This window comes from Lolium perenne, chromosome 2 (assembly GCF_019359855.2).
Source record: "Lolium perenne isolate Kyuss_39 chromosome 2, Kyuss_2.0, whole genome shotgun sequence".
Taxonomy (NCBI): Eukaryota; Viridiplantae; Streptophyta; class Magnoliopsida; order Poales; family Poaceae; genus Lolium; species Lolium perenne.
The window spans coordinates 180,417,648-180,489,736 of NC_067245.2; the positions used below are offsets into that span (position 1 = coordinate 180,417,648).

The 72,089-nt window shown below is 40.6% G+C and overlaps 1 protein-coding gene across 1 annotated transcript; it reads right to left on the reverse strand.

Moving 5' to 3' along the window:
* Positions 1 to 20,206: 20,206 nt before the first annotated feature.
* Positions 20,207 to 24,968, reverse strand: LOC127329193 (uncharacterized). Its single transcript, XM_071825535.1, has 2 exons — positions 24,609 to 24,968; positions 20,207 to 20,281 (listed from the first exon to the last, which is right to left on the reverse strand). Exons 1-2 carry the CDS (start codon positions 24,966 to 24,968, stop codon positions 20,207 to 20,209), a joined length of 435 nt encoding a protein of 144 aa, XP_071681636.1.
* Between the last annotated feature and the right edge of the window lie 47,121 nt (positions 24,969 to 72,089).

A 72,089-nucleotide genomic window follows, 5' to 3' on the forward strand; every position in this document is an offset into this window, starting at 1 on the left:
GGTCACTTGCCTTTTTCTTTCGATCCCCTGCCGCCTCTCAAACGGTGATACCGCTGCTGCTAAATGGGACCTGCATGTCATCCTCTATGTACTATAAAACTTTCTTTTCTTGGATTTTTTTTTTGGCACCTCATATTTGGTCACTTGCCTTTTTCTTTCGATCCCCTACCGCCTCTCAAACGGTGATACCGCTGCTGCTAAATGGGACCCGCATGTCATCCTCTATGGACTATAAAACTTTCCTTTCTTGAATTATTTTTGGCTCCTGATATTTGGTCACTTGCCTTTTTCTTTCGATCCCCTGCCGCCTCTCAAACAGTGAGACCGCTGCAGCTAAATGGGACCCGCATGTCATCCTCTATGAGAAATCAACTTTCTTTTCTTGGAGTTTTTTTATGCACCTCATATTTTGGCACTTTCCTTTTTGTTTCTATCTCATGCCTCGTCTGAAACGTTGATGAAGCTGCTGGATAATGGGACCCGCATGTCATCCTCTATGTACTATAAAAGTTCATTTTCTTGGTTTTTTTCACCCTCTGATTTTTGGCAATTTCTTTTTTCTTTTGAACCCCTGCCGCCTCTCAAACGGTGATACCGCTGCTGCTAAATGGGACCCGCATGTCATCCTCTATGTACTATAAAACTTTCTTTTCTTGAATTATTTTTGGCTCCTCATATTTGGTCACTTGCCTTTTTCTTTCGATCTCATGCCACGTTTGAAACATTGAGGAACCTGCTGGCTCATGGGACCCGCATGTCATCCTCTATGTGCTATAAAAGTTTATTTTCTTTATTTTTTTTTCACCCTCTGATTTTTGGCTATTTCCTTTTTCTTTTGATCCCCTGCCGCCTTGGAAACGTTGGGTAAGCTGCTGACTCATGGGACCCGCATGTCATCCTCTATGTACAATCAACTTTCTTTTTCTTTTGATCTCAAGCCGCATTTGAAATGTTGAGACCACTGCTGCTAAATGGGACCCGCATGTCATCCTCTACGTACAATAAAGTTTCTTTTCTTGGATTATCTTTGGCTCCTGATATTTTGTCACTTGCCTTTTTCTTTCGATCTCATGCCGCCTTTGAAACGTTGAGTAAGCTGCTGGCTCATGGGTCCCGCATGTCATCCTCTACGAACAATAAAAGTTTCCTTTCTTGGAGTTATTTTTTACCCCTAATTTCTGGCTATTTTCCTTTTTCTTTTGATCTCCTGCCCCCTCTGAAACGATGAGGACGCTGTTGGCAGGTCGGTCCCACATGTCATCCTTATGAACAATAAAAGTTTCCTTTGATGGATTTATTTTGAACCCCTAATTAATTTCTGGATATTTCCCCTGCCGCCTTGGAATCGTTGAGGATGCTGCTGCCTCATGGGTCCCGCATGTCATCCTCTCAGAACGGTAAATGTTTATTTTCTTGGATTTTGTTGACCAAACGATTTTTGGCTTATTTTTCTTTCGATCACGTGCAGCCTTTAAAACGTTGAGGACACTGCTGGCTCACGGGTCCCACATGTCAACCTCTATGAACAATAAACGCTGAGGATGCTGCTGCCTCATGGGTCCCGCATGTCATCCTCTCAGAACGAAAATGTTTCTTTTCTTGGATTTTTTACCAACAGATTTATGGTTTATTTTTTCTTTCCATCCCCTGCCGCCTTTAAAACGTTGACGACACTGTTGGCTCATGGGTCCCCGATGTCAGCCTCCCCGTACAAGAAACATATGATATCTTGATTATTTTGCAGACAATAAACAATGTATTGCGCTCTAAGCTATTTCAAACGGATAATTAAATCTTTATTTTAACATAAACAAACTTATATGTTGAATCTCCTTGTTTTTTTGTCTTTGCGAAGCATAGGACTTTCCTTTTTTTTAGAAAATTCGGAACTTTCCTGTTTTGGAGTGGGCTGAAATTGTACGAGTCAAAAGGCCAAGCAGGATAGTTCGAAGGCCCAGATGTCCAGATGCAGCCCAATTGAAATCTTTCTTCTTGGATTTTTTTCTACCCCTGATTTCTGGCTACTTCATTTTTCTTTTGGTTCTGTGCCGCCTTGGAAACGTTGAGACCGCTGCTGCAAAATGGGACCCGCATGTCATCCTCTACGTACAATAAAATTTCTTTTCTTGGATTATTTTTGGCTCCTGATATTTGGTCACTTGCCTTTTTCTTTCGATCCCGTGCAGCCTCTCAAACGGTGATACCGCTGCTGCTAATTGGGACCCGCATGTCATCCTCTATGTACAATCAAGTTTCTTTTCTTGAATTATTTTTGGCTCCTGATATTTGGTCACTTGCCTTTTTCTTTCGATCTCATGCCACGTTTGAAACGTTGAGGAACCTGCTGGCTCATGGGACCCGCATGTCATCCTCTATGTACTATAAAAGTTCATTTTCTTTGTTTTTTTTCACCCTCTGATTTTTGGCTATTTCCTTTTTCTTTTGATCCCCTACCGCCTTGGAAACGTTGAGTAAGCTGCTAGCTCATGGGACCCGCATGTCATCCTCTATGTCCATCAACTTTATTTTCTTGGATTTTTTTTGACCCCCTAATTTCTGGCTACTTTCTTTTTCTTTTGATCTCAAGCCGCATTTGAAACGTTGGGACCGCTGCTACAAAATGGGACCCGCATGTCATCCTCTATGTAAATAAAGTTTCTTTTCTTGGATTATCTTGGGCTCCTGATATTTTGTCACTTGCCTTTTTCTTTCGATCTCATGCCGCCTATGAAACGTTAAGTAAGCTGCTGGCTCATGGGTCCCGCATGTCATCCTCTACGAACAATAAAAGTTTCCTTTCTTGGAGTTATTTTTTACCCCTAATTTCTGGCTATTTGCCTTTTTCTTTTGATCTCCTGCCCCCTTTGAAACGATGAGGACGTTGTTGGCAGGTCGGTCCCACATGTCATCCTCTATGAACAATAAAACTTTCCTTTGATGGATTTATTTTGAACCCCTAATTAATTTCTGGCTATTTCCTTTTTTTTCTTTGATCCCCTGCCGCCTTGGAAACTTTGAGGATGCTGCTGCCTCATCGGTCCTGCATGTCATCCTCTCAGAACGATAAATGTTTTATTTTCTTGGATTTTTTTACCAACTGATATTTGGTTTATTTTTATTTTCGATCCCCTGCCGCCTTTGAAACGTTGACGACGCTGCTGGCTCATGGGTCCCTGATGTCAGCCTCCCCGTACAAGAAACATGTGATATCTTGATTATTTTGCAGACAATAAACAGTGTATTTCGCTCTGAGCTATTGCAAACGGATAAATTAAATCTTTATTTTTACAACTTATATCTTGAATCTCCTTGTTTTTTGTTTTGGCGAAGCATAGGACTTTCCTGTTTTTTTTTTTGAGAAAAATCCGAACTTTCATGTTCTGGAGTGGGCTGAAATTGTACGAGTCAAAAGGCCCAGAATGATAGTTCGAAGGCCCAGATGTCCAGATGCAGCCCAATTGAAATCTTTCTTTTCTTGGATTGTTTTCACCCCCTGATTTCTGGCTACTTCATTTTTCTTTTGGTCCTGTGCCGCCTTGGAAACATTGAGACCGCTGCTGCAAAATGGGACCCGCATGTCATCCTCTATGTACAATAAAGTTTCTTTTCTTGGATTATTTTTGGCTCCTGATATTTGGTCACTTGCCTTTTTCTTTCGATCTCATGCCACGTTTGAAACGTTGAGGAATCTGCTGACTCATGGGACCCGCATGTCATCCTCTATGTACAATAAAAGTTTGATTTCTTGGATTTTTTTCACCCTCTGATTTTTGGCTATTTCCTTTTTCTTTTGATCCCCTGCCGCCTTTGAAACGTTTAGTAAGCTGCTGGCTCATAGGTCCCACATGTCAGCCTGTATGAACGATAAAGCTTTCCTTTCTTGGAGTTTTTTTTTGACCCCCTAATTTCTGGCTACTTTCATTTTCTTTTGATCTCAAGCCGCATTTGAAACGTTGGGACCACTGCCGCACAATGGGACCCGCATGTCATCCTCTATGTACAATCAAGTTTCTTTTCTTGGATTATTTTTGGCTCCTGATATTTGGTCACTTGCCTTTTTCTTTCGATCTCATGCCACGTTTGAAACGTTGAGGAAGCTGCTGGCTCATGGGACCCGCATGTCATCCTCTATGTACTACAAAAGTTTATTTTCTAGGGGTTTTTTTTTCACTCTCTGATTTTTGGCTATTTCCTTTTTCTTTTGATCCCCTGCCGCCTTGGAAACGTTGAGTAAGCTGCTAACTCGTGGGACCCGCATGTCATCCTCTATGTACAATCAATTTTCTTTTCTTGGAGTTTTTTTTTACCCCCTAATTTCTGGCTACTTTCTTTTTCTTTTGATCTCAAGCCGCATTTGAAACGTTGGGACAGCATGTCATCCTCTATGTACAATAAAAGTTTCTTTTCTTGGATTATTTTTCACCCTCTGATTTTTGGTCACTTGCCTTTTTCTTTCGATCTCATGCCGCCCTTGAAAACGTTGAGGAAGCTGCTGGCCCATGGGACCCGCATGTCATCCTCTATGTACTACGAAAGTTTTTTTTCTTGGATTTTTTTCACCCTCTGATCTTTGGCTATTTCCATTTTCTTTTGATCCACTGCCGCCTTGGAAACGTGGAGTAAGTCAATCGATGGGACCCGCATGTCATCCTCTATGTACAATCAAGTCTCTTTTCTTGGATTTTTTTACCCTCTTATTTTTGGTCACTTGCCTTTTTCTTTCGATCTCATGCAGCCTCGAAACGTTGAGGAAGTTGTCGCTCATGGGACCCACATGTCATCCTCTATACTATAAAAGTTTCTTTTCTTGGATTTTTTTCACCCTCTTATTTTTGGCTATTTCCTTTTTCTTTTGATCCCCTGCCGCCTTGGAAACGTTGATTAAGCTGCTGACACAAGGGCCCCGCATGTCATCCTCTATGTACAATCAACTTGCAAGATCTTGGAGCGAAAGAGCTTGTATAAGTGGGACCCATATGTCATCCTCTATGTACAATAAAAGTTTCTTTTCTTGGATTATTTTTTGCTCCTGATATTTGGTCAGTTTCCTTTTTCTTTTGATCTCATGCCGCCTCTGAAACGTTGAGTAAGGTGCTGGCTCATGGGACCCGCATGTCATCCTCTATGTACAATAAAGTTTCTTTTTTTAGATTTTTTTTACCCCCTGATTTTTGCTAACTTGCCTTTTTCTTTTCGATCATATGCCGCCTTTGAAATTGAGGTCGCCGCTGGCTCATGGGTCCCACATGTCAGCCTCTATGAACAACAAACCTTTCCTTTGTTGGATTTATTTTTTACCCCTAATTTCTGGCTATTTGCCTTTTTTTTCTTTTGATCCCCTGCGGCCTTTGACCCACATGTCATCCTCTATGTACAATAAAAATTACTTTTCTTGGATTATTATTTTTGGCTCCTGATATTTGGTCACTTTCCTTTTTCTTTCGATCTCATGCCACCTTTGATACGTTGAGCAACCTGCTGGCTCATGGGACCCGCATGTCATCCTCTATGTACTATAAAACTTTCTTTTCTTGGATTTTTTTCACCCTCTGATTTTCTTTTGATCCCCTGCTGCCTTGGAAACGTTGAGTAAGCTGCTGACTCATGGGACCCGCATGTCATCCTCTATGTACAATCAACTTTCTTTTTTTGGAGTTTATTTTTGACCCCCTAATTTCTGCCTACTTCCTTTTTCTTTTGGTCCTATGCCGCCTTGGCAACGTCGAGACCGCTGCTGCATGATGGGACCCGCATGTCATCCTCTATGCACAATAAAAGTTTCTTTCGTGGATTATTTTTGGCTCCTGATATTTGTCACTTGCCTTTTTCTTTCGATCTCATGCCAACTTTGAAACATTGAGAACGCTGCTGCAAAATGGGACCTGCATGTCATCCTCTATGTACAATAAACGTTTTTTCTTCGATTATTTTTGGGACCTGATATTTGTCACTTGCCTTTTTCTTTCGGTATCATGCCGCTTCTGAAACGTTGAGGAAGCTGCTGGCTCGTGGGTCCCGCAAGTCATCCTCTATGTAGAATAAAAGTTTCCTTTCTTGGAATTATTTTTACCCCTGATTTCTGGCTACTTCCTTTTTCTTTTGATCCCGTGCCGCCTTGGAAACGTTGAGACCGCTGCTGCAAAATGGGACCCGCATGTCATCCTCTATGTACAATAAAGTTTCTTTTCTTGGATTATTTTTGGCTCCTGATATTTGGTCACTTCCTTTTTATTTCGATCCCGTGCCCCTTGGAAACGTTAAGACCACTGCTGAAAAATGGGACCCGCATGTCATACTCTATGTACAATAAAGTTTCTTTTCTTGGATTATTTTTTGCTACTGATGTTTTGGCACTTGCATTTTTCTTTCGATCTCAAGCCGCCTTTGAAACATTGAGACCGCTGCTGCAAAATGGGACTCACATGTCATCCTCTATGTACAATAAAAGTTTCTTTTCTTGGATTATTTTTTGCTCCTGATATTTGGTCACTTTCCTTTTTCTTTCGATCTCATGCCGCCTCTGAAACGTTGAGTAAGTAGCTGCCTCATGGGACCCGCATTTCATCCTCTATGTACAATAAAGTTTCTTTTCTTGGATTTTTTTTACCCCCTGATTTTTGGTCACTTGCCTTTTTCTTTCGATCTCATGCCACCTTTGAAACGTTGAGGAACCTGCTGGCTCATGGGACCCGCATGTCATCCTCTATGTACTATAAAACTTTCTTTTCTTGGATTTTTTTGGCACCTCGTATTTGGTCACTTGCCTTTTTCTTTCGATCCCGTGCAGCCTCTCAAACGGTGATACCGCTGCTGCTAAATGGGACCCGCATGTCATCCTCTATGTACACTCAAGTTTCTTTTCTTGAATTATTTTTGGCTCCTGATATTTGATCACTTTAAAAACAACTTGTACGTAGAATGTCCCTGTTTTTTGTGGTGAATCATAGTATCCGTGTTGTATTAGAAAAGGGGCCGAAAGTGTTTGAGTTGCCCGTTTGTAGTTATTGGGCATTATAGTCCTAGTAAGTAGGCCCACATCAATTACCATGTACTCCCTCCGGTCTCTTTTAATTGACTCGGATTTAGTACAACTTTGTACTAAATTTGAGTCAATTAAAAAGGACCGGAGGGAGTAGACGGCAACCCAAAAGGGGAAATTTTGGCCCAAGCGGGGGAAGTTGTACTTTTTTTCTATTGGTAAGGTTAGCCTCACACACAAAAAATGTCTGGTTACATGGGGCAGTGCTGGAAGCCTGATCGTTACTGAAGGTTGCACATTTGCGCCTAATATGCTTGTCAGCAGGAGGTTTGCTATTTGTTGGAAAACTATGGAAGGGGAGTTTGTTGGTGCATGCATACGTTTGCGAGGAACCAAATGCAGCATTTTGACTTCACTGCACAACTGAACAGCATGTGTTCTTCACAATACAGCCAACACAAGCATTAACTAATGTAACTAGAGACATTGAGTACAGATTGAGCCTTCATGTTTAACATAACATTGTGTGTGAAGGAGCCACGCACATAGTATATAAGAGTACCATCATGTTGACCACAAATGCATCATCGAAGAGAGTGGTAAATATACTTATTGACCACCTCTCTACAAAAAAGTGGTAATTAGAACCGAACATGCACCACCTTATTTGAGCTGTGATCCATATTGTTCCTCCAGTGGTGCATGATTGCCTTTACACTTGATGACCTTCTCGCAGTTTTTGTGATCAAATACGAGCACCTTCAAGGATCTGGTGTCAATCCTCTTGAATACTGTGAAGTATCCTATCTTCAAGTCATGTGCTTTGACAAACGCTGACCAGCGTGCGTCCATAACAATCTTGCCATCTTCCTCCTTCAGGCCGACCTCCCAGATGCAATCGGTGGAGATCTTCAGCTTGATGGTCTCTGGCCACAAACCTTCAAACCAGGGCTTAAAAGCAGGGGATGAGCCCATCCAAGTAACTTGCGTAAGCTGCCAGGGCGGGTCCGCTCACCTGGCGTTTGGTGGCTCGATCAGGGCAGCTCCCTTTTTTTTCGAAGATGAGCTCTCTACAAGCTTAATCTTGTTGCCTGAACAATGCAACAACAAAAATGGACCCAAATGGTATACTTATGAAGCCCACAATCTGAATATTATGCCTCTGGATCTAGTTTGGCTATTTCGTAGGAACGGTATATCAGCTTCAACTCATAAAACTGGGAAAAAACTAAGCAACAGGAATAGAACTATAGATAGCATGGCATGGTGGATGCATAGCCCGTGTTTGCAAATAGTTTGTGGGTAGCCCACACTTGCAAGTTCATATCAACATATATTTTCCCCGAAAATTATTGTATTGCAATTTCGACGATTCGCACTTGATCATACTTTTCATCGGCTGCCCAGTTTGGCTGACCGGTTTGTTTATTCGCTAGTGTCCTCCTTCCTATTCCTAGACACCCAAGTCCATCATCATGGGCACTGACAAGGTGTAATATAAGATATATGCCACAAAAATAATACGTAGGATTGATAATGAAAATAAGTTTCCAATGGTCCGTGTCCAACAAGGGACGAGTAGTTTCTCTCCACTTCATCCTGACGTGTGTGGTGAGCAAGCCCTCCCATCAGTATCAGAGGAATTTAATTTGACAAGGGCTACAGGAAGACATCACCAAGAAAGGGTGATGCATGTCTCCTTCAACAAACACAGCAGTACATGTCTGAAGCAAGTACATGAACACAAGTACACCACCATAATAATACTACATGAACACAAGTGATGCCGTCGGTTGGGGAGGCCTAAATAAAACTTAAACTTAATCCTAATCTAATGGACGTCGGTTGGGGCGCGCGACGGGTCTGCCTCGTCCTCGTTCTTCGCCTATGCCGCCTACGTCCGTGCCCGCTTCTGGTCCCATGCTTCGCGATAGGGGCGGCCCTGTGGGTATTCTTGCGTATGCATTGAATACCCAAGATTTTGACAAAACCTTAGAATTTCCTCATAAATCAGAGAAAAATTTGGCAAATACATGAGGATTTTGGCAAAATGAATACACAGGTTGAAAATGAATACCCAGCACTTCAACACTGGCGCAGCCACTGTTCGCGCTCCAGGCGGTCGAGCATGGCGGACGCCGTCAAAAGACCTTGCCGGCGGCGCTGTCCCAGCGGTTCAGTCCTTAGCCGAGAAATCTCCTTCCGAAGAAGAGTATCGCTTGTGGCAGGCGAACGCCTCATAATGGCGATGAGCCCTGTCCTCGCAGAACTTCCGTTGGGAAGCCTCCAAGATCCGGAGGTCGTGCTCGCTGTACTCCTCCTTCAACCGTGGGTCCTCGTCGTTATCGGAGCTGTACTCCGCGTCGGACTGCGGCTCCGGCTCCGGCTCCGGCTGCGATGGTGGTGGAGGCTGCGCGCGGACTTTGAGGCCAAGCCTACAGAACCTCGTTTTCCGATGGCGCGGCATTTTTGAGGTGGCGAGGAGAGAATGGAGCGTAAGCGGTGGTGGAAATGAGAGGATAGCACCGCGGGGGTGGACGGCGTAGTAGGTACTTTATGCTGGTGGTAGGCAACTACCCTCATTTACGGCGGGGTAGGCGACTGGACGCCGCGTGTCCGGCCGCTGCCCTCGTGGCCGCCTAGGTTTAGGCGCGGGAGACCATTAAACGCCGGGGACTACCAACCTTCCCGCGTCGCCTTTGATGCGAACAGTCGCGTCCTCCCGCTGACAAGGCGGCCCCACACGCGAAAACCGTCGTGCCGCGAGGCGCCGACGCGCCCGATTCGCGCCCTTCGCCGGTGTGAGCCCAAAAAATGCAACTACTACTACTGTACTAGCGTATAGGGTGAGCAGGCCCTCCCATCGCATCGAGGAATTTGACAAGGGCTACAGGACGACTAGTTACATCACCAAAAAAGGTGATGCATGTCTCCTTCACATGGTCTTCTTATGTCATATAGTAAGGCACTAGCAATGATCGGCGCGGCGTGTCTAACTAATATACTCCCTCTATCTCAGAGCTTGAGGCGTAAAAATAAATTCGATTTTTGATCAAAGCATAAGGCGTAGGGCGAACTCTATCCTATTTCTACCGAAGATGCCCCTCTCAGCCGTTTCTCGTTTGCTAAAAACAGGGAGACGATTGACCCAGCTATGGCATGCACACGGTATTCACGCTGAATTAACTGCTCCTCCAGTCAATCTCCTCTAAAACCGGTGCCTCATTGGTTGTATACGGTGCATGCATGAGATGGTAGTTAACGAGGAGTCTGATGCGGCTACTTTAGGGAAGAGAGAGAAATACGGAGTAAAAGGAGTGAGTTATTAGAGATTTATGAGGGGCAAGTATGGAAGCTAATTTCCACACCAACCCTACTTAATCCTACTGTAGCGCCAATTTATTTACACCTTAAGCTGTGAGATGGAGTAAATGTTTAGCAGTTGTAAATATTTATCGGCTTTTCATCAGCAATGATGATGGCACAACATGAAGTGAAGTTTAGCAGTTGTAGCATGATTTTTTTTGAATAAATGATGCTCAAACTCACCGATTCTCAAACTGCCCTTACAACGTTAAGGGAGCTGATATTAGGCACATACCCACTTTCCCTAAGCCCTGAGACAACGCAATCAAACATCATGCTATCCGGAAGTCTGAAACAATCTCAACTGTGAAGAGATCAACATTTAATTTAACAAAACTGTCTAATCCTAATGTGTAGAGAACGAATCCGTTGCACATATTGCTGCAACTCATAAATAGATCACAACACAACTTCAGGATTATTTTTTACAGAACACAATTTTGTGATGCCATTTGTTATCACTCCTTGGTGTGTATCTTGTGCGATGTCGGTTAAATTGCTAGGCCATCTACTAATACTGATGGTTCATGTCTCCGATTGTGAAAGTAAGAGTTCATATACTTAGCCAAATGCTTAGCTAGCTACCCCATGTAGGAAACTGACCGTGGGAAGGTAATTGCATCCTTCTCAGAATTTGATCTATTAAAAGACATCTGAAAACAAAAGACGGCTACCCTGAAGTAATTGAGTGTAAGATGAAATACTAAAATTGCTACACCAGCAAAAGTGGACAATTGCCTCATCTAAGCTGGTCTAGTGTACATCCATGTTTAACATGTGAAGATGTGAGCGTATGAATTAGTAGCCAAAAACAACAGACTATTTTCAGGGAAAGCACGGCAAAGTAAATGCAGATAATTCTACTTTAGCAATCGTCTCACCTTGACACATGTAATATGAACTATAGTTTCATGAACAGTAATTAGTAAGAACAGAGAAAAGTAACAGCTGCCTTAGTTGATATAATCTAAAAATAGTAGCTGCCCATTTCAGCTAATGATTTGTCCAGATGAAAAGCCCAACAGAAACTAAGCATCGAAACGTCTCAATAATATATAGAAAATAACTCTACATCAGGATAAGAATGAATTCAGTAGCTAACTCTATTTGAGTCTTTCTCATACTTCGATCGATGTTTACATACTAAAGTGGTACTGCAATAATGTTTCGTGACTGACATCGAGCATTCTTGCAGTTTTAGCATTTGTGTCATCTAGGTTATTATTGATGCCAAAACTAGACACTAGTTAGTGTATACACAGTTATATACTACCTCTGTCCCACCGAAAGTGTCTGATATTTGTCCAAATTCAGATGTATCTAGACAGTGAAAGCATATAGATAGATTCAAATTTTGACAAATATATATCATCTTAAGTTTAAGTCCTGTGCTGTAGTTAATTCCCTTTGTCTTAAGTGATCTATTAGAGAGCTTCCCTGTGACCACCCGAAGGGTAAGAAATGTTTAACTGTATAAGTAGATTGCCTAGACCTTTCCATCAGTTCGGACTTTTGGTTGCGTTGGCTAGTCGATGAAGCTTGACATGGTGTCAGAGCCAGGGTCTCGAGTTCGAGTCCTGACTTTCGCAATTTATCCTAAAATTGCCGCCCTTGCGATCAGTTCGGACTTTTGGTTGTGTTGGTAGTGCATTAAGCTTGACAAGAAAGAAATGCCTTTTTATAGCTAACCCCAAGTCTGGTAACATTTGCAAAATAGGTATCAGATGCAGCTATCCATTCAGTAGAAGAATTTGCATTTTAGAGTTGAAGGTTCATAATCTCTTCTCTACTATTGATAGTTAAGGGTACACAGGGTATTTCTTTACCTCATTTTCGCGTTCTAAAAAAGGTACGCCATATGGTTGTGCTAAGTTAAACTGATTTAAGTCTGTTCAAGTTTATCGAAAGTTATAATACCAACATCTAAAACATCAATATAGGCTCATATATTACAAAAGATATTTAGATTTTCTTTTCTCGAACACATGCCTAGTCGTGCATCATTATATATTAGAGCATACAGGGTTGTAGCAAGGCTACGAAAACTGAGAAAGCAAAAGAAAGAACTATACAGGGGACTACAGGCAGCTAACTTTGCTAGGCCTGCAGGTGCTAAATCTTATATATATATGAGGTTGTAGATATTAGTCGTAAACTTACTCAAACTTAAATAACACTTGATTAGGAAAAAGATAACCTGAGTTATTTTGAATGAGGGGACGTCACAATCACTAATCAAAGATAATTGTGGGAAACTGAAATCTATTCAAGAAAATGGGAGAAATAATGTATCAAACACAAAATTAATTATACCATTTTGCAGATTGTTCACCGATATAAACAAAGAACTGTTTGATCTGCATGTAGGTACATCCAATCAACGCTTTTTCCCCGATCTCTAGAAAATATAAGCTACGCATGTAATTACAAACGATTTTCTTCTATTTTTCTGTTTCTACGTTAACATTTGAGATACTTGTTAATTACATCCATACTCTGCAGTTGCATAGAGTTACTAATTCAGGAATGCATTCACATACGGAGTATACTATGTTTGCTGATGACTGACTAGTACTAATTCATTGCAAGCAACGGTTCATTCATATTCAGATAAAGATGTGATCGTTAAGTCATATACTTATGAAAGCCCTTATGCATCTCTCTGATGCAGATGGCGAGGTCTCTCGTCCTCCTTTTGGAGGCAAAATCAATTAGTTATATATGAAACAATGGGTGTAAAAGGTTATCAAAAAGGGTGCCTTCATAGTGCTACGTTATCTTTTGAGATACTGGTTAATTACATCCATATTCTGCATTGGCGTAGAGTTACTAATTCAGGAATGCAATCACATACTGAGCATACTATGTTTGTTGGTGGCTAATTAGTACTACTAATTCATTGCAAGCAACGGTTCATTCATATTCAGCAAAAGGGGTGTGATCATTAAGTCATTTAAGAAAGGTAAAATATAAACAAGGTAGTTCATTAATAACTTCATTGGTTAAGGCAGTGTATCATGCAATGCAAAAGGACTGAAAAAATACCATTTGCGGTGTCCCGTAAGTACGTGGAGCCGTCGATTTCGTCCACCGCAAAAACGTGGCCACCGAGTTCAATGGCATCACAGTAATATGGATAATCAGGTGCAGGTGTAAGGGCCTCCAGCATGGGCATTCTCCAGTCGCCACCCCCTTCAAGGTAGAAAATCGTTTTGTCGAACAAGGCGATGAGCTTGTAATTTGCGTACCTCCCACCTTTTGTGGGCACTTGGCAGATTACAATCTTCAACAAATCAATTGCTGGACCCCAGTTAAAAGAGTATGCAGGTTGATATGAAAAACTACTATGATCGATCTTCGAAGCAGGTAGGGATGGAAGGGGGATATGTCGCTCGGTGTAGACGTTCACGAGGCACCACTGGTACCCATGATGATCGGCGGCGGCGATCCAGTCGCCGTTCGCGCCAAGCCATTTTCTGTCGTGCATGAACGGCAGGACGACAGAACGGCGAGGATGGTCGAGGGGCACCAGGTCGTACACGGTATCATGCAGACGAGATGCTGTCGCCCAATCCCAGTGTTCATCGAACCAATAAGCAGGCGGAGGCATCAGCAGGCAGGGTTCACCCCAATGGTGCATCTTACCTTCATCCTTGCTGATCCGGTCGTAGAGCTCCCTGGAACATGCGGCAAGTCGGACGGTGTAGGTAACGTCCAGATGCGCAGCGATGAGGTCGATGTTGTCGCCGGTGAGAGCCTCCAAGTGGCCGTCCCCGCCGCCCCGGCAAAGCCTAGAATATTCCATCACGTGAAGATGGATTTAGGTGGATGGCGGATGCAACTGCGCTTGGGGTTTTCGGAGGAGAGGGCGAGCGCTATGGAAGGAACGATGCGGCGTGGTGGGGATCGAGATCCTGCGCGTGCGCATGATTCTGGGAGGGTGAAGAAAAAGATGATAGACATGCAAGGGGCAAAACCTAGGCAGTACTCTAGGCTGCTGCTGCTGCGACTAGGCGCCGATTTGACAGTTGGTAGATGGTAGACTAGCACGCCACCCATCTATAAATTTGCGACGACGTTTGGTGCAGTGATGTCTCGTCACATCAGCTTGAGCAGAGAGGGTTTTTTTACAGTTTCCATTACGATATATTTTTCGCCGATAATCGTAGTACTCTATGCCAGAGACACGTACCTTAACACGTGGGCAGCATGCAACCGCGCGAGCACCAAAATGAAATGAGAGATGTTTTAGAGCAGAACTTCATTTTCAATGCCTTTCCTAGCTTGGAGCTTCAGTGACTTGATGCTTCCAAGTCTCATTGTGACTAGGTGCCACCATCTACCATCATTCGAGATCCAACGTTCCAAACTATCTGTTATTTCGAAGCTAAAAAAGAAAAAACTATTCAGAAAATTTTGAAAAAAATCCAGTAATATGTAGATGCCTTGTTTTAAAATCTATGAATATTTCATCCCATTTGGATGACTAGCTTGTGATTAAATAGCTTCTTACGTATTCGAGCACTAGTTTAAACTAAATATATATTTTCTCACAAACCTATGATTCAAATCGAATGAAACTCCACCAAAATATAAATCGAAATATGCATGATTTACTGCAATGTGAGCGGATAATTCAATCCCACGAAAAGACAATATGCTCCAAGACCAGTAATCTCTTCCCTAGCTTATATGAACATAACTGACAGTGTCCTTAGAGAACATCTTGCAGCCTCAGTAAAGCCTCAGGTATGAACAAGAAGCATATTGCCATCTACAGATCACGCTAAGAACCACAACCCAGGATCATCCTCATAGCCTATATCATCAAGGTTTCCCTCCAAAATGCTTATGTTTTTGGAAAGTTTTCTTGACGATAGGGAAGATTCTGAAGGGCTTAGATTCGCTACAATAGCAACAAATGGAAAATTTTCGCCGCTAAAAAGAGTATCCCGCCATTTTAATATACACTTACTAGTAGTTGATCAATTGTGCATTGCAAAACACAAAGTTCAGATCAAATGTGCAACATACCAACAGAAAGTTAACTAGCAGTTTTACGAGCACATGGCGATATTAAGGTGATGAAGCAGTTAACTAGCAGAACAAGATCTCCTACTCAGGGACGCTCTTGGTGGACGCCGAGATATAGGTCGCTAGCTGTGCACGGAGATCCTCCTTCTCCTTGATAATCGCCTTAAGGACGGCGGTTTGTCCGCGCATTAGCACCCTCGAGATCTGCCTCTTGAGCTTTAATTTCAACTTCTGTTCCATGAGATACTTGATGAGGTTGCTTCCAGTATCCATCCATGTGACGCTCTTGTTGTTCAGTTCCACCCAGTAGGCGTTCTGCTGCTTAAGCATGTCAACGCATTGCGCAAGATAAAAGGAGATCTCCTTCTCAGACGCCAAAACTCTGTGAAGACGATCACACTCCAGGGTGAGGGAGTGTTCATTCTCCAGCTGGCTGCCTATGTGGGCCTTGTTCTCCTCCTTTTGCTACAACAATCATTGTATAAAAAAAAGAAATCAACCCATTCATATATGAGTATTAATTACCCGCAAACAATAGGACTACTAATTTCTAGCATGGATATTGATAAAGGAATGGACAACACTCGGACGCTCCACAAATACCACAGGGTTCATCAACACATAATAATCGGAAAGCAGTGATTACATAAACTATAAAAAAACAAGTGGACAGAGGCATACAGCCTACCTAGCTTGGCCGGTAAACGGGGCCGAACTTAGCTTCGGACGGCCGGACTTGGGGCGCCACCGTCGTTGTGGTTACCGGGGAGACATTTGAACCGCCGGCCCTGTGAGATGTAAATAAATGTAAAAACGGTTAGAAAATAAGAATCAACTGAAGGACACCCCGCTAGAAACTTACCCGGACGAACCCTCGCCCTTGATGGTGGTGTTTGCATCATCATCATTCATCAATGTGACGCTCTGGTTATGCAGTTCCACACAAACGCGGTTCTGCTCATTAAGCCTGTCGAGCTCGGCGGTAAAGGTATTGATGCCTTGCTGAAGATTATGGCAGATCTTGTTCTCGGACGCCAAATCTACGTGAACAGGCTCAAACTCTGGGGTGAGGGAGAGTTCATTCCCCAGCTGGCTGCCTATGTGGGCCATGTTCACCTCCATTTGCTGGCACGATCATTGTATGGAACAAAAAATAATCCAACCAATTCATATATGAGTAATTACACGCAAAAAAATAGGAGTACTACTAATTTCTAGCACAGATCTTGATACAGGAATGGACATCACTTGGACGCTCCACAAATATCACAGTGTTCATCAACACATAATTAAAAGGAAAGCCGTGATTACATAAACTACTCCATCCTATCCCTTTTAGTAGTAGTAGTAAAACGGATTTAGTAAAGTTGTATTCTCCCTATGATCCCTTTTAGTTGACTCGGATTTAGTACAAAGTTGTACTAAATTTGAGTCAAATAAAATGGATCGGAGGGAGTACTAAATCTGAGTCTATTAAAATGGATTGGAGGGAGTATAAAAAAAAGTGGATAGAGGCATACAGCCTACCTGGCTTGGCCGTGAAACGGGGCCGAACTCAGCTTCCGACGACCGGACTTGGGGCGCCACCATCGTGGGGGTTACCGGGTAGATGTTTGAACCGCCGGTCCTGTGAGATGTAAATAAATGGAAAAAAACAGTTATTAGAAAATAAGAATGAACTGGAGGACACGCCACTAGAAACCTACCCGGACGAACCCTTGCCCACTGGCTCGCTCTCCATCGAATAGAGGATAGACTACTTGTAATATCCCAGGTATTGGGGTTACAAAAATAGAGGAAACAGATGTGTGCATTGCATTCATGCATAGAAAATCTGGGGAATTTTCGCGCTTTAAAGTAAAATAGTCACAGTAACTGAAATTTCACTTGACCTTGGTGGAATTGAAGTAGCTCATCAAGTCAAGCGCTATAAACCTCAACGTGACTTTGTTAAAACCTTGTTTTGGGCAGAGATGATATGATCTAAGGGGTTAGACCAAATGGAACCAATAATCAACACAACAACACTTTACTAAATGATCAATTGCTTGATCTCAAAACAGATCATAATATGGTAAACCTTGCCATAGCATATGAACATCTATTCAATTACAAACCAAGTAACAATAAAATGGAGAAACCATTATTGACTTATCTTCTCCATGTATTAAACTAATCTATGCTCTTATCATAAACCCTATGATACCCATTCTACTTTAACCTTGGAAACAAGACAAGGAGATTCAACTTAAGAAGTATATAATTCTTCTCTATTTCAAATTACTATACATCAAACCCAGAGAGGTGAGAGTTCTACTATAATTATTAGAGAAGCAAAAACAAACCTTGAGATAAACCTTGGATATACATCCAAGTATTCAAATCATCACCTTTAAGAGGAACCCAAGGATATTATTCAAGACATTCCTAGAGAGAGAATCCATTTATGTTAACCATAGATATTGGTGACCACATCATTCTCTATGGAGCCTAACCTTAGGTTAGTATTCAAGTCCTTCCCTAAATGAGAGAGACCACTCATACCAATCTTAGCTTTACCTATTTAAGAATAAAGGACAATCATTGAACTAAAGTATGGAGAGATTAACCATTCCATCTTGAAGTGGTGAGATAACCTTATTATCACATGGAATAATACCATATCCATGAATTGATAAAGTAAGGAAGAGACTAATCCAACTAAGGTAACAAAGGGGAGTCTTAGCCTAGATACCTAAGAAAATATTAGGAGTACACCATAAACCCTAGAATAAACCATTCCTACATGAGAGAACTCAATCTATGGTGTTACACTCAAGTAGTTAAGGCAACACTTGAATGTGAGGGAGAGAACTATACATATATCCAAAAGGTTAAACCATCATTCCTTGAGAGAACTCTAAGTGTATATCACAGGTATTCTCCTGGGATATAAATTATTGAGGCAACCATAGTAGTCCTATCCTAGAAAGTAAAATAGGGGTATTATACCCTAGCTGATCAAGACAATACTTTAGAAGTGAGAAACCTAATTCTTGAGAGATAACTTAGGAAGCCAAACCTTGATCATTATAAATTGTGTAGTGATCATAAACCCTAAGAACTTGGAGTAGAAGATATAAGAACATAAGAAAAGCTTAGAGTTAAAGCCTATAATTTATATGGTGAGAAACCATTCATCACTATAACCAAAGTTAACTATAAAAAAACTATAACCACTTTAGTTACTTTAATGATAAATTGAGGATAGTAATATAAGTCAAATTGGTGGAAGATAACATCATAAGTCCTTAGTAATTAAAGGAAAACAGAAACAATTAAGCAACTAACCATATTACCTTGGTTAGGGGGGATTAAAACCCTAGCAAACACAATATGGTGTTATTCCAACTCTACAACCTAGAATTATATCTCAACACTAGTTTGTGTATCACTTGGGTGATCACAATTCAAACCCTAGGCCATAATTGAGTTTCAAACCAGGTGCCATTAGGTAAATATGATTAGAGCCCTAGAATTGCTCACTAGTTATATCTTATGCTTCAATTATTGAAGATAAGAAACACCTAGTGCCAAGCCCTATAATTAAACCAAGTGTGGTTGTCAACCACCTATCTTTATAATTAAGACCAACCCATAATGAGAGTAGTATCTACTCCAAGTAATTCAAAGTGTTATTAAATATAATTCTAGAGCTAACTCTAAAATAGGGTTATGAGAAAAATCTAAATGACCTTAACAAATAGGTGCTCACATGAAATCATATGCAACTAACCAACTTCTAAAATAAGAGGTCAAGTCCTAATGATAACCTCTAAGATTAATTGAAGTGGGAATTATCAACCATAACCAGTAAAAAGGGAGTTGCATTCCAAATGAAAAAGGAACTTAAAGAACACCTATATTCATGCTTAAGTGTTATTTTGAATAAGTTCAAAAATATGCAAGTAATCTACTATCAAATATGAATTCAAATAGAATAGTGAAACAATAGTCAGTATACTAAATCTTGAATGAATTAGTATAATTACAAATACCCGCAAACAGTATTGAATTCAAATATGAATTCAAATAGAAAATATAAAAATAGAAAATTAAAAAACAGAAAATAAAAAGGGGAGAAAAACTCACCTGGACCATACCTGGCCGTGGCAGCCCAGGAGCAGCCCATGGTCCATTCCTAAACCTTGGCCCAAACCAGCCCAATACCTTTTCGCCCAGGATAAGAACGAGGAGACGTCCTCGCTTTCGTCTTCGTCCTGGACGCTCTGGAGCTCGCCACCGCGACGCCGGCGAGCCACGTCCCGGCCGCCAACGAGGACTCCCGCGACCATCGACGACCGCCGGAGGGGTATAAATACCCAGAGAAGCCCTGGCCATCGTCTTCTTCCTCTCCTCCCCTAAATTTCTTCCAAATTCCCGAAACCCTAGCCACAGCCCTCCGCTCGCCGCCGGCGATAGAGGCAGCCCCGTGCCTCGCCGGGGATGCTCCCGTCACCGCCAGCTTCTCCTCATTCTCCTAGTCTACGCGTGCGGGCTGGGAGGCCCCGGACTTGGCGAATTAGGCCACTTTCCCCGACCACCGCCGCCATGGCCGTGGACGAATTCGCCACCGTCCGAGCTCAATCGACCCCTCCTTCAAGCCGTTCGTCATCTGGGTGAGTATGCGCTTCTCGAGGGCCTCAGATTACATCCTAGAACGCGCCATAGCTCGCTCTCACCGTCGGCCACCGTGCGCCGCCGTCGGACATAGATGCCGCCGCCGCTCCGGCGACCATTAGGGCGCGGCGCCGCCATCATTTTGTTCCCCATCGTGCTGTGGTTCTATTAAGCGTAGTCGCGCGTCCTGGGGGGCAGCCTAGCTCCGGCGCCGTCGCCGTTTGACCGCCGGCCAGGAGCTCCCTGGCCACATGGTCAATTTTGACCCCAGACAACTGCAACGTGGCAGCTGACGTGGCACAGGCCCACCAGTCAGTGTCCCTGCGGGTAGTCTGGCCGGGTACATTTAGTATTTCTTTTGCTTTATTTCAAATCCAATAATTGCTGAAACTTTGCAAATAATTAGGAAATGTATCATAATTCGGAAAAATACATATGAGATATCAAAATGATCCTAAAAATAAAATCTATCCAATAAAAATATAATATGAAATTTTTATTTTGAATAAAAATTTAATTATTTAATACTTGTTAATTAAGCCTTTAATTTTAAATCTAAATTCAATTAAAATTCAATACTTAGTAAAAATTTCCAAAAATAAACAAAAACCAGTAAATAAATAAATAAAACATTAAAACTAATTTTCTTCATTTGTTAATTTGTTAAATCCTTATTAGAAGGATTTAAACCCTAATTAATAATTACCTTAATTATTAAATCCATTAAAAATAATAAAATGCCAAATTCAATAATTATTTTTATTTCCAAGTTACTAATAACTTCAACTTTACCATGAAGTTATTAATCATAGAACCATAGGGTAAATAGCAAACCCTAATTCATTATGAAATAATGTGACAACCTTATCATTTCATGTGAAGCCTAAAACCCTAATTCAACAAGGAACCAAAGCTCCATTAATCAAATTGAAACTTAATTTACTTCTAAACCTAAACCCTAGGTTAAGACATGTGATCAAGAGACATTGTATTCATACCTAGATCCTTAATTAGCCACTAAGTGCATATCCAGGTCCACATAAAATATAGGAGCCCATCACTAAGACCTTAACCTTCCATGTGTTCATCCCCTCAAACCTAGATGATCAAATAGGAATACCTAAGTCTAAACCCTAATTCCTATCATCAAAAGTATCAACCTTACTCCTACCTATATAGCATCATACCATTGTGATGAACTCCAATAGCAACCATGCTAATATTAACATCATATCCCATACACACTAAACCCTATTAGTGTGAGATGATTATGAACCATCCCATTTAGGAGCCAATCATTCCGTACTTATAGGATCAAATAGCAAAACCTAGACCACCTCAACCTTAATTGTAATACTTCTTATTAATTAAGAAGTATGTTCTTCAAAAGTTATTCTTTTGAAGAAAATAAGGAATCCTCACCAACCCTGCTTATAAGGACCTATAAACCCTAGCCAGCTATCACCAACAAGGTATACCACCTTGATAGCAACTATTGGTAATTCAGATGTTTAGGCTTAACTCAACAATACAAGCCTAGTAGATGATGAATCCAACTATGTTGTGATCCATATAATACTTACTCCAGAAACTAAATGAAACCATAGTCAACCATAGAACCCCATCAACCTAATTATCATACTTGTTCTTTATTAAAGAACATGTTCTTCAAAAGTTATTCTTTTAAAGTATATGATAATTAATCATTAACCATGCCATATAGTACTAAAACTGACCACTGTTCTTTACTTGTTAACATTATGCCAATGATCATTCTTTAGGTGCTCAATTGATTATTATGCTTTATTATCTATCTGTTGATAATACCAAGTAATCACACCTGAATAAGAACCTTGTATGTGAATCACTCTAAAAGTGCAACACACCCTAAACCAATCATTACAACTCACTGATTCTAAATCATCGGAGTTAGGTCACGCTTAGGGCGATTGCATCTCATATTTATGCACTATTGCATCCTTGCCAATTTTTTAAACATCGTCCTTACCGGACGATGATGCTATTTCAGAATTTGGAGTTATTACGCATCGAAGACCTTGTCTGCATAATCTTGCAGTCAAGAAAGGCAAGTTCATCACTTGCTCATGTCAATTGATTATCTTTATCAAATTACTTGCAAAGTACTATGATTATCACTATTGCATAAAAACCAAAACCACTATTTTCATAACTATGAATATGACTATGTGGTGGGCAATGGAACCATGGATTGTGTTGATATGGTGGAGGTTCCATTGCAAGGGTTGATATCCATCTAGGATTAAACAACAAATGTCGCCAGTGATTCTTGTGCCGTAATACCCGTGTTAACCATAAGATCTGGAATGGGACGGACTAGTCAATCGTATTTCCACCTCTTGTACATCAACGGATGCGCTTACCGTAGCAGTTGTATCTTGCGGAGCAACTTGAGGGTGGGGATCCCACTCTAATTCCCCACGGTTATGCTGTGCATACCGTAGCGGTTGCGGCTTGCGGAACAACTTGAGGGTGGGGATCCCACTCTAATTCCCCACGGTAATGTGGTCTATGATGGGTTGCAGCTACCGGCGAAGGAGTTTGGTTCGATCCCAGACTGTCGTCGTGGTCGGGGTCCACCCTGAAATTATGGGAATAATGGGACCGGCGAGGACCCAGGGTCGGGGTTTGCAACAAAGGGTGGGTGTGCGAGGTAGCGGAGGAATATGATTGACTATGACCTTATACCGGGCCTCACACCAAAGGAAGTGTGGACGAGCACGCGGCTCGGTTGGCACCAAGGTTAAGATCTCTTATGGGTAAAGCAACACACCTCTGCAGAGTGTAAAGAACCGTGACCTGTCACTCCCTGTTCCGGGATATGGAACTGCGAACGCGGCCGGAAAGGAGCTCCATGAAGTTCTAGTAAACCGGTGAAGGCTGACGGACATAGTTCTTCTGAATAAAAGCAACCTTTTGAAGAAATGGTTATGAAAACTTGCATTGGTATTAGACTTTCTGGTCTAATGCTGTAGCTAGTGCATTAAACACCTCTTTCCTATAATGAACTTGTTGAGTACGCTCGTACTCATCCCACTCTTAAATCCCCTGCTTAGATATGGAGGCATCAAAGGAGGATCTACAGTGCAACTCGAAGACCGAGGGATCAACAAATACTTCAAGGGACAGGAACCTGACAGAAGAGTCAAACACTACCTCCAACAAGGATCAAACCTAGCTTAGCAATAGAAAGGAACTAGTTTCCTAAACCTAGCTCCTATTTAGCTAGAATCTATTCACAGCCTCTAGAGTTAGTTAAATACTCTACAAATAGAGTTCGTGATAAGACTAGACTACGAGTCGTTCTTCTGGAGTTTATTTGCAGTTTTACCTCATTGTAAAGTAGGAGGCTGTGCTGATCTTATGTAATAGAGTCAGTGTTGTAATTCTATAGACATGCCTTGGACCCGCATATGTTTCTGTTGTACCACTCTGAGCGATATAATACCCGTGGAACTGTGTTTCATTGGTGTTATATCAGACTTGCATACTACACCATGCAGTGGTATGCCGGGTCACCACACTGCTCTGCGAGAATGCTCAGGCGATCATAAGTGGCCATACAACGACGCGCTAGCTGGCTAGATGAGTTTTTCTCGGCGGTCCTAGTCCTCATCGTCTTCCCTAGGATATCCTGCCGCCGGGCCGCCCGGCTCAATGGAGCCATGGCTTGCGAGGTATGTAGTACTTTACTACTCAGTAGTTAGGATGGAGGGCTGGTGAAGGCTAGTTACTAGCTACCAGCAGAACAGAAAGAGAAGAAGGGCGGAGGGCTGGTCAAGGCTAAAATCTTACATACACCCAGAAAAGACCATCGTGCCCTCGCGGGGCTTCTGAGCAATTATAGGGACGTGTGTTCTCAAATGGGCAAGATAGGGTACCTTCCCGAGGAAGCATCTAGCACCCAAGCCGATGGACTGCGCGTTGAACAATGGTTACAGTATGTGTAAAAAGAAAAGATAACAAGGGAAATGCCTGGCAGGGTCCAGAGGTGCATTTAATCGGACATGGGATTCCATAGTATTTTACACCATAGAGTATGTGAACATAAACACAGAATACAATCAAGCGCTTAGTGTTTACATAAAGGGCCCTAACTGAAGATAGGAAACGCAAGCAAGTCCCTCTCCGCCAAATAAGATCATATATCGTCGTTAGGGCCGCCCTGGTGAATCCTCTGAATGAAAAAAGCCCATAGTTGGCAACCTAAACCCGCCGCTCCGAATAGGAACTTCCGTCCGACGAGAACTTTCTGACAACAAAAATTAATTAATTCAGTACTGCATAAACCGCAATTTCAATTAGATAAACACGAAGATTAAGATAGGCGCATGTATCACCTGTCGATGCGAACCCAGATAGTCAGCTCCGTGCACGGTTGATACCATTGCAACGACCGCTCTAGTTCCGACCATTTGGCGGCGCCCGGCGTGGTCGTGCTGTTCGCCAGAATAGTGGTCGTATAGTTGGGGAGCATTAAACCAATCTCAGAGCTATTAAGTAATGGCTTGCCGTGCGACGACATACTCACCTTGTACTCCGGCCACACGCACTCAACGGATAGGCTGGCCAGCACGCATCCATTTTTTGGCTGGACTTGCGTATATGTGTGCCAGACGAACACGGTACCATCGTTCCCGTAGAAGATGACCGGACGTCTTGGCTCTGGCGGTGCAAGCACCGTGATGAACGCCATCGCGGTGCCGTACGGGATCATATCCACACAAATCGAATGGATTTCTCTGAGGTGGGCGATGAGCGCTGCTGGCGAGGCGGAGAAGTCGCAGCCGGCCTCTGTGCAGTCGCACGGGCCGTGCGGGCAGGCGAGCTCGTGGTCATGGAGCTCGTTGTAGGCGACCACGCTCCCGCACCCGTCGTGGGGGCACTCCATCCTCTTTAATCTGCTTTGAAGAGGATATTGATGGGGAGGGGAGGGGAGGGGCGAGTGGAGAAGAAGGATGGTGGTGGCTTTATTAATTCGGGCCTCACCGTCCCACCAGCTTGGCTAAGGGCCCTTTTGTTGTGGCTTTTTTTGGCTTTTTGGCTTTGGCAAAAGCTAGGTGCTTTTTTGGCTTTTGGATTTTGGAAGCCAAAAAAATAGGATCTTTGTTTTTGGCTTCCAAAATCCAAAATCCAAAAAAGCACCTATTTAGGTGCTTTTTTGGGTGCTTTTTTTGGCTTTTGCCAAAGCCAAAAAGCCAAAAAAAAAAAACCACAACAAAAGGGCCCTAAAAAAGGTGACGCTGAAAGTTTCACTGTCTATGTTTTCACACGCAGTACACCTTATATGATGGCCAAAAATGGGATACGAAGATTTTCTCGAAATATCAAAAAAAAATAGATTGATGTTTGACATATGTGTGATGTTACTCAAAATTGAACTACATGTTACGAATGGACGGTCGGCAATTTTGAGGGAAGAAAATGAATTTTAAAATATTGAAATACTTTGAGTGTCTCTGTGTGAAGCCTTGCACTAAGATCATAGAAATTTCCATTGCCCTTGTACGGATGGTGGGTCCTAAAAGTTGAAGTAATTTGAGTGCAACAAAAAGAACTTCAATGAAATTAAAAATGTGGACTAGCTTGTGTCGTCATATGAGATATAGATGGTATAAAAATAACAAACTACAATCCTAAGAGTGATTTATATAAATCAAGTTTGATTTCTTGCTTTCATGTATGAGTTAATTTATTAACATGGCTTTCTACCCCACCCCCTCCCCCCCCCACACACACTCTCTCTCTCTCTCTCAAATGGGGGTGAGAGGAGAAGAAGGATGTTCGTAACTCATGCCTCACCATCCTACCAGACTTTGGTCGATGCCCAAGACATTCATGACCTAAAAAGGTGGCGTTGACTATTTCATAGTCTACATTTTCACAAGCATTATACAATGTATATTGGCCAAAATGTGATGTGTAGATTTTCTCGAATTGTACCTTATTTGGATTCATGTTTGATGTATGAGCGGTTTTACTCAAAATTCAACTACATGTTCAAATTGCCAGGTCGGAAAATTTGAATGAAGAAAATATAGTTTAAATATTGAAATAAGTGAGCATATGTGTGCGTGTGCGTGTGTGTGTGTGTGTGTGTGTGTGTGTGTGTGTGTGTGTGTGTGTATTTTGTGCACTACGATACGTAAAATTGGCACTACCATTTTACGAATGTGGTGGGTCCTAGAATATTGAAGCAAATTCAAACAAAAAAATGTGCTAGCTTGAGTCATCGTATGAGATAAAATTGTTATACAAATAACAAACTTACAACCTTAAGGTAATTTAAGAAAGATTTATTTTCTTGCTTACACATGTGTGGTCATGTTGATTGCATTGTATATTAGTATGAACTTACTAATAATTATCCCAAATATTGGCAGCAATGTGCATCTTACCGTTCACATATATTTTATTCAACTTCATTTCACACAAAAATACATTCTACTTTATTAGTGTAAAATAAGAGCTTTATGTGAGCTTTATTGTGAAGTGGCTGCCTGAGAGAAGGGCCAAATTTTCAAGGTAACAATTTCGAAACATGGCATACTTCATAAGATGACCATTTAGGTTATATATATGTTGATTATTTCTCGAGTTTGTAATATATGTGGACTTATGTTGGGTTTTAACCAATTTTAGTCAATTTAAAGTTGCATGTTCTTTAAAGTTCGGCACGAGTTTTGGTAGAAAATATGCAGATTTTACCATGGTAAGGTGTTATGCTTCATGCATGAAAAAAATACAAAGAAAAGATGAACAATTTGTACAAATGGTGAAGCCGGTGAATTTGAAGCAAATTGAATGCAACCAAAGGAAATTCATTAAAACCAAAAAAAGATGAAGAGTTCACGAGGAAATGGTATGGCGATTTGAAAAGAAAATGAATCACTACATATGTGAATCTGGTCATAGTAAACGAAAATGCCAAGTAGAGTTTCCAATTTTGTTCATAAAAATAGATCAAATTTGAACTAGATTTGTGATGTAGATTGGTCATAGAAATCGCTATAAGCCATCGCAATGTATGGAAGTGAATAATTCTAGGCATCCATATTTTAATTACTTCATGTAATGTAATTGAACAAGCTAGATTGGGTATTGCCCCATGAAATTGTACCACACATGCCAACAATAGTAAACCTGATTGCTTACAAGTACGCCAACATTATGTGGCTTGATTAAATGTGCATTAAACTTAAAATGCCTATTTATTTATTTAGTTTTAGTAGTCGTATGACAGTGAAGGATCCAGAGTTGCATTAATCGGTGAATTGGGTTACATATTACATAGACTAATTCATGGTAAACATAAAATACATCCAATCCCTCAACATTTTTAGATAAAGGTCTAAGTAGTCCTTCCCCACCGAAGTAGATGACCACCTCCAACACTACGGCCGTCCTGACAAGAACCATCAGCAAAACGTCTCTTTTAGTCCTTGTACTGAGTACTTTGAAGCAGGAAGCCCCAGACACACCCTTCCTTTTACGGTGATGAAGCAATATAAACATCAAAAGAAGAGGCAGAACAAGATCTCCTACTCAGGGACACTTGGTGGATGCCGAGATATAGGTCGCTAGCTGTGCACGGAGATCCTCTTCTCCTTGCTAATCACCCTGTCACAAGAAAAACAAATTAATTCAGCATTACTTAAATCCGCATTAGCATCGTCCCAATAAGATTGAGGGTAGTGTTATGTTCACTCACTCCTTATCGATGCGCAAATAGATAGTCAGCTGCTTCGATGATTCATTGCCGCACAGGTACCGCGGCGGCACCGAGAGGAAGGAAGTGACATCTCCCAAAGAAACTGTGCCCGGTGTCGGGATGCTCGTCGGCTCTAATACCACCTTCACCACGTCAAACAAGTGTTCCCCGGTAAGCTTACGCGGCCCCGGCATCGGCGGGCCGTTCGCCCACATTGTCACCCTATACCGGGGCAAGTTGCACGCCGCCGCCCTGACGCACACGAAGGATACCGTGGTGTCCATGCCGCAAGGGTGGATGTGCAAGGCGAACACTGCGCCATCCGTCCCGTAGCCGATGAGCTGTCGTTTTGGCGAGCCCAGTGCCGGCACCTTCAGATGAACAAATCCGAAGTCCTCGTCGTACGGGAACCTATCCACAGCGGTCAAGTGGGCTTCTCTGAGATGTAGGATGAACGGTACCTTCGAATCGGCGAATTCGTAGCCGGTGTGCGTGCAGAAGCAATAGCCATGCGGGCACGCCATCATGTGCTTGTCTTCCTCGTTGTAAGGGATCTCCCTCCCGCACCAGTCGTTGATACACTGGATCGTCGGCTTCAGAGGCTGCTTCTTCGGCACAGGCAACTCCATAGTCTAAGGTCTGATGAGGGATCGGAACGGGGCGCGGGGGGTTGTGGCGGCGGTGGCGCGAGCGAGGGGGGAGCAGTGAGAAGCTGAGAACTGAGAAGGGAGATTGATGTTTATGGAGATTGATGTTTCTTTATACGAGTAATAATATAGAGGGCTCTTCTTTTAACGGGAGCCTCTAGACTGGTGGACACATGAACTGTGCTCACTGAAGTGTGGGACCTCACGCATGGGAACCACACGTAAGTGACAGACCAGTTGGTGTACTCGGGTGATTATTATAATGTATTAGTACTCCATAGTTTCCTATAGATCCAAGGGTAGGAAAGCCAAGTTATCTCATTTACAAGACATTATTTTTTCCATGAAGCCAAGTTAACCCATCAATCAATTGGTATATTTTGGTTATATTCAAACTTTTACTTGAAACTAGTTGGTCATGCCATTCTACTACTCGCCTAAAACTTTTATTGGGGGGTGGGGGGGTGGGGGTGATGCTACCCTGAATTTGTGGGACCCAAAAAAACTCGGAAATACGAGCTAGCGATGCATCAAAAAGAAACACATTCATCCCCCTCCCCCAGTGATTTGACCTAGATTTGAAATCAAGGCACACGTGATTCAAAAAAGGCAATCTAAAAACATGGAGTATTCATCATTTTGTAGTACATATATCTAGGGAAAATACCAAACATGCCATACCAGTGTTTTAGAGAAGAACCCTCAAGTAGATTGGCACCATGTTGGAGTCCGTCCAGCTAAATTTCCTCCCACATGCATGTGAGCTTGGTACCACTACACAAGAACCATGCCAAACTTTTGAATCATGGCCCAATTTTATGTATATATTTGCAACTTTTCATCATGCACGCATGAATACTTTGCATAATATGTGCATTTTGGGTTGTCGCCCATAAATGTGTTTTTGCTTGTCTGCCACCAATCAAGTTTTCATTCGCGGGGAAACATGCATGACAGGATGACCATTTCCAAGGTTTCATGAATTATCTCAATGTGCATCCATATATATACAATTTCTTGGGCTAAATCCGATAAAATGCAAATTTGACACAGTGTGTAGATGAAGTACAGATCAAAAAAATAATTTAAAAAATACATGGGTGTGTGGCCTGAATGTGTGGATCGAGCCAAGTACATTTTATATAATAATGGCCAAACACATGCACCGCACCCTCCTACTAGAACAAATTAAAACAAGCAGGGTGAGAGCATCGTGAGATTGCTCGACCTAGCTAAATTTTAAAACAAGCCGAATTAATAAGTTATTGTGGGGATTGATAGAAAAGATCGAAACAAAGCATGCATAGTCATATCATTTGTGGTTTACATAATACCTCTATGAACAGTACCAAATAAACATGGCATATATACACTTCTATGTTTAGACAAGAACCCTGCATATTTTTTTGCACCATGTGTTTGAGGCCTCGCTTCCCCAGAAGTGTGTGTGAGAGCATTTTGCATGCTACGAGAAAACAATGCCAAACATTTGAATCGCATGACTCATTTTTTGGTAGTGATATATAGGTTTATGGTTTATATATATACAAGGTTTAGTGTTAGGGTCTAGGGGTTTAATATAATTAGGGTTTAGGGTTTATAGAGATTCACATCATCTGTTTCATTTCACATTTGTGATGTACAATACTACATACCTAAGTAAAATCGATCCTTCTTAGTCACTCCAAAATGGAGCTCGTGGGTCGGGAGGTTTTTGGAATTTCCATGTTTGAAACCCAATACCACTTCTCTTCATGCTTGACTTCATAATTAAGACAGAGTTTAGGGTTAGGGGTAGATACATGATTTTTCTGGTTTGAATATGTCTAGATCGAGCTTTGTACGTTTATTATCAACTTTTGAATGCTTACTGTATAACATAAGAAGACAATGTGCTTTACTTTTTCATTTTTCATTTTTTTGAATTTTTATGCCCATATGAATTTTGGTCAAATCCTAGGTTAATTTGACCAAGAGTTAACCAAGTTTAAAAACATGAATATGAAAAAGTAAGCTTGTATCCTTCTTAATCACTCCAAAATGAAGCTCTTGTGAGGTTTTTAAAATTTCTATGTTTGAAACCAAAAACCACTTCTCTTCATGCATGCTTGACTTCATAAGATAGAGTTTAGGGTTAATTAGGGGTAGATGCATGATTTTTCTGGTTCGAATATGTCTAGATCTTGTTTATCAACTTGAATGCTTACTATAGGACATAAGATCGAAGACTATGTGCTTTGATTTTTTCTGCCCATTTGAATCTTGGTCAAATCCTAGGTTTGACCAAGAGTTAAACAAGTTTAAAACATGAATATGAAAAGGTAAGCCCGTATCCTTCTTAATCACTTCAAAATGAAGCTCTTGGTATTTTTAAAATTTCTATGTTTGAACCCAAAAACCACTTCTCTTCATGCTTGACTTCATAAGAGAGAGTTTAGGGTTAGGGGTAGATACATGATTTTCCTTGTTTGAATATGTCTAGATCGTGTTTATCAACTTGAATGCTTACTCTGTGACATAAGAAGACTATGTGATTTGGTTTTTTATTTTTTTATTCGTTTTTTTGTTTCAAACATGTAAATTTCAAAAACCCTCCCAAGAGCTACATTTTGGGGTGACTAAGAAGGATAGATGGGGAGTGATGTTTTGGCACATGGGAGCATATGCTCCCTTTATTTTGAAATACATGTTAGACACATTTTAAAATGTCAAAAAAAATTGAAACAAAAAATTTCGCACGTACATCTTCATGTGCTACGCGCTCACAAAGTCGTTTCATGAAAAATCGACATGTCATGTGGCGTGTGTAAAAAAGACAAAATTCAGTGCTGAAACAAAGACTTGTCACAAGATAAATTTTCTCTTTTTCACTTAGACTACAAAAAATATCATTTTTTCGTGAAACTTGACGAATATACATATATTATGGAGATGTACATGTAAATTTTTTTGTCAAATTTTTTTAACACTTGGAAATATATTTTTATGGTAGAGGGATCATACGCACCCGGGAGCCGAATTGAGTTTCTGGGATAGATGCTTAATTTTTTCATATTCATGATTTAAACTTGTTTAAACCATGGTCAAATCCGATTTGACCAAGATTCAAATGGGCATCAAAATTGAAAAAAAATCAGCAAAAAGAAAAACCAAAGCAAATAGTTTTCTTATGTTATATAGTAAGCATTAAAGTTGATAAACAAGGTCTAGACATATTCAAACCAGACAAATCATGTATCTATACCCCCTAACCCCTAAACTGCGTCTTATGAAGTCAAGCATGAAGAGAAGTGGTTTTGGGTTTCAAACATGGAAATTTCAAAAACCTCCCAAAAGCCCCTTTTCAAATATTTCAAACTTATTCAAATTTGGTTCAAATTTGAAAGACATACAAGTTATAGCACACATATTGCATACATTTTCACACAAACTGCACTAGATGCTAACCCTATAATTTGAGGCCATTTGGATGAGGTCGAAAAAATTCTTGGATTAGAATCGTGTTGTTCGAACCCCGTAGTTGGATTTTTTTGAACCCTTGATCTGTAGAACTGGGCAAAACCCGAGTTTAACCTATTTAATTATAGATTCGTATATCGATTTTTCTACTACCTTTTTATTATTACTATGCAGCACATGGGTGTTTGCCCGTCGAGTGAAACTCGGAGGAAGAGGGATCACTCGGAAGGAGAGAAGAAGGGAGAGCATTATGGTGTCTCCCCTTTTTCGGGTGATGATGTTGACTTTTGTGCAGGGTTTGTCAGTGAGCAGGAGGTGCGAGCGAGCGAGCGAGTCGAGCGAGGCCGAGAATGAGGGAGATTTGTTTTTTTGTGAGAGGGACAACCGAAGGATCCAGAAGGACCCACAGACTTCCAATACGCATCCTGATGCGTCTTCTCTTGACAAAGAAGATGGCTAGGAGTCTGCGTACCTATTGCACGTGACTTGTGCTCACTGAAGTGTGGGACCTCAAGCGTGGGCACCACACGTAAGTGACAGACCTGTTGGTGTAAAAACTCGATTGATTATTATAGTGCATTAGAACAAAGTTTCCTATGGATTCAAGGGTAGGAAATCCAAGTTAACTCATTTACGTGTTAAACTTGTCTAAATCTTGGTGAAACCTAGGATTTGACCAAGATTCAAATGGGCAGAAAAATAAAAACACAGAAAAATGAAAAACCAAATCACATAGTCTTCTTATGTCGTATAGTAAGCATTAAAGTTGATAAACAAGGTCTAGACATATCAAACCATACAAATCATGTATCTACCCCCTAACCCCTAAACTCCGTCTTATGAAGTCAAGCATGAAGATAAGTGGCTTTGGGTTTCAAACATGGAAATTTCAAAATCCTCCCAAAAGCCCCTTTTCAAATATTTCAAATTTGGTTCAAATTTGGTTCAAATTTGAAAGACATACAAGTTATAGCACACATAGTGCATACATTTTCACACAAACTGCACTACATGCTAACCCTATAGCTTGAGGCCATTTGGATGAGGTCGAAAAAATTCTTGGATTAGAATCGTGTTGTTCGAACCCCGTAGTTGGATTTTTTTGAACCCTTGATCTGTAGAACTGGGCAAAACCCGAGTTTAGAGTGACTAAGAAGGATAAATGCTTCCCTTTTCATTTCATGTTTTAAACTTGTTTAAATTATCTTGATCAAACCTAGGATTAGACAAGATTCAAATGGGCATCAAAATTGAAAACAAATCAGCAAAAAGAAAAACCAAAGCAAATAGTTTTCTTATGTCATATAGTAAGCATTAAAGTTGATAAACAAGGTCTAGACATATTCAAACCAGACAAATCATGTAGCTATACCCCCTAACCCCTAAACTCTGTCTTATGAAGTCAAGCATGTGAAGAGAAGTGGTTTTCGGTTTCAAACATGGAAATTTCAAAAACCTCCCAAAAGCTTCATTTTAGAGTGACTAAGAAGGATCCATGCTTCCCTTTTCATTTTCATGTTTTAAACTTGTTTAAATTATCTTGGTCGTCAAACCTAGGATTTGACAAGATTCAAATGGGCATCAAAATTGAAAAAAAATCAGAAAAAAGAAAAACCAAAAAAGCAAATAGTTTTCTTATGTCATATAGTAAGCATTGAAGTTGATAAACAAGGTCCATACATATTCAAACCACACAAATCATGTATCTATACCCCCTAACCCCTAAATTAATTAACTATGTCTTAATTATGAAGTCAAGCATGTGAAGAGAAGTGGTTTTGGGTTTCAAACATGGAAATTTCAAAAACCTCCCAAAAGCTTCATTTTAGAGTGACTAAGAAGGATCCATGCTTAAATTTGCATTTTCATATTTTAAACTTGTTTAAATCATTATCAAACCTAGGATTTGACCAAGATACAAATGGGTGGGCACAAAATTCAAAAAAATCAGAAAAATGAAAAACAAAAGCACATAGTCTTCTTATATATGTCATATCGTAAGCATTCGAGTTGATAAACGAGGTCTAGGTATATCCAAACCAGACAAATCATGTATCTAACCCCCGTCGATCTTATGAAGTCTAGCATGAAGAGAAGTCGTTTTGGGTTTCAAACATGGAAATTTCAAGAACATCCCAAAACCTTCATTTTAGAGTGACTAAGAAGGATACATGCTTAACTTTTAATTTCCATGTTTTAAACTTGTTTAAATCTTGGTTGAACCTAGGATTTGACCAAGATTCAAATATATGGGCATAAAATTCAAAAAAAACAGAAAAATGAAAAACCAAAGCACATAGTCTTCTTATGTCTATAGTTAGCATTAAAGTTGATAAACAGGTCTAGACATATTCAAACTAGAAAATCATGTATATATCTACACCCCTAACCCTAAACTCTGTCTTATGAAGTCAAGCATGCATGAAGAGAAGTGGTTTTTTTGTTTCAAACATGGAAATTTCAAAAACCCTCCCAAGAGCTACATTTTGGGGTGACTAAGAAGGATAGATGCTTTATTTTTTCATATTCATGATTTAAACTTGTTTAAACCATGTTCAAACCTAGGATTTGACCAAGATTCAAATGGGCATCAAAATTGAAAAAAAAAATCAGCAAAAAGAAAAACCAAAGCAAATAGTTTTCTTATGTCATATAGTAAGCATTGAAGTTGATAAACAAGGTCCATACATATTCAAACCACACAAATCATGTATCTATACCCCCTAACCCCTAAATTAATTAACTATGTCTTAATTATGAAGTCAAGCATGTGAAGAGAAGTGGTTTTGGGTTTCAAACATGGAAATTTCAAAAACCTCCCAAAAGCTTCATTTTATAGTGACTAAGAAGGATCCATGCTTACATTTGCATTTTCATATTTTAAACTTGTTTAAATCATTATCAAACCTAGGATTTGACCAAGATACAAATGGGTGGGCACATAATTCAAAAAAATCAGAAAAATGAAAAACAAAAGCACATAGTCTTCTTATATATGTCATATCGTAAGCATTCAAGTTGATAAACGAGGTCTAGGTATATCCAAACCCAGACAAATCATGTATCTACCCCCTGTCGATCTTATGAAGTCTAGCATGAAGAGATCGAAGTCGTTTTGGGTTTCAAACATGGAAATTTCAAGAACATCCCAAAAGCTTCATTTTAGAGTGACTAAGAAGGATCCATGCTTCCCTTTTCATTTTCATGTTTTAAACTTGTTTAAATTATCTTGGTCGTCAAACCTAGGATTTGACAAGATTCAAATGGGCATCAAAATTGAAAAAAAACAGAAAAAATAAAAACCAAAGCAAATAGTTTTCGTATGTCATATATAGTAAGCATTGAAGTTGATAAACAAGGTCCATACATATTCAAACCACACAAATCATGTATCTATACCCCCTAACCCCTAAATTAATGAACTATGTCTTATGAAGTCAAGCATGTGAAGAGAAGTGGTTTTGGGTTTCAAACATGGAAATTTCAAAAACCTCCCAAAAGCTTCATTTTAGAGTGACTAAGAAGGATCCATGCTTACATTTGCATTTTCATATTTTAAACTTGTTTAAATCATTATCAAACCTAGGATTTGACCAAGATACAAATGGGTGGGAACAAAATTCAAAAAAATCAGAAAAATGAAAAACAAAAGCACATAGTCTTCTTATATATGTCATATCGTAAGCATTCGAGTTGATAAACGAGGTCTAGGTATATCCAAACCAGACAAATCATGTATCTAGCCCCCGTCGATCTTATGAAGTCTAGCATGAAGAGAAGTCGTTTTGGGTTTCAAACATGGAAATTTCAAGAACATCCCAAAAGCTTCATTTTAGAGTGACTAAGAAGTCTTATGAAGTCAAGCATGCATGAAGAGAAGTGATTTTTTTTGTTTCAAACATGGAAATTTCAAAAACCCTCCCAAGAGCTACATTTCGGGGTGACTAAGAAGGATAGATGCTTATTTTTTCATATCCATGATTTAAACTTGTTTAAACCATGGTCAAACCTAGGATTTTACCAAGATTCAAATGGGCATAATTTTTAAAAAAAAACAGAAAATGAAAAACCAAGGCACATAGTCTTCTTATGTCATATAGTAAGCATTCAATTAAGTTGATAAACAAGGTCTAGACATATACTCAAACCAGGAAAATCATGTATCTACCCCCGAACCCTAGCTAAACTCTGTCTTATGAAGTCAAGCATGCATGAAGAGAAGTGGTTTTGGTTTCAAACGTTTAAGCCAAAAGCCCCTTTTCAAATATTTCAAACTTAATCAAATTTGGTTCAAATTTGAAAGACATACAATTTATAGCACACATAGTGCATACATTTTCACACATACTGCACTAGATACTAACCCTATAGTTTGAGGCCATTTGGATGAGGTCGAAAAAATTCTTGGATTAGAATCGTGTTGTTCGAACCCCGTAGTTGGATTTTTTTTGAACCCTTGATCTGTAGAACTGGGCAAAACCCGAGTTTAACCTATTTAATTATAGATTCATATATCGATTTTTCTACTACCTTTTTATTATTACTATGCAGCACATGGGTGTTTGCCCGTCGAGTGAAACTCGGAGGAAGAGGGAACACTCGGAAGGAGATAAGAAGGGAGAGCATTATGGTGTCTCCCCTTTTTCGGGTGATGATGTTGACTTTTGTGCAGGGTTTGTCAGTGAGCAGGAGGTGCGAGCGAGCGAGCGAGCGAGTCGAGCGAGGCCGAGAATGAGGGAGATTTGTTTTTTTTTTGTGAGAGGGACAACCGAAGGATCCAGAAGGACCCACAGACTTCCAATACGCATCCTGATGCGTCTTCTCTTGACAAAGAAGATGGCTGGGAGTCTGCGTACCTATTGCACGTGACTTGTGCTCACTGAAGTGTGGGACCTCAAGCGTGGGCACCACACGTAAGTGACAGACCTGTTGGTGTAAAAACTCAATTGATTATTATAGTGCATTAGAACAAAGTTTCCTATGGATTCAAGGGTAGGAAATCCAAGTTAACTCATTTACGTGTTAAACTTGTCTAAATCTTGGTGAAACCTAGGATTTGACCAAGATTCAACTGGGCAGAAAAATAAAAACACAGAAAAATGAAAAACCAAATCACATAGTCTTCTTATGTCATATAGTAAGCATTAAAGTAGATAAACAAGGTCTAGACATATCAAACCATACAGATCATGTATCTACCCCCTAACCCCTAAACTCCGTCTTATGAAGTCAAGCATGAAGAGAATTGGTTTTGGGTTTCAAACATGAAAATTTCAAAATCCTCCCAAAAGCCCCTTTTCAAATATTTCAAACTTATTCAAATTTGGTTCAAATTTGAAAGACATACAAGTTATAGCGCACACATAGTGCATACATTTTCACACAAACTGCACTACATGCTAACCCTATAGCTTGAGGCCATTTGGATGAGGTCGAAAAAATTCTTGGATTAGAATCGTGTTGTTCGAACCCCGTAGTTGGATTTTTTTGAACCCTTGATCTGTAGAACTGGGCAAAACCCGAGTTTAGAGTGACTAAGAAGGATACATGCTTCCCTTTTCATTTTCATGTTTTAAACTTGTTTAAATTATCTTGGTCAAACCTAGGATTAGACAAGATTCAAATGGGCAAAAAAAATTGAAAAAAAAATCAGCAAAAAGAAAAACCAAAGCAAATAGTTTTCTTATGTCATATAGTAAGCATTAAAGTTGATAAACAAGGTCTAGACATATTCAAACCAGACAAATCATGTAGCTATACCCCCTAACCCCTAAACTCTGTCTTATGAAGTCAAGCATGTGAAGAGAAGTGGTTTTGGGTTTCAAACATGGAAATTTCAAAAACCTCCCAAAAGCTTCATTTTAGAGTGACTAAGAAGGATCCATGCTTCCCTTTTCATTTTCATGTTTTAAACTTGTTTAAATTATCTTGGTCAAACCTAGGATTTGACAAGATTCAAATGGGCATCAAAATTGAAAAAAAAATCAGAAAAAAGAAAAACCAAAGCAAATAGTTTTCTTATGTCATATAGTAAGCATTGAAGTTGATAAACAAGGTCCATACATATTCAAACCACACAAATCATGTATCTATACCCCCTAACCCCTAAATTAATTAACTATGTCTTAATTATGAAGTCAAGCACGTGAAGAGAAGTGGTTTTGGGTTGGTTTTGGGTTTCAAACATGGAAATTTCAAAAACCTCCCAAAAGCTTCATTTTAGAGTGACTAAGAAGGATCCATGCTTACATTTGCATTTTCATATTTTAAACTTGTTTAAATCATTATCAAACCTAGGATTTGACCAAGATACAAATGGGTGGGCACAATATTCAAAAAAATCAGAAAAATGAAAAACAAAAGCACATAGTCTTCTTATATATGTCATATCGTAAGCATTCGAGTTGATAAACGAGGTCTAGGTATATCCAAACCAGGCAAATCATGTATCTACCCCCCGTCGATCTTATGAAGTCTAGCATGAAGAGAAGTCGTTTTGGGTTTCAAACATGGAAATTTCAAGAACATCCCAAAAGCTTCATTTTATAGTGACTAAGAAGGATACATGCTTAACTTTTAATTTCCATGTTTTAAACTTGTTTAAATCTGGGTTGAACCTAGGATTTGACCAAGATTCAAATATATGGGCATAAAATTAAAAAAAAACAGAAAAATGAAAAACCAAAGCACATAGTCTTCTTATGTCTATAGTTAGCATTAAAGTTGATAAACAGGTCTAGACATATTCAAACTAGAAAATCATGTATATATCTACACCCCTAACCCTAAACTCTGTCTTATGAAGTCAAGCATGCATGAAGAGAAGTGGTTTTTTTGTTTCAAACATGGAAATTTCAAAAACCCTCCAAAGAGCTACATTTTGGGGTGACTAAGAAGGATAGATGCTTATTTTTTCATATTCATGATTTAAACTTGTTTAAACCATGGTCAAACCTAGGATTTGACCAAGATTCAAATGGGCATCAAAATTGAAAAAAAAATCAGCAAAAAGAAAAACCAAAGCAAATTGTTTTCTTATGTCATATCGTAAGCATTCGAGTTGATAAACGAGGTCTAGGTATATCCAAACCAGACAAATCATGTATCTACCCCCTGTCGATCTTATGAAGTCTAGCATGAAGAGATCGAAGTTGTTTTGGGTTTCAAACATGGAAATTTCAAGAACATCCCAAAAGCTTCATTTTAGAGTGACTAAGAAGGATACAGGCTTACCTTTTAATTTTCATGTTTTAAACTTGTTTAAATCTTGGTTAAACCTAGGATTTGACCAAGATTCAAATATATGGGCATAAAATTAAAAAAAATAGAAAAATGAAAACCAAAGCACATGGTCTTCTTATGTCTATAGTTAGCATTAAGTTGATAAACAGGGTCTAGACATATTCAAACTAGAAAATCATGTATATATCTACACCCCTAACCCTAAACTCTGTCTTATGAAGTCAAGCATGCATGAAGAGAAGTGATTTTTTTTGTTTCAAACATGGAAATTTCAAAAACCCTCCCAAGAGCTACATTTCGGGGTGACTAAGAAGGATAGATGCTTATTTTTTCATATCCATGATTTAAACTTGTTTAAACCATGGTCAAACCTAGGATTTTACCAAGATTCAAATGGGCATAATTTTTTTAAAAAAATCAGAAAATGAAAAACCAAGGCACATAGTCTTCTTATGTCATATAGTAAGCATTCAATTAAGTTGATAAACAAGGTCTAGACATATATTCAAACCAGGAAAATCATGTATCTACCCCCGAACCGTAGCTAAACTCTGTCTTATGAAGTCAAGCATGCATGAAGAGAAGTGGTTTTGGTTTCAAACGTTTAAGCCAAAAGCCCCTTTTCAAATATTTCAAACTTATTCAAATTTGGTTCAAATTTGAAAGACATACAATTTATAGCACACATAGTGCATACATTTTCACACATACTGCACTAGATACTAACCCTATAGTTTGAGGCCATTTGGATGAGGTCGAAAAAATTCTTGGATTAGAATCGTGTTGTTCGAACCCCGTAGTTGGATTTTTTTTTAACCCTTGATCTGTAGAACTGGGCAAAACCCGAGTTTAACCTATTTAATTATAGATTCGTATATCGATTTTTCTACTACCTTTTTATTATTACTATGCAGCACATGGGTGTTTGCCCGTCGAGTGAAACTCGGAGGAAGAGGGATCACTCGGAAGGAGAGAAGAAGGGAGAGCATTATGGTGTCTCCCCTTTTTCGGGTGATGATGTTGACTTTTGTGCAGGGTTTGTCAGTGAGCAGGAGGTGCGAGCGAGCGAGCGAGCGAGTCGAGCGAGGCTGAGAATGAGGGAGATTTGTTTTTTTTGTGAGAGGGACAACCGAAGGATCCAGAAGGACCCACAGACTTCCAATACGCATCCTGATGCGTCTTCTCTTGACAAAGAAGATGGCTGGGAGTTTGCGTACCTATTGCACGTGACTTGTGCTCACTGAAGTGTGGGACCTCAAGCGTGGGCACCACATGTAAGTGACAGACCTGTTGGTGTAAAAACTCGATTGATTATTATAGTGCATTAGAACAAAGTTTCCTATGGATTCAAGGGTAGGAAATCCAAGTTAGCTCATTTACGTGTTAAACTTGTCTAAATCTTGGTGAAACCTAGGATTTGACCAAGATTCAAATGGGCAGAAAAATAAAAACACAGAAAAATGAAAAACCAAATCACATAGTCTTCTTATGTCGTATAGCAAGCATTAAAGTTGATAAACAAGGTCTAGACATATCAAACCATGCAAATCATGTATCTACCCCCTAACCCCTAAACTCCGTCTTATGAAGTCAAGCATGAAGATAAGTGGCTTTGGGTTTCAAACATGGAAATTTCAAAATCCTCCCAAAAGCCCCTTTTCAAATATTTCAAATTTGGTTCAAATTTGAAAGACATACAAGTTATAGCACACATAGTGCATACATTTTCACACAAACTGCACTACATGCTAACCCTATAGCTTGAGGCCATTTTGATGAGGTCGAAAAAATTCTTGGATTAGAATCGTGTTGTTCGAACCCCGTAGTTGGATTTTTTTGAACCCTTGATCTGTAGAACTGGGCAAAACTCGAGTTTAGAGTGACTAAGAAGGATACATGCTTCCCTTTTCATTTTCATGTTTTAAACTTGTTTAAATTATCTTGATCAAACCTAGGATTAGACAAGATTCAAATGGGCATCAAAATTCAAAAAAAATCAGCAAAAAGAAAAACCAAAGCAAATAGTTTTCTTATGTCATATAGTAAGCATTAAAGTTGATAAACAATGTCTAGACATATTCAAACCAGACAAATCATGTAGCTATACCCCCTAACCCCTAAACTCTGTCTTATGAAGTCAAGCATGTGAAGAGAAGTGGTTTTGGGTTTCATACATGGAAATTTCAAAAACCTCCCAAAAGCTTCATTTTAGAGTGACTAAGAAGGATCCATGCTTCCCTTTTCATTTTCATGTTTTAAACTTGTTTAAATTATCTTGGTCGTCAAACCTAGGATTTGACAAGATTCAAATGGGCATCAAAATTGAAAAAAAAAATCAGAAAAAAGAAAAAACCAAAAAAGCAAATAGTTTTCTTATGTCATATAGTAAGCATTGAAGTTGATAAACAAGGTCCATACATATTCAAACCACACAAATCATGTATCTATACCCCCTAACCCCTAAATTAATTAACTATGTCTTAATTATGAAGTCAAGCATGTGAAGAGAAGTGGTTTTGGGTTTCAAACATGGAAATTTCAAAAACCTCCCAAAAGCTTTATTTTAGAGTGACTAAGAAGGATCCATGCTTACATTTGCATTTTCATATTTTAAACTTGTTTAAATCATTATCAAACCTAGGATTTGACCAAGATACAAATGGGTGGGCACAAAATTCAAAAAAATCAGAAAAATGAAAAACAAAAGCACATAGTCTTCTTATATATGTCATATCGTAAGCATTCAAGTTGATAAACGAGGTCTAGGTATATCCAAACCCAGACAAATCATGTATCTACCCCCTGTCGATCTTATGAAGTCTAGCATGAAGAGATCGAAGTCGTTTTGGGTTTCAAACATGGAAATTTCAATAACATCCCAAAAGCTTCATTTTAGAGTGACTAAGAAGGATCCATGCTTCCCTTTTCATTTTCATGTTTTAAACTTGTTTAAATTATCTTGGTCGTCAAACCTAGGATTTGACAAGATTCAAATGGGCATCAAAATTGAAAAAAAACAGAAAAAATAAAAACCAAAGCAAATAGTTTTCGTATGTCATATAGTAAGCATTGAAGTTGATAAACAAGGTCCATACATATTCAAACCACACAAATCATGTATCTATACCCCCTAACCCCTAAATTAATGAACTATGTCTTATGAAGTCAAGCATGTGAAGAGAAGTGGTTTTGGGTTTCAAACATGGAAATTTCAAAAACCTCCCAAAAGCTTCATTTTAGAGTGACTAAGAAGGATCCATGCTTACATTTGCATTTTCATATTTTAAACTTGTTTAAATCATTATCAAACCTAGGATTTGACCAAGATACAAATATATGGGCATAAAATTCAAAAAAAAACAGAAAAATGAAAAACAAAAGCACATAGTCTTCTTATGTCTATAGTTAGCATTAAAGTTGATAAACAGGTCTAGACATATTCAAACTAGAAAATCATGTATATATCTACACCCCTAACCCTAAACTCTGTCTTATGAAGTCAAGCATGCATGAAGAGAAGTGGTTTTTTTGTTTCAAACATGGAAATTTCAAAAACCCTCCAAAGAGCTACATTTTGGGGTGACTAAGAAGGATAGATGCTTATTTTTTCATATTCATGATTTAAACTTGTTTAAACCATGGTCAAACCTAGGATTTGACCAAGATTCAAATGGGCATCAAAATTGAAAAAAAAAATCAGCAAAAAGAAAAACCAAAGCAAATAGTTTTCTTATGTCATATCGTATGCATTCGAGTTGATAAACGAGGTCTAGGTATATCCAAACCAGACAAATCATGTATCTACCCCCTAACCCCTAAACTCCGTCTTATGAAGTCAAGCATGAAGATAAGTGGCTTTGGGTTTCAAACATGGAAATTTCAAAATCCTCCCAAAAGCCCCTTTTCAAATATTTCAAATTTGGTTCAAATTTGAAAGACATACAAGTTATAGCACACATAGTGCATACATTTTCACACAAACTGCACTACATGCTAACCCTATAGCTTGAGGCCATTTTGATGAGGTCGAAAAAATTCTTGGATTAGAATCGTGTTGTTCGAACCCCGTAGTTGGATTTTTTTGAACCCTTGATCTGTAGAACTGGGCAAAACCCGAGTTTAGAGTGACTAAGAAGGATACATTCTTCCCTTTTCATTTTCATGTTTTAAACTTGTTTAAATTATCTTGATCAAACCTAGGATTAGACAAGATTCAAATGGGCATCAAAATTGAAAAAAAATCAGCAAAAAGAAAAACCAAAGCAAATAGTTTTCTTATGTCATATAGTAAGCATTAAAGTTGATAAACAATGTCTAGACATATTCAAACCAGACAAATCATGTAGCTATACCCCCTAACCCCTAAACTCTGTCTTATGAAGTCAAGCATGTGAAGAGAAGTGGTTTTGGGTTTCAAACATGGAAATTTCAAAAACCTCCCAAAAGCTTCATTTTAGAGTGAGTAAGAAGGATCCATGCTTCCCTTTTCATTTTCATGTTTTAAACTTGTTTAAATTATCTTGGTCGTCAAACCTAGGATTTGACAAGATTCAAATGGGCATCAAAATTGAAAAAAAAATCAGAAAAAAGAAAAAACCAAAAAAGCAAATAGTTTTCTTATGTCATATAGTAAGCATTGAAGTTGATAAACAAGGTCCATACATATTCAAACCACACAAATCATGTATCTATACCCCCTAACCCCTAAATTAATTAACTATGTCTTAATTATGAAGTCAAGCATGTGAAGAGAAGTGGTTTTGGGTTTCAAACATGGAAATTTCAAAAACCTCCCAAAAGCTTCATTTTAGAGTGACTAAGAAGGATCCATGCTTACATTTGCATTTTCATATTTTAAACTTGTTTAAATCATTATCAAACCTAGGATTTGACCAAGATACAAATGGGTGGGCACAAAATTCAAAAAAATCAGAAAAATGAAAAACAAAAGCACATAGTCTTCTTATATATGTCATATCGTAAGCATTCAAGTTGATAAACGAGGTCTAGGTATATCCAAACCCAGACAAATCATGTATCTACCCCCTGTCGATCTTATGAAGTCTAGCATGAAGAGATCGAAGTCATTTTGGGTTTCAAACATGGAAATTTCAATAACATCCCAAAAGCTTCATTTTAGAGTGACTAAGAAGGATCCATGCTTCCCTTTCCATTTTCATGTTTTAAACTTGTTTAAATTATCTTGGTCGTCAAACCTAGGATTTGACAAGATTCAAATGGGCATCAAAATTGAAAAAAAAAACAGAAAAAATAAAAACCAAAGCAAATAGTTTTCGTATGTCATATAGTAAGCATTGAAGTTGATAAACAAGGTCCATACATATTCAAACCACACAAATCATGTATCTATACCCCCTAACCCCTAAATTAATGAACTATGTCTTATGAAGTCAAGCATGTGAAGAGAAGTGGTTTTGGGTTTCAAACATGGAAATTTCAAAAACCTCCCAAAAGCTTCATTTTAGAGTGACTAAGAAGGATCCATGCTTACATTTGCATTTTCATATTTTAAACTTGTTTAAATCATTATCAAACCTAGGATTTGACCAAGATACAAATATATGGGCATAAAATTCAAAAAAAAACAGAAAAATGAAAAACAAAAGCACATAGTCTTCTTATGTCTATAGTTAGCATTAAAGTTGATAAACAGGTCTAGACATATTCAAACTAGAAAATCATGTATATATCTACACCCCTAACCCTAAACTCTGTCTTATGAAGTCAAGCATGCATGAAGAGAAGTGGTTTTTTGTTTCAAACATGGAAATTTCAAAAACCCTCCAAAGAGCTACATTTTGGGGTGACTAAGAAGGATAGATGCTTATTTTTTCATATTCATGATTTAAACTTGTTTAAACCATGGTCAAACCTAGGATTTGACCAAGATTCAAATGGGCATCAAAATTGAAAAAAAATCAGCAAAAAGAAAAACCAAAGCAAATAGTTTTCTTATGTCATATCGTATGCATTCGAGTTGATAAACGAGGTCTAGGTATATCCAAACCAGACAAATCATGTATCTACCCCCTGTCGATCTTATGAAGTCTAGCATGAAGAGATCGAAGTCGTTTTGGGTTTCAAACATGGAAATTTCAAGAACATCCCAAAAGCTTCATTTTAGAGTGACTAAGAAGGATACAGGCTTACCTTTTAATTTTCATGTTTTAAACTTGTTTAAATCTTGGTTAAACCTAGGATTTGACCAAGATTCAAATATATGGGCATAAAATAAAAAAAAATAGAAAAATGAAAACCAAAGCACATGGTCTTCTTATGTCTATAGTTAGCATTAAGTTGATAAACAGGGTCTAGACATATTCAAACTAGAAAATCATGTATATATCTACACCCCTAACCCTAAACTCTGTCTTATGAAGTCAAGCATGCATGAAGAGAAGTGATTTTTTTTGTTTCAAACATGGAAATTTCAAAAACCCTCCCAAGAGCTACATTTCGCGGTGACTAAGAAGGATAGATGCTTATTTTTTCATATCCATGATTTAAACTTGTTTAAACCATGGTCAAACCTAGGATTTTACCAAGATTCAAATGGGCATAATTTTTTTAAAAAAATCAGAAAATGAAAAACCAAGGCACATAGTCTTCTTATGTCATATAGTAAGCATTCAATTAAGTTGATAAACAAGGTCTAGACATATATTCAAACCAGGAAAATCATGTATCTACCCCCGAACCCTAGCTAAACTCTGTCTTATGAATTCAAGCATGCATGAAGAGAAGTGGTTTTGGTTTCAAACGTTTAAGCCAAAAGCCCCTTTTCAAATATTTCAAACTTATTCAAATTTGGTTCAAATTTGAAAGACATACAATTTATAGCACACATAGTGCATACATTTTCACACATACTGCACTAGATACTAACCCTATAGTTTGAGGCCATTTGGATGAGGTCGAAAAAAATTCTTGGATTAGAATCGTGTTGTTCGAACCCCGTAGTTGGATTTTTTTTGAACCCTTGATCTGTAGAACTGGGCAAAACCCGAGTTTAACCTATTTAATTATAGATTCGTATATCGATTTTTCTACTACCTTTTTATTATTACTATGCAGCACATGGGTGTTTGCCCGTCGAGTGAAACTCGGAGGAAGAGGGATCTCTCGGAAGGAGAGAAGAAGGGAGAGCATTATGGTGTCTCCCCTTTTTCGGGTGATGATGTTGACTTTTGTGCAGGGTTTGTCAGTGAGCAGGAGGTGCGAGCGAGCGAGCGAGCGAGCGAGCGAGTCGAGCGAGGCTGAGAATGAGGGAGATTTGTTTTTTTTGTGAGAGGGACAACCGAAGGATCCAGAAGGACCCACAGACTTCCAATACGCATCCTGATGCGTCTTCTCTTCACAAAGAAGATGGCTGGGAGTTTGCGTACCTATTGCACGTGACTTGTGCTCACTGAAGTGTGGGACCTCAAGCGTGGGCACCACACGTAAGTGACAGACCTGTTGGTGTAAAAACTCGATTGATTATTATAGTGCATTAGAACAAAGTTTCCTATGGATTCAAGGGTAGGAAATCCAAGTTAACTCATTTACGTGTTAAACTTGTCTAAATCTTGGTGAAACCTAGGATTTGACCAAGATTCAAATGGGCAGAAAAATAAAAACACAGAAAAATGAAAAACCAAATCACATAGTCTTCTTATGTCATATAGTAAGCATTAAAGTTGATAAACAAGGTCTAGACATATCAAACCATACAAATCATGTATCTACCCCCTAACCCCTAAACTCTGTCTTATGAAGTCAAGCATGAAGATAAGTGGCTTTGGGTTTCAAACATGGAAATTTCAAAATCCTCCCAAAAGCCCCTTTTCAAATATTTCAAACTTATTCAAATTTGGTTCAAATTTGAAAGACATACAAGTTATAGCACACATAGTGCATACATTTTCACACAAACTGCACTACATGCTAACCCTATAGCTTGAGGCCATTTGGATGAGGTCGAAAAAATTCTTGGATTAGAATCGTGTTGTTCGAACCCTTGATCTGTAGAACTGGGCAAAACCCGAGTTTAGAGTGACTAAGAAGGATACATGCTTCCCTTTTCATTTTCATGTTTTAAACTTGTTTAAATTATCTTGGTCAAACCTAGGATTAGACAAGATTCAAATGGGCATCAAAATTGAAAAAAAAAATCAGCAAAAAGAAAAACCAAAGCAAATAGTTTTCTTATGTCATATAGTAAGCATTAAAGTTGACAAACAAGGTCTAGACATATTCAAACCAGACAAATCATGTAGCTATACCCCCTAACCCCTAAACTCTGTCTTATGAAGTCAAGCATGTGAAGAGAAGTGGTTTTGGGTTTCAAACATGGAAATTTGAAAAACCTCCCAAAAGCTTCATTTTAGAGTGACTAAGAAGGATCCATGCTTCCCTTTTCATTTTCATGTTTTAAACTTGTTTAAATTATCTTGGTCAAACCTAGGATTTGACAAGATTCAAATGGGCATCAAAATTGAAAAAAAAATCTGAAAAAAGAAAAACCAAAGCAAAAAGTTTTCTTATGTCATATAGTAAGCATTAAAGTTGATAAACAAGGTCCATACATATTCAAACCACAAAAATCATGTATCTATACCCCCTAACCCCTAAAATAATTAACTCTCTCTTATGAAGTCAAGCATGTGAAGAGAAGTGGTTTTGGGTTTCAAACATGGAAATTTCAAAAACCTCCCGGCCAAAAGCTTCATTTTAGAGTGACTAAGAAGGATCCATACTTACATTTGCATTTTCATATTTTAAACATGTTTAAATCATTATCAAACCTAGGATTTCACCAAGATACAAATGGGTGGGCACAAAATTCAAAAAAATCAGAAAAATGAAAAACAAAAGCACATAGTCTTCTTATATATGTCATATCGTAAGCATTCAAGTTGATAAACGAGGTCTAGGTATATCCAAACCAGACAAATCATGTATCTACCCCCTGTCGATCTTATGAAGTCTACATGAAGAGAAGTCGTTTTGAGTTTCAAACATGGAAATTTCAAGAACATCCCAAAAGCATCATTTTAGAGTGACTAAGAAGGATACATGCTTACCTTTTAATTTTCATGTTTTAAACTTGTTTAAATCTTGGTTAAACCTAGGATTTGACCAAGATTCAAATATATGGGCATAAAATTCAAAAAAAAACAGAAAATTGAAAACCAAAGCACATGGTCTTCTTATGTCTATAGTTAGCATTAAAGTTGATAAACAGGGTCTAGACATATTCAAACTAGAAAATCATGTATATATCTACACCCCTAACCCTAAACTCTGTCTTATGAAGTCAAGCATGCATGAAGAGAAGTGATTTTTTTTGTTTCAAACATGGAAATTTCAAAAACCCTCCCAAGAGCTACATTTCGGGGTGACTAAGAAGGATAGATGCTTATTTTTTCATATCCATGATTTAAACCTGTTTAAACCATGGTCAAACCTAGGATTTTACCAAGATTCAAATGGGCATAATTTTTTAAAAAAATTAGAAAATGATAATCGAAGGCACATAGCTAGTCTTCTTATGTCATATAGTAAGCATTCAATTATGTTGATAAATGATGTCTACGTTCCCCCTCCTTTCCTGTAGACAGTGTTGGGCCTCCAAGAGCAGAGGTTTGTAGAACAGCAGCAAGTTTTCCCTTAAGTGGATACCCAAGGTTTATCGAACTCAGGGAGGAAGAGGTCAAAGATATCCCTCTCATGCAACCCTGCAACCACAAAGCAAGAAGTCTCTTGTGTCCCCAACACACCAAATAGGTGCACTAGTTCGGCGAAGAGATAGTGAAATACAGGTGGTATGAATAAGTATGAGCAGTAGCAACGGTGCCAGAAAATAGCTTGCTGGTGTGTAGTTGATGGTGGTAGTATTGCAGCAGTAGTAACACAAAAAACAAGAAACAAGCAGTAGTAACGCAGCAGTATTTAGGAACAAGGCCTAGGGATTACACTTTCACTAGTGGACACTCTCAACATTGATCACATAACAGAATAGATAAATGCATACTCTACACTTTTGTTGGATGATGAACACATTGCGTAGGATTACACGAACTCTCAATGCTGGAGTTAACAAGCTCCACAATTTGTTCATATTTAAGTAACCTTATAGTGTAAGATAGATCAATAGACTAAACCAAGTACTAGCATAGCATGCACACTGTCACCTTCATGCATATGTAGGAGGAATAGATCACATCAATATTATCATAGCAATAGTTAACTCCATAATCTACAAGAGATCATGATCATAGCACAAACCAAGTACTAACACGGTGCACACACTGTCACCTTTACACACGTGCAGGAGGAATAGAACTACTTTAATAACACATCACTAGAGTAGCACATAGATAATAGTGATACAAAACTCAGATGAATCTCAATCATGTAAAGCAGCTCATGAGATCATTGTATTGAAGTACATGGAGAGAGATTAACCACATAGCTACCGGTACAGCCCCGAGCCTCGATGGAGAACTACTCCCTCCTCATGGGAGCAGCAGCGGTGATGAAGATGGCGGTGGAGATGGCAGCGGTGTCGATGGAGAAGCCTTCCGGGGGCACTTCCCCGCTCCGGCAGCGTGCCGGAACAGAGATCCTGTCCCCCAGATCTTGGCTTCGCGATGGCGGCGGCTCTGGAAGGTTTTTGTGGTTTTCGTCGAACGGTGTAGGGTTTTCTGATCCAGGGGCTTCTTATAGGCGAAGAGGCGGTGCAGGAAGGTCGAAGGGGGGCCCACACCCTAGGGGGGCGCGCCCCCCCCCCTAGGCCGCGCCGGGGTGTGGTGTAGTGGCCCTGCCTCCCTTCTCTGGCGGTTCTCGTGTGTTCTGGATGCTTCCGGGTAAAATAGGAACCTGGGCGTTGATTTCGTCCGATTCCGAGAATATTTCGTTACTAGGATTTCTGAAACCAAAAACAGCAGAAAACAGGAACTGGCACTTCGGCATCTTGTTAATAGGTTAGTTCCAGAAAATGCACGAATATGACATAAAGTGTGCATAAAACATGTAGATAACATCAATAATGTGGCATGGAACATAAGAAATTATCGATACGTCGGAGACGTATCAGCATCCCCAAGCTTAGTTCTGCTCGTCCCGAGCAGGTAAAACGATAACACAGATAATTTCTGGAGTGACATGCCATCATAATCTTGATCATACTATTTGTAAAGCATATGTAGTGAATGCAGCGATCAAAACAATGTATATGACATGAGTAAACAAGTGAATCATATAGCAAAGACTTTTCATGAATAGCACTTCAAGACAAGCATCAATAAGTCTTGCATAAGAGTTAACTCATAAAGCAATAATTCAAAGTAAAGGCATTGAAGCAACACAAAAGAAGATTAAGTTTCAGCGGTTGCTTTCAACTTGTAACATGTATATCTCATGGATATTGTCAACATAGAGTAATATAACAAGTGCAATAAGCAAGTATGTAGGAATCAATGCACAGTTCACACAAGTGTTTGCTTCTTGAGGTGGAGAGAAATAGGTGAACCGACTCAACATTGAAAGTAAAAGAATGGTCCTCATAGAGGAAAAGCATCGATTGCTATATTTGTGCTAGAGCTTTGATTTTGAAAACATGAAACAATTTTGTCAACGGTAGTAATAAAGCATATGCATCATGTAAATTATATCTTATAAGTTGCAAGCCTCATGCATAGTGTACTAATAGTGCCCGCACCTTGTCCTAATTAGCTTGGACTACCTGGATTATCACCGCAATACATATGCTTTAACCAAGTATCACAAAGGGGTACCTCTATGCCGCCTGTACAAAGGTCTAAGGAGAAAGCTCGCATTTGGATTTCTCGCTTTTGATTATTCTCAACTTAGACATCCATACCGGGACAACATAGACAACAGATAATGGACTCCTCTTTTAATGCTTTAAGCATTCAACAACAATTAATTCTTTTCTCATTAGAGATTTGAGGATGTTTGTCCAAAACTGAAACTTCCACCATGGAACATGGCTTTAGTTAGCGGCCCAATGTTCTTCTCTCACAATATGCATGCTCAAACCATTCAACTCAGTGTAGATCGCCCTTACTTCAGACAAGACGAACATGCATAGCAACTCACATGAAATTCAACAATGAAAAGTTGATGGCGTCCCCAGTGAACATGGTTATCGCACAACAAGCAACTTAATAAGAGATAAAGTGCATAATTACATATTCAATACCACAATAGTTTTTAAGCTATTTGTCCCATGAGCTATATATTGCAAAGGTGAATGATGGAATTTTAAAGGTAGCACTCAAGCAATTTACTTTGGAATGGCGGAAAATACCATGTAGTAGGTAGGTATGGTGGACACAAATGGCATAGTGGTTGGCTCAAGTATTTTGGATGCATGAGAAGTATTCCCTCTCGATACAATGGTTTAGGCTAGCAAGGCTTATTTGAAACAAACACAAGGATGAACCGGTGCAGCAAAACTCACATAAAAGACATATTGAAAACATTATAAGACTCTACACCGTCTTCCTTGTTGTTCAAACTCAATACTAGAAATTATCTAGACCTTAGAGAAACCAAATATGCAAACCAGATTTTAGCATGCTCTATGTATTTCTTCATTAATGGGTGCAAAGCATATGATGCAAGAGCTTAAACATGAGCACAACAATGCCAAGTATCACATTACCCAAGACATTTATAGCAATTACTACATGTATCATTTTCCAATTCCAACCATATAACAATTTAACGAAGGAGAAACTTCGCCATGAATACTATGAGTAGAAACCAAGGACATACTTGTCCATATGCTACAGCGGAGCGTGTCTCTCTCCCATAAAGTGAATGCTAGGATCCATTTTATTCAAACAAAACAAAAACAAAAACAAACCGACGCTCCAAGAAAAAGCACATAAGATGTGATGGAATAAAAATATAGTTTCAGGGGAGGAACCTGATAATGTTGTCGATGAAGAAGGGGATGCCTTGGGCATCCCCAAGCTTAGACGCTTGAGTCTTCTTGATATATGCAGGGGTGAACCACCGGGTGCATCCCCAAGCTTAGAGCTTTCACTCTCCTTGATCATGTTGCATCATACTCCTCTCTTGACCCTTGAAAACTTCCTCCACACCAAACTCGAAACAACTCATTAGAGGGTTAGTGCACATTATAAATTGACATATTCAGAGGTGACACAATCATTCTTAACACTTCTGGACATTGCATAATGCTACTGGACATTAGTGGATCAAAGAAATTCATCCAACATAGCAAAAGAGGCAATGCGAAATAAAAGGCAGAATCTGTCAAAACAGAACAGTTCGTATTGACGAATTTTAAAATGGCACCAGACTTGCTCAAATGAAAATTCTCAAATTGAATGAAAGTTGCGTACATATCTGAGGATCATGCACGTAAATTGGCTTAATTTTCTGAGCTACCTACAGGGAGGTGGACCCAGATTCGTGACAGCAAAGAAATCTGGAACTGCGCAGTAATCCAAATCTAGTACTTACTTTTCTATCAACGGCTTTACTTGGCACAACAAAACACAAAACTAAGATAAGGAGAGGTTGCTACGGTAGTAAACAACTTCCAAGACACAAATATAAAACAAAGTACTGTAGCAAAATAACACATGGGTTATCTCCCAAGAAGTTCTTTTCTTTATAGCCATTAAGATGGGCTCAGCAGTTTTAATGATGCACTCGCAAGAAATAGTATTTGAAGCGAAAGAGAGCATCCAGAGGCAAATTCAAAACACATTTAAGTCTAACATGCTTCCTATGCATAGGAATCTTGTAAATAAACAAGTTCAAGAAGCATAATGCAACAAGCATAGAGAGATAAAACAAGTGTAACTTCAAAAATTTCAGCACATAGAGAGGTGTTTTAGTAACATGAAAATTTCTACAACCATATTTTCCTCTCTCATAATAACTTTCAGTAGCATCATGAGCAAACTCAACAATATAACTATCACATAAAGCATTCTTATCATGAGTCTCATGCATAAAATTATTACTCTCCACATAGGCATAATCAATTTTAGTAGTTGTAGTGGGAGCAAATTCAACAAAGTAGCTATCATTATTATTCTCATCAAGTGTAGGAGGCATAGTATTATCATCATAAAAATTACTCTCCATAGTAGGTGGAACCAAAAGACTACTATCATTATAATCATCATAAATAGGAGGCAAAGTATCATCAAAGAAAATTTTCTCCTCAATGCTTGGGGGACTAAAAAGATCATGCTCATCAAAACCAGCTTCCCCAAGCTTAGAATTTTCCATATCATTAGCAACAATGGTGTTCAAAGTGTTCATACTAATATGTTCCATGGTTTTTTTAATTTTCGGATCAAACCATCCATGTCTTAAATCAGGAAATAGAGTAAAAAGCTCATTGTTGTTCATTATGCCTTACTAGTGTAAACAAGAAACAAAAAGTTGCAATTGCAGGATCTAAAGGAAATAGCTTTGAGTACTTACGGCACCGGAAAATAGCTTGGTAGCCGAGGTCCGGAGTGTGAGTACCTTTTACCTTTCCTCCCCGGCAACGGCGCCAGAAAAGTGCTTGATGTCTACGTTCCCCCTCCTTTCCTGTAGACAGTGTTGGGCCTCCAAGAGCAGAGGTTTGTAGAACAGCAGCAAGTTTTCCCTTAAGTGGATACCCAAGGTTTATCGAACTCAGGGAGGAAGAGGTCAAAGATATCCCTCTCATGCAACCCTGCAACCACAAAGCAAGAAGTCTCTTGTGTCCCCAACACACCAAATAGGTGCACTAGTTCGGCGAAGAGATAGTGAAATACAGGTGGTATGAATAAGTATGAGCAGTAGCAACGGTGCCAGAAAATAGCTTGCTGGTGTGTAGTTGATGGTGGTAGTATTGCAGCAGTAGTAACACAGTAAAACAGTAAACAAGCAGTAGTAACGCAGCAGTATTTAGGAACAAGGCCTAGGGATTACACTTTCACTAGTGGACACTCTCAACATTGATCACATAACAGAATAGATAAATGCATACTCTACACTTTTGTTGGATGATGAACACATTGCGTAGGATTACACGAACCCTCAATGCCGGAGTTAACAAGCTCCACAATTTGTTCATATTTAAGTAACCTTATAGTGTAAGATAGATCAATAGACTAAACCAAGTACTAGCATAGCATGCACACTGTCACCTTCATGCATATGTAGGAGGAATAGATCACATCAATATTATCATAGCAATAGTTAACTCCATAATCTACAAGAGATCATGATCATAGCACAAACCAAGTACTAACACGGTGCACACACTGTCACCTTTACACACGTGCAGGAGGAATAGAACTACTTTAATAACACATCACTAGAGTAGCACATAGATAATAGTGATACAAAACTCAGATGAATCTCAATCATGTAAAGCAGCTCATGAGATCATTGTATTGAAGTACATGGAGAGAGATTAACCACATAGCTACCGGTACAGCCCCGAGCCTCGATGGAGAACTACTCCCTCCTCATGGGAGCAGCAGCGGTGATGAAGATGGCGGTGGAGATGGCAGCGGTGTCGATGGAGAAGCCTTCCGGGGGCACTTCCCCGCTCCGGCAGCGTGCCGGAACAGAGATCCTGTCCCCCAGATCTTGGCTTCGCGATGGCGGCGGCTCTGGAAGGTTTTTGTGGTTTTCGTCGAACGGTGTAGGGTTTTCTAATCCAGGGGCTTCTTATAGGCGAAGAGGCGGCGCAGGAAGGTCGAAGGGGAGCCCACACCCTAGGGGGGCGCGCCCCCCCTAGGCCGCGCCGGGGTGTGGTGTGGTGGCCCTGCCTCCCTTCTCTGGCGGTTCTCGTGTGTTCTGGATGCTTCCGGGTAAAATAGGAACCTGGGCGTTGATTTCGTCCGATTCCGAGAATATTTCGTTACTAGGATTTCTGAAACCAAAAACAGCAGAAAACAGGAACTGGCACTTCGGCATCTTGTTAATAGGTTAGTTCCAGAAAATGCACGAATATGACATAAAGTGTGCATAAAACATGTAGATAACATCAATAATGTGGCATGGAACATAAGAAATTATCGATACGTCGGAGACGTATCAATAAACAAGGTCTAGACATATATTCAAACCAGGAAAATCATGTATCTACCCCCGAACCCTAGCTAAACTCTGTCTTATGAAGTCAAGCATGCATGAAGAGAAGTGGTTTTGGTTTCAAACGTTTAAGCCAAAAGCCCCTTTTCAAATATTTCAAACTTATTCAAATTTGGTTCAAATTTGAAAGACATACAATTTATAGCACACATAGTGCATACATTTTCACACATACTGCACTAGATACTAACCCTATAGTTTGAGGCCATTTGGATGAGGTCGAAAAAATTCTTGGATCAGAATCGTGTTGTTCGAACCCCGTAGTTGGATTTTTTTGAACCCTTGATTTGTAGAACTGGGCAAAACCCTAGTTTAACATATTTAATTATGGATTCGTATATCAATTTTTCTACTACCTGTTTATTATTACTATGCAGCACATGGGTGTTTGCCCGTCGAGTGAAACTCGGAGGAAGAGGGATCACTCGGAAGGAGAGAAGAAGGGAGAGCATTATGGTGTCTCCACTTTTTCGGGTAATGATGATGACTTTTGTGCAGGGTTTGTCAGTGAGCAGGAGGTGCGAGCGAGCGAGTCGAGCGAGGCCGAGAATGAGAGAGATTTGTTTTTTTTTGTGAGAGGGACAACCGAAGGATCTAGAAGGACCCACATACTTCCAATACGCATGCTGATGCGTCTACTATTGACAAAGAAGATGGCTGGGAGTTTGCTTACCTATTGCACGTGACTTGTAATCACTGAAGTGTGGGACCTCAAGCGTGGGCACCACACATAAGTGACAGACCTGTTGGTGTAAAAACTCGATTGATTATTATAGTGCATATAGAAAAATGAAAAACAAAATCACATAGTCTTCTTATGTCATATAGTAAGCATTAAAATTGATAAACAAGGTCTAGACATATCAAACCATACAAATCATGTATCTACCCCCTATCCCCTAAACTCCGTCTTATGAAGTCAAGCATGAAGAGAAGTGGTTTTGGGTTTCAAACATGGAAATTTCAAAAACCTCCCAAAAACTTCATTTTAGAGTGACTAAGAAGGATACATGCTTCCCTTTTCATTTTCATGTTTTAAACTTGTTTAAATTATCTTGGTCAAACCTAGGATTTGACAAGATTCAAAGATACATGCTTCCCTTTTCATTTGACATGAATCCTTGTGGCACGACCATGTTGGGGTCACTCGTGGCTGTCTACCCAGCCGAGCATGCGGGCTCTATTTCCTTGTACGAATCCTCGTTTTAAACCAAGAAGAAGTGAACAAACTCTCCCCCCCCCCCCGCCACGGACACACACACACTCTCTCTCTCTCTCTCTCTCTAACCGGCTTTAGATATCGCATCATTTGTCTGTCAGACTCCATTGATTTGCCCCAAGTTCAACAAGGTCGCCCCCTTTTCCTCTGAGAGTCCATTGATTTTTATTTGCTGGTGTCACTTGTGCTAAACTGTCATTCCTTGTACTCCCTCCGATTCATATTATTTGATGGTAATATAGATGCATCTACACACATTATAGTTGTAGATACATCCATTTTACCATCAATTAATATTGATCGGAGTTGCAGCGTGGTATGAGGCCTGCCGCCTGCCACCGTCGGCGAGGTTCCAAGTAAACGGCGCCAGAAGAAGAGTAGCGCGGCTCCGGATTCAACCAACTGGCGGCGATGGATGGCACTATGGAAATAAACGCTACAAATTTGGAGGCCATCGCGTACAACATCGCTGGAACGGCGCAGGTCATGTGCTCCCACGACGGCTGCGGGGTCATCGTCAGCTACCACGAGTCCCTAAGCCACCAGATCGCGTGCCCGCACGGCCGGTGCAACTGCACGGAGCAGGGCTGCGACTTCGCCGCCCCACCGTCAGCGCTCCTCGTTCACCTCGCAGAGGCCCACTCGATTCAGGTGCACAGGTTAGAGTATGGCAAGTCCATAGAGTTCCGGGTGACCATGACGCACCCGTGCTCGCCGTGCAGGCTGCTCGTCGTCGAAGGGGATGACGGCTCCGTGTTCGTCCTGTACATCGACGCGCTCGGCCCGGCCATTGTCTTGTCTTTGGTATGCGTCAGTTCGGCCACATCCGTGTGGCCGCTCTACAGGGTGAAGATCTGGGCGCACGGCCCGCCGCCGTCCTCGAAATCGGACTGCAGGCGGGATGTCGTGAAGATGTCTGCCGATGCTTCTGGCAGCGCGTCGCCGGGCGCTGTCGTGTTTGAGGAGCTCACGTCGTTCCTCGTTGTGCCGGGGCCATACCTCGTTGGTGCTGGATCGTCCAAGGAGCTGCGTTTCTACATTCGCATATGCAAGCAGATGTAGCTACTGCTACTTTGCGTAGTTGAAAAAACTGTCAATTTGTCATGAGGAATGATAAATTTCACTGAAAAGTACTTGATTGTTCGTACGGCTGCTATTTTTTTATGGATTCCTCGTTTCATATTTGTGTTGAACTGTTTGTAGTAGTACTTATACTTAATAATAATGCAGCGTGGAAGTGAATACTCCTTTTTTGTGAATCGGAAGTGAATACTCCAACTATATGTAATTGTAACCCCTCCATCTGATTTATATAAAACTATGTGCACTTCCAGATCATTTCTCCTGTTTTTTAGATGTCCTTTCACTTACTATAAAAAACAAAGAAGCACTGCTGCTTTGATTCAAAGGAATGTGGAGAGTGTAGAAATAGGAAAGGTGTAGGATTGAAATTTTCCCATAGGAATCAAATCCAACATAATTCCTATGTCAATCCTATGAATCAAAGAAGCCCTAAGTGGTTACCGGTGCTTAATGCACAGTTCCAAAAAGTTCATCCCGCAGTCCAAATAACTAATAATCAGATGATGTCAATTTTTGTGTATGTAGTTGTGCCTATTACCATCACAAATATAGTCTCAAATAGTATGATGGTGGAGATACACATTTTTTAACTACCATGATTTTCGGTAAATGCTTAGTCAATTTTGACATAATTTGACTTTCTAAAAATAATACTCCGTATAAGCCTTAAGCTTTGAGATGGAGGTACTATATTGGGTTTTCCTCGTCTTAAGCAAAATCCCTTCCCATCCCCTTAAATAGAGTACTCCAGCCTCGAGGCTAGGAGATAAGAGAGGCCATCGATAGGCCATACTCCTCGCGCGCTCGCAATGTTGGAAACTGTCACCGTTACCCTGAAGATGGACTCCACCGTGCTTCACTGCATTTTCTGCTCCCAGCCCCTCCAGCCCCCCGTCTTCAAGGTCGATCCCTTTCCCTCCCACACTCCATTGATGTTTCTTTTGTGGGTTCACTACTGCAAAAATGGGAATCCACGAACTTTGATTTGTGCAGTGCAAGGGTAATCATTTGGCCTGCGGCCGCTGCCTCAGCGAGCTTCCCGGGAACCGGTGCCATAGGTGCGTGGAACCCCGCGGCGGATTCGAGCAGGACCCGGCAATGGACGCCTTCGTATCAGCGGCGACGGTTGAGTGCCCCCACAGCAGCTGCGGGAGCTTGGTGGCCTACCACCAGGTCCACGACCACAAGATTGCATGCCCGCACGCCCCTTGCGCTTGCACGGAGCCCGGTTGCGACTTCGCCGCCCCGCCAACAGCGCTCGTCGCCCACTTCGCAGCGGCCCACTCGATCCAAGTGCACAAGCTCCCACCGTACAACACGACCAAAGTGTTCCAGGTGCCGGTGCCGGTGCCGGGTTCGCCGTGCCTGCGGATCATCGCCGAAGGGGAGGACGGCGCCGTGTTCGTCCTGATCATCGGCGTGCTCGGTTCGACTTCGACCACCATCGTGTCTACCGTGTGCGTTAGGGCGGCCGCGTGCGTGTGGCCTCTGTACACGGCAAAGATGTGGGCGAATGGGCCGGCTTCGTGCTCGTTGGCGCACGCGAGGAGCAGGGCGGACACCGTGAGTGTGTCTTTGGAGGCGTCGAGCTGCGCCTTGCCGGGCGACGTCGCGTTTGATGAACTCACGTCGTTCCTCTCGGTGCCGCCGCTGTACCTGGTGCTTGGTGGACCTTCCAAGCTGCTGCGTTTCTACATTCGCATCGAGAAGGAGAACAATTAATCCTCAAAATAAGTACTCCTACTCCATATGATGATACGTACTAGTATAGTGCTAATGCGGATGTAACCTCTAGTAAAGTACTAGTACTAACACTGTCTGAGTTGTACTATTATTTCAGTTTCGCTTCTATTGTTGGGTAACATCATCAGGAACATAACTTGAACTTATTGGTTTCAAATATGTGACAACAAAAGAAAAAGAACAAGAAAGGGAGTAACTGTTTTTCGTCCTGCTAATGCAACCTTGAGGTGACCGGGACAACTTTGTTCAAAGCATCGTGCTCATATAAATATACGGACTCTACAAAATCATCAGCAGTGGAGTACCTCGATAGGTGCCATGTCCATGGATCGACAAGACAAGACACACACATAGACTGGGTCACTGGGAGATGGATATTACTACTGGATAGCTGTCCTGACGTGATAGGATGCCTACATACACCCTACTCGGCAGGTGACGATACCTTCCCAACAAAGGTATCCAGTCCCATCCATTGATTATTTTATTATGGACGGAGAGCATTCTACTAGAAGAGATGTCATGTCTTGGGGCAGAGGTTCGGCTTAATCATGGTTTAGATATGGCCATGACTTTTGTCATTTAAGGCACCACCTATGGGAACCACAAGATTACTGAAACAGCAACTACATTACTTGACTCTAATGTAGATGTATCTAGACATATTGTAGCTATAGATACTTCCATTTTAGCATCAAGTAATGTGGATCGGAGGGAGTAATACTATACAATATACTCAGTATAAGGTTAAGTTTGGCACACGCTGGGACGCACATATTTGTTAGAAGTACACACATGCAAGACAGAGCACAGAGTAAAATAATTACTATTTACTTATGGGCAACCAAAAGCTTGTACGTGTCCACTATATATATGGGCATGGACTACACTTATTGCTTGTGGACGAGGATAGCTGTTGTGGACAACACAGTGGATGCTGTTAGAGTGAAACGGCACACTTATTATGGATCGTAGGGAGTATGCAAGATAAAAAAAAGATCTACCATACATATTAGTATTATTATCATCAGTTATGTACTCATGACACTGGGAGCATACACACACGATCGTACATACTACAGTAGTACTGTACTACTTTTAAAACTACTTGCAAGATAAAATATAGCTGGATGTACAGAACTACTTATCACTGGGTGCATACACACACGATCGTATACATACTAGTATTGTACTACTTTTAACACTAGGATAAAATATAGCTGGATGTACATAACTACTTATCAGTGGTCTTCCTCTTCAGCTTCCACAGCCTGTACCATGTTGCTCTTCTTCTTCTTCTTCTTCTTCTTCTTCTTCTTACTCCCGCTGTCCTGGAATTCCGCCAATTTTTGTTGACCCTTCTCAAAGTTCACTATTCGCCTGTATACCTCATATGTCGCGTATGCGTCGATGCTTGCATACAGGATATGCTTCATGGACAAGGGCACCTGCTTCCACAGCTTGTGTTCCTCTTTCGTAAGTTTTTTCATGATAGATTTGTACTGGCTGTCTATAATGGCCGCAGCATAGTCAGCCAACGAATCCTTATTGTTACTAGTGGAATCGGCAGCTTCCACCTTTTCTGGATGTCCACGAAGTTCGCCACTGAGAGGTTGCAACGCCCAAGCCTGGTAATGTCGTTGCCGATGTCAACACCTGCAAATGTTATGTCAGGCATGCCAAGAAAGTCAGCGAGTTTGGGGCAGGGCTGGTCGGCCGAGGAAATCTGGTACAGGAGGCAGTCTGTGCCCATGCACAACTGTATGAGGGCAGCCTTCTGTTCAGGCCCATAGGTGTACTCTACGTCTAGGCCAACAATTTTGTACGAGTCTTCTTTCTCCAGTATCAACTCGATTTTGTTGATGTGTTCCTCCACCTTAGACGCCATATTGGTATAGTTCGCCGTAATGGTGGTTGTTCCATGAGCGAGGAAAGTGTGTCCTTGGTAGAACGCTTCCATGGAGGGTAGCGAGAGAGGGGCACAGGCGAGAGTGTCAGGGAGAAGACGAAATGAGGAAGACGAATGTTAACCGCCACGCCAGGGCCTGCAAACCGCCCGTCGCTAGATGCATGCATTTGGACGGTTTTGAAGATGACGGGCCATAGGGCACGAATGCAGTTTCCCTGTTAAAATAATAATAACCGCCCACGTACTTAATTAATTGTATGCTTATTTGTTTCTCGAGAGGAGCCTAGTTTTTTTCTACGAAACTCTGAAGATCTATTAAAAATCATCAACATTAGTACAAAGAGATTCAAAATTAATATTACCTTCGTCTAAAAGGAGGTGTCTTAGTTTTGTCTAATACGGATGTATATAGACATATCTTAGTTGTAGAAATTACAAATATGTCTTCTTTGCACCACTTAGCTACCACTACAAAGTACAAACACTAACGCAAGGTAGATCAGCATCATGCAATGTAGACATTACAGTATTTTTGTACTACTGTACTTGTCTTCCCTGGTCTATGATTCAATATCTAGTATACTGTACTGCTTATACACCAGGGAGATTCAAAATACGAGTTGAGCGCCAAAACTCCCGCCTCCATACACATATTTCGAATTCCCTTTCGACCCCTATTACCAATGACGCAAAGGCAGACAAGTGAAGCCGGCGTTGGTTGGGGTCTCGTTCGTAATTTACACATCCCCTCTGATATATATAGTCTACCGCCTTCCATTCGTCTTCCCCATTTCCGCAAAAAATCTGTCGCAATACTCCAGGCCCATCATCTCTCACCTGCCGGACCACCGCACCGGAATATCCCAGCCGTACTTAGCCGGCATACCACCTCACCTACCTGAGGCCACCGACTCCCTCGTCCACAGCACCAGATCCGCTTCACCAACGCCGCCGTGTACTGCATCGGATCTGCTTCACCGACTGCTTCATCCGCAGCACCAGATCCGCTTCACCAACGCCGCCGTGCACTGCACTATCTGAGTTCACCGACTCCCTCGTCTGCCGTACCTGATCCGCTTCACCAACAACGCCGTGCACTGCACCGGATCTGCTTCACCGACTCCCTCGTTTCAGATCTGCTTCCCCGGACCCATCATCAACCGCCCCAGATCTGCTTCCTCGACGCCGACGCCCACCGCAACCGCAGCACCCCCGCCGTCGTCGACGTGACCCGCAAGGATGCCGAGTATGACTACACGAAGCCGCCGTCGAGGTAACCAGACCCCCTCCCCCCTACACGTTTTGGTCTGTTACCATAGAAGGTTCAAGCATGTCTTGGTCAACTAGAATGTGTCTATATACTGATTCGTCCGTCTAAAAAAGCATCGACAGAGAAGTCCCATAGATCCAGCTCCGCCCCGCTCTCAATGCGCGTGGCAGATGGCAGGATCCTGCGCATTTGCCCATGCCACTCCTTGAGCTCTTTGTCTTGATGTGCTTCACACACAGGGCTTATAATACTAGGAAGCTTGTGCCTCACATACACTTACACACAGGGCTACTACTACTAGGAAGCTTTATTGGATATCTCAGTGGTACAAAGCTTACTTACATGGGACGGGTGATACTCTATTTAAACTTTTGTACATGACCCTTTAGATTGTTGCCATGTGCCAGAATCCAAACCCTATACCATACTTCTAGAATACTCTACAAACTCTAGATATTTCATACTACTCGTAAATATCTTACTCTAGAACATTCCCCATTCTACAATTCTCTCTACATACCTTGGATACTTCATGACTAAGCTAGCTCCTTTACTAGCCAACCACATTGATAAGATTACTACTAACAATCCCCCCCATAATCTTATCATATAAACTATCTTTACTATTAAATTTAAAATAGGCCGCGGTGGTTGGTGATGGTACGTCGAACGTGTATACAACTCACCCCGAACATAAAAAGTAAGGTCAGCGTGACCGGCTCCATGAGGAGTTCTTATCAGGATTAGTTAGGTCACGACCAAAATCCAATCCGTAGCACTAGGTAGCAAAATCAGCATCCCTTTCCTAATTCTAATCGGTAAGACAAGCATAGATCGGTTCAGCCACACATCTTTTTCGTTCGCTCCCCTTTTTATTCTCTAAGGAACCCTCTCCTTAACGAGCGTAGATTGATGGAGATGGTTTTTGTACCGGTCAATCTTTATATCCTTTCTGGCATAGTTCTGTAAAAGATCGGCAGGTGATCCATCCTTTCTCCTCTGCCGTAGTTCATCAACGCGTGTCCGGCAATCCCGGTTAGATCGACACAATCGGCAAAAAAGAAAAAGGCCAAAAGAGACCCATTGATTAGGCTCCTCTTGCCGTGCTACTTTAAATTTTCTAACTTTTCTTTCATTCGCAAACATACAGTGACAACCTATATGACTCTAGGTTTCTTTTCCTAATTTTTGCACGTGCATGCATTTTCCCTTTAAAATTCGTAGGACATACAAATCTCAACACTTATGCAACTAAAAATCCTTAAAAAAAACAAAGCTTTCATACCACAGCTTTTAAGAGGTTAGTGACAAGAATCAACCACATGTTTTGGAGCGCAGTGACATTCTCCCTAAAAAAACCATGTTTCATGCGTGGGTGTTTCATTAATAAAGAGAAATATCTGTTCAGTTGGGGCCACGTTTCGACGTGTGTTCTCGACAAATCGATTTCTCGAGACAAAGTATCTCGAAGGTGTTCATAGAGATTGCATGTGCATTTGTGCGTTCGTAGGAGCGAGTATGCATTTAGTGAGCATTTATATTGTACCGTGTTTTGTTAAAAAAGATGGTGTAAAACGGGCACCTTTTACGATATACTCCCTCCGTCCCAAAATGTAAGGCGTCTAAGGATTGGTCAAAAGTCAAACCTTACAAACTTTGACCAAATATTTTAAAAAATATTTACATCTACAATATCAAATTGACATATTAAGAAATTATACTTTAGGGTGACTCTATTGATAATGATTTAGTATTGTAAATATTTATATTTTTGTGTGTAAACTTGGTCAAACTTTAAAAACATTGACTTTTAACTAATCCTTAGACGCCTTATTTTTGGCACGGAGGATGTATCATTCAATAAATACTATGAATTATTCGATCGTTTGTTCAAACATGTTAATTAGATCGGTCGATTGATCAACTCGGATCGGTCGATCGAGCATCAGAGTTGTCTCGTTGATGACAAAAAATAGTGCACATTGTATGATACTGACGTACCACAGATTCTAAAGAAAATGAGGACCATGTGGCCACACATCCTGGACATAGACATTGCGATTATATTCCATTTATTCTATATTTGGAGGGAGCCATCTTTCGTTATTAACCCATTGCAACACACGGGTATTATGCTAGTATCCCCTAATCCAGATCACATGGACCATGCACTTCATCTTGTGATGGCATCACACTGACTCACGTCAAGCAACGACGCCGCACCCTGCTTGTTAGCCTGACACCGACTTCATTTTAGATATCATGTAGTACATGTCAAGTACCAAATCACTGAGAACCAACCTGTGTTTGGATGGTTAGGAGGGCGATGGCACCCCAGATTTAACGCTTTGGTGTCTCAAAAATGGAGGAATATTCTTCTGTGGGATGCGGCGTTCCCGATGACATTGTGGTGCTAGTGGTGACTTCGTCAATCTCAATACCCGTCGGAACAGTTTCTTGGATGCAGTTTCCTGAAGGTGCTCGAAGGGGTAGTGTGTGTGCTTGAGTGATGAGTGTATGTATGTACGTGTGAGCGTCTATGATTGTACTGTGTGTTGCAAAAAATAGTATTAATTTTGTCTTGTTCATACTAAGACTAGCAAAGCGTTCCCTGCTCTATAAACTCTCAAGAAACACCCCTATAATATCTATCTAGTTCGTCCTAATGTTAGAACAGTAATTGCATGCTATGTAATTCATCTATTTTTGTTAGGAAACCTACATGTTTGTTTGCTTTTCTTATTCTCAGGTGACAGGTTGTGTGCTGGGACCATAGCCGCCGTCTGTTTTGTTCGTTGCAAAATGTTGTTTTATATTCCGCCATTCTGTGCTCTTCTGTGTTCACAAGGTTTTACATTATAATTTCCATCTGTTTTGTTGTAAACAATGACGGTAAATGCCAATTACTATTTCCTTTCTGCTATCCTTTTGCCATCCTGTAGTACATGTGTGAACTCATTGCTCTGGTACATTTAAATTCTTCATTGTTTTTGTTCTTCAAGAGCTGCAACCCTAACTCTTTGCTGTAATTTCATGTTGCACTATCACATGGAACACAGCAAATCGTGGAGTGAATCACCCCTATAATCCAGTAAGTACCTTTCATTTTTGTATTGATATGCTTATCGTGCTGGAACCAGTTTGTGTTTAACACATTTACTCTCCATATAGATAGGATAACTGGTTTGAAATAAATCATGCTATTTGTATGACTGCACGTCTTCGTTCATTTTCCTGCTAGCTTCTCAAACTTGTTCTATTGCCTGTCTAATCTTTTTTTGTTTGATCGTGATTAAACCAATTTAATTGTTCTGCTTAACTTAAATGATCTGGCATTTTATTCCAGCCACATAATGTTTGATTGCTCATGCACTTCCTCATACCGTTATGTCTTCTAGATTTCTTCCATAATGATAAGAATGTTTTGCTTGGTGAATATGAGTCAGATGATGATTCAATTGGTTATTAGTCCTTGATTCATTGAGTTGACTGATGATTAAAACATATAAACCTTGCGACTATCTGGCATGCTTGTTGTGGGATATAATGAGCATATTTGTTTTTTGTAAGACTTTTTTCGGATTTCACTGTTGATTAATCCAATGCCACCTTCTGTAGTAGGAAATCCACCTTCAGTAGGTATCATAAATAAGATTTGTTGTTACTTTTTGGCTGACCCATCTTTTATTTTTAGGCACAAAATGGTTCATTTGTTTGTTTCTCCTTCCCTTATATTGCGCTCATGGGTTAAACATTGAAATAATATGTCAGTTTATATGAATCCCAGAATGGTTGCTGTCTAATCTGTCTTAATTTGGTCCTGCTCGTTTATATTTGGCACCAAATGGATATATTTCTCTTTTATCTGAGGCATTCCCATGGCTGGCCGATGATTAAAATAATGAAATTTAGGGGGTTGGAGATTCTCCAACTGCACAATGTCTGGCTAGTTTTGTCCACATGACCACTTTTGTGGAACTTAAGGGATCATAAGCACCCCTTCCAAGTGTCAATTTTAATAGACAGTGCTATGCGATTTCTGGCTTATTTTATTAGGCAGACTGTCTAGTTACTTGATTTATTTTGTTCATATTTGCCATCCGGTTGCTCTGCCTGTTGCATTGGGGTTGATAGCTTGCTTTGTTATATTATGCCTTGTGCTTTGTGAAAATCTGCCATCTGTTTTGATGCTTTGCAAAAATCTGTGACAACTAATAATATGGTTGTTTTCTCAAATTGTATGGTTCTGTAACTTGCACTGTCTTGTTTTCAGCCCCTGAATAGAGCAAGGAAGGCGGATGGCAGGGCATGTACATCAAGTGTCCAGGTCTTTCCACAGCACAGCCGTGACAATGCCAATTCATCTGATTGTCAGATGATAGCTACTGTCCCAGTCATTCCAGCGCAAACAATCGCTGCCTTTGCACACGAATCAATTGATATAATTCAGCAGCAAAGAGATGAAAGAGATTCAAATATCATCATAACAGTCAATGAGATACATGAATTGAAAAATAGGCAAGCTTGGATTGAGCAGATCCTTAATAATCTACTCTGCAGATCTAATGGAAAGCCAGCTGTTACTTGCACTCCGATGAATTCTACCTAACAGAAATGCAGTTTTCCCGATGATGCCATTTGTATGGCTTGTATCATTTGAGTTATTTTGACTTGTTGTTGTACTTGAGAATTTTTGCTGTTATTGTAATCCTTGAGCATTTTTTCCTGTTATTGCTATAGTTTGCAATCATTGTAACAAATTTTCAATGTAATGATTATTTTATCTTGCACTCGGCCTTAAACAGAACTACTAGTATGGTCTCACAATTTTTTATCATTATACTATGCAAGATTTAGCGGTCGCCCCAAATTCAGAGCACCCATAGAGATTTGGGGGCCGGCGTCGTTTTAGGGCTCGCAAGTCGCACCGGTGCGCTCCAAACGGCGCCGGCTATTTGTCGAGCCGAGTAGAATCGCCGGCATCCCCGAGCCGGCCCCTTCGCGAGGGGCGAGAATCAGGCGCTCCGGGTGCCTCGCGGAACGACGGTTTTCGCTGGTGGAGGCGCCTTGTCAGCGAGAGGACGCGACGGTTCGCATCGACTGGCCACGACGCGGGAAGGTTGGTCGTCGGCGTTTAAATGGCCTCCCGCGCGGAAACTGAGGCAGCGACTGGCCACGAGGGCAGCGACTGGCCATGCGGCGTCCAGTCGCCGTAAATGTGGGTAGTTTCCACCGCTAGATATATAGGACGTACGCCGTCCACCACCGCCGCTCCATTCTCTACTCTCCACATCAAGATGCCGCGCCGTCTGAAGACCACCTACTCGATGCTTGGCCTCAACGGCCGCGCGCTGCCTCCACCACCACGGCAGCCGCAGCCGCAGCCGGAGCCGGAGCTGCAGGCCGACGATGAGCACAGCTCCGACGAGGACGAGGACCCACGGTTCGAGTCCTGGCACGATGTCTACGTAGCAGAAGCGGAAGCAGAGGCGGCGGATCGAGGAGTCAGCGCAGTCGGGCGAGCCGCCGCAGGCCCCCGCCGACCCGGAGCAGGCGGCGATCCTCGCGTCGCTGAACGCACAATGATACCAGCGGTTGAGGGAGGAGGAGCGCGAGTTCATCAACGACGCGAACCTCGAGCACGTCCTCAAGATTTCGCGCCAGCGAGCGGTCACGGAGGAGGCGGGACGCCGCCTCAAGGAGGCGGAGCGACAGAAGCTCGCAGAGCTCAACGCTCATCACCACCAGGACGCGTTCGCTCGCCAGCAGGCGAGGCGCGCCGAGATCGAAGCTTCTCGGGAAAGGCTGGAAGCGCGGGGACAGCGCCGCCGGCAAGCCCCTGCGACGCCGGCCGCCATGCTCCACCGCCAGATGCGTGAAGCAACGGAGGAGAAGCGGGCACGGAAGCAGGCGGCAATGGCGAAGAACAACGATGAGGCAGGGCCGTCGAGCGCCCCTACCGACGGCCAGTAGACCAGGATTAAGTTTATGTTTAGTTATGTTTAAATTCGAGCTACTTTGGTATAAATTTCGTATGAATTTGGGTTTTTAGATGTCAATTTAAATTTTAAAATCTATCGGGGCTGCCGTTTTGGGGCCGCCGGTGTGGGAGCAGCGTCCCCAAATAGAGGATGCTTTGCCGGTGGAGATGCTCTTATAGATAGATAATGATCATGGTAACAGAAAAAATCGTCAACGTGATGATGATTTGATGTTGCACTCGACCTTGAACATAAGTACTAGTACGGTCTCACAATTTTTTTAATCATTATACTTTGCAACATTTAGCAGATGCGCCAAATTCAGACATAGATCATGATCATGGTAACAAATTTTCAGCATGATGATGATTTGATGTTGCACTCGGGCTTGAACAGAAGTACTAGTACGGTCACTCAAAATTTTAGCATTATACTTTGCAATGGATGCACCAATTTCAGATATAGATCATGATCAGGGTAACAAATTTTCAACATGATGATGTTTTGATGTTGCACTCGGCCTTGAACTGAAATACTAGTACGGTCTCACAATTTTTTATCACTATAATTTGCAAGATCTAGCGGATGAGCCAATTTCAGAGATAGATGATGATCATGGTAGTAACCAGTATTTAATGTGATTATGATTTGATTTTGCACTCGGCCTTGAACAGAGGTACTAGTACGGTCTCACATTTTTTAATCATTATAGTTGGACCTTAGCCAAATTCAAAATCTCATAGCGGCAAAACTTCCCGCCCACAAAATACAAAAATTTGACACGCTTCCAAATTCCCATTCTACCCCTGCGGAGATGACAGAAAGGTCGGTTGGTGGGGGGGTGGGGGGTATGCCCGTCATTTTTTGGATCACCACCTCCCTAGCCCGGAAACCCTCCCAGAAAAAATTCATTTCCCTCAGACCACCCACCGGAACTTCCCAAGTCCCTCTCTCCCACCTCCACGACCACCGCACCGGAACATCCCCGCCGGACTTCCCTGGCCTACCCGAGCCCTCTCGATCCTCGTCATCCGGCTACCTGCCGGAGCCGCTTCATCGACGCCGTCATCAACCGGACCGGATCATCCCCGCCGTACCTCGAAACCATATGCTCATCCAGCAGTCTACCGCAGTCGCTTCAGCTTAGCCGCTTCGCCGGATCCGTCTTCCACCGCATCGGATCTTGCTCACCGACACCGCTGTGCATGAACCGGATCTGCTTCACCGGCGCCGTGCATGATCTAAACTCTTCTACTGTCGCTTTTCTATTGCTTGCCTGCAAGTTCTTGTTTAATCTTGGGGGAACCTGTTTGTGCTAACGACGCGCCGTTACTTTTTTGCAGATGAGATGAGTAACCATGAAGTGTAATGGCCGTCTCTCCAACCCCAAGTAGCACATGTAGCGTACTTCATCACCGGATCTATCAACCCCAGGAAGATCTGTTGTGACTCCCACAGAGTGCTTCTCCTAATGTAAGTCCCTTGTTTTAGCGCCATGTTCTGGGTTCAGATGCTTGTTTGTCTGAAGCTCTTTTAGTTCATTCCTAGCTATGACCGTAACACGTTGCTATTTTCTACTTCATTGCTAACTTTAAGCGATTGAACATTTTGGTTTGCATTCCCTGCTCTGTAGATGTAGCCATCATAACTTCTATCTTGCGCAGTCGTTGTTACAAAAATTATAGGTATTATAGTAACATCCTGCTATTATTTAGTTCATGGCCAATCTTATATTTACTAATTGGATGCACCGTAAAAGCCTCCACGTTAATCCACATCATCACAATAATTAAGACAATTAGATTAAAATTGTATGGTTAGGATTAGTCGAGAAAAAATTGATTTATAATGTACCATAATATGTACATAGACACGTTACGGACTTATGTACGGAGGTATACCTGCAGCCGGATGAATCATCAAATCACGACCGCACATGAGTCGTCCTGTCCTTGAACTCTCTCCAGCTGCTATTAAAAAAAACTAAGATGAGATAGTTACGACCAGAAATCCTTTGTTGGCAAATTTTTTAAAAAACATGCATGCGTACAGATAGCCTCCGGATAAAGTGCCCGCACCAGTTTGGCAAAATATCCTGGCCGCATGCAAGTTGCACAGGAAAAATATTACAGGTATTTACGTACAAACGGCCTAGAATATCTCGCTGGACTACGTTTTCTACATAGCCAATGTAACTCTAAGTAAAAATAGATTACCATGCATGGGGTTTTCCCTCGAACCATCTGAAACCATTGGATGAAGAATCCTAATTTGTGAACTTCTACACATGTTGGCAAGCAGCCCAGCTTTTAGGGTTTCTCTTAGCGCTACTTCTCACCGCCTACGGCCGAACTCATAGCTGAGGTGCTCTCGCCGCAGTAGTACGCGGTAGCTCCGGCAGGCCGGCCGGCCGACAAAGCAGGACGTACCAAGCTGCATATTCACCGTGTCGTACATGCATGGCTGATGCTATGACTTTAGAGCGATGCATGGTTAGAAGTACGCCTCCAGATCCTCCACTCCCCTTCTAGACTTAATCATTTATTCATCTTCTGTTTTTTGGATCTTACATGATTGATAATTGGAACTACACTATTGTTTTGATCTAGCAATAATGGGTGCATACTGCATACGTTGCTAATTGGAGCTAAAGATAGGGAGGAGGAAGGATCTGACAGTCGGCTATTAGTCATGTTATCTAGCGGCTTGACCTGCAAATGTGCCTACGACATGCTATAACCGACTTGGACAACGACAAGAGTTGCCTGAACCTACAATATATATGTTTTCTCTACCCAGTTCAACACTTTTTCCTTCATCAAGCTCCACCTTATTATTACTGTTGTTCAATGCAATCTATAGAAATTAATCTATGTTAGCACATATATCTGCATCCACACAACACACAGATATGAACAGTACTATTGGCAAAAAAGTAATACAGTGATATTCCATTCTTCAAGTAATGTGACTCACAATGTAGAATGTATAATATAGTTATAACCATCTTAATAAGTATAACAATATTTTCTGCAAGACATGTCTAATCATCCTAATTTTGGCTGTTTTTTGTTACATCGAGAGAGATCTATTTTCTGTCGTTGAATTGTGGTTCGTAATCCGTTAATTTTTTCTTTTATATATGCTCACTAGAACAATAGTTCATTATTGGTTTTTGAATTACTACAGTTATGACGACCAGCTAGAGTTACTACCATTGTTACTTTTCCTTCGTTACAACGTTATTATGGTAAGTATCATGTTATGTCAAATTTAGCATTGCTCTCGAAACTTTTATTTGCAGGGATTTCGAGTTATGCTAATTAAAAAATAGGAGATGACGATCATGTGTCTCTATGCCTAGGAACACCAGAGTCACTCCTTGCCGGTTGAACTGATGAAGGGATGTTCCTGATGCCCATGAAAATTTGAGGTATGATAATTTTCTCTGTAGAATTATTATTTTGATCTCATATTGGAAATAAGTACGCTTTTTTCCTGTAAAAAGGTAGGATTTTTGTATTTGAATATTCAAGGTTACCTGTATGCCATACCTATATGTCCATGATATTGGGAAAACAATTTTCCCTTCTCAA

What these genes read in the sequence shown, in the direction of transcription:
- LOC127329193 (XM_071825535.1), bottom strand. Translation starts at nt 24,968, where the DNA reads ATGGAGTGCCCCCACGACGGGTGCGGGAGCGTGGTCGCCTACAACGAG. An exon ending in GCGTGTGGCCGGAGTACAAG is followed by an intron (nt 20,282 to 24,608) that starts GTGAGTATGTCG and finishes CCATGTGGCCAG; the next exon opens with GGAGCTCCTGGCCGGCGGTC.